Below are 60948 nucleotides of genomic sequence, written 5' to 3' on the forward strand. Positions count from 1 at the left end.
GAGGCAATAGGAGAGCTGTCTTTAAATGAGGGAGAAACTGCTGTGCAGAGAAGGGGGGTGGTTGTGAAGAGTCTGTGTGTGGGGTGGGGAGAGGATGACTCCATGGTCTGCTTGCTGTGCTGTCAGACCACAGAGGGGCAAGCCTGGTGCTGGTGGGTTTGAGTCTGGTTTCTAGAGGTTGTCAGCTTCAGTCCTGCTCAGGTGTCCATTTGCATCCCTGCCCTGCTCTGTGGTGGGGTCTGCAGGGTTTGTGGTACTGCAGGGGCAGCAGCAGCTTCTGTGCTGGTTGTTCTTGTGGGAAGCTTTGTCCCACAGCCCATGGGACCAGCTCCTCCATCCAGCTGGGCTTTGGGGTGTCTTGTCCTGCCCATCCTGCTGTCGTGGACCCCTGAGGACACGTGTTAAATGTGCCATCTTCCCCTGCAGGGTCTGACTAAGGAAGGCGAGAAGACCAGCTACATCCTGACAAGCAGCATGAAAGAGGCTGAGCCCCACAGGTGGGTAGTGTGGGAAGCTTGGCATTGCTTGAAGCTAAGAGGCTGGGATCACACATCCTTGTCTGTGTCCTGGTCCTCTGAGAAGCCGTTCAGGGACTCTGCCTGTTCTTCAGGCCCCACCACGGGGAAGAGAATGGATTTCCCCATCTGCTTGCTTGTGATCTGCTGCCTGATGGTTTGCTGTTGGTCTCCACAGCCTGACGCTCTATGTGGAGCTGGCCTGCAACGGGCTCTTTGGGGCTGGCAAGGGCAGCATGATCGCCCCTCCAGACCCTGACAGGAGGTTCACCCTTAGCAAGGCTGAGCTCGTGGTCTTCAACAGAGATGTCTATGAACTGCTGGTGGATCTGGAAATACTGCTGGACATGGCCCAGGTCTGTGAGCTCCTTCGGTTCCCTTCCACAACTTCATTTTATCTCCTCCTCTTGCCATTCTGTGACCCATCTCCTCCCACCAAGAGGCCCTGCAGGAGCAAATGTTTGCTGCTGCTGCTGCTGGTTGTCTGAAGTGGGGAAAACTGAACAGAGAGAAGCCACAGGAGTGGCTTTTCTATCTGCTTACCTGTTAGAGGAGGGCCCGCTGGGATGGGGGTGTGTGTAACCTGGCTTTAGAAGGGACGTGGGCAAAGATGTAAGGTTGTGTCTGTGGAGCAGGGCCACGGTGTTCACCTGGCAGGTTCTCGGGGTCAAGCTGTTCTCATTCCAACCCCAGCTCCTCGGGGAGGAAAACCAGCGGAGTTCCCAGGCGCTGTGCACTGCCAACCAGATGGTGAACGTGTGCGACGTGACGGACCCCGCCACCTTCCCTGCTGCCCGTGCCCTCGCTGCGGCCTTCTTCAGCCAGAGGAACGGCGAGAGCCAGCACAGCATCCACGCCATGGGGCACTGCCACATCGACTCTGGTGAGAGCAGCACTGCCTCCCTCTGCTGAGCTGGAGGCCAGGGCCCGCTGCACATGGGGAGAGCTGCCCTGGTGCTCCTGCACTGGGTGCTGTGACCCAAGGGAAGGGAAAGGGACCTCTGTGGTGCCCTATAGGTGGTCTGTCAGTGAGGCAGGGGAACGTGTCTGTTTGCAGCACTGGTGGGCTGGTGGTGAACACCAGGCTGCTGTTTTCTACCTGTTGGGCTTTACCCCTCAATTTCCAGTCCCTGGAGGGGTTTCAGCCTCAACAGGGAGGCAGCAGAAGTGGGAGCTGGAAGCCCCAGGCTGTGTTGCTGTCAGGCACTTAGCATTTTGCTCCAGCATTTTCCCCAGCTGATCCCAATCCCAAGGGAGTCTGTGCTGGGTAATAACCTCAGTGGGGGCTATGCCTGTCCCCACAGCCTGGCTGTGGCCGTACGAGGAGACCATCCGTAAGTGTGCTCGGAGCTGGGTCACGGTGGTCCGTCTGATGGAGCGCAATCCGGAGCTCACCTTTGCCTGCTCCCAGGTCAGTGAGATCCCTCTGGGACCTCTCCTTCTGTTGCTTCTCCAGCATGACCCAAAACAAGATGGGGGTGGCAGGGAGCATCCTGCGCAGTTGAAGCGGGGAGGGACATTGGTGTGGTTTGAGGTGGTGGGAGCTGAGCCTGATCTCTGTGCTCTGCAGGCCCAGCAGTTCGAGTGGGTGCGGAGCTGGTACCCAGGGCTCTACAAGCAGATTCAGGACTTCGTGGCAAAGGGGCAGTTCATTCCTGTTGGAGGCACCTGGGTGGAGATGGTGAGCAGCACAGTGAGCCTGGCTCACTGCACCCTCCCTCTGGGACCATAGAATGTGTTGGAAAGATCCCTAAAGCTCATCCAGCTCCAACCCCTGCCACGGGCAGGGACCCCTTCCACTGGAGCAGCTTGCTCCAAGCCCCTGTGTCCAACCTGGCCTTGAGCACTGCCAGGGATGGGGCAGCCACAGCTTCTCTGGGCACGCTGTGCCAGCGCCTCAGCATCCTCACAGGGAAGAACTGCCTTATATCTAATCTGAACTTCCCCTGTTTCAGTCTGAACCCATCACCCCTTGTCCTATCACTTGAGTCCCTGATGCAGAGTCCCCCTCCAGCATCCTTGTAGCCCCCTTCAGACACTGGAAGCTGCTCTGAGGTCTCCACGCAGCTTCTCTTCTCCAGGCTGAGCAGCTCCAATGTTCTCAGCCTGGCTCCATACGGGAGCTGCTCCAGCCCCTGATCATCCTCGTGGCCTCCTCTGGACTTGCTCCAGCAGCTCCATGACCTTATTCTGTTCTTATGATCGGGCCTGACACTGGAGGTGGGGAGCAAGCCTCTGCTGATCCTGGCTGCTGGTGGTGGTCTCCAGGGCCAGAAAACCTCAGTGTCCAGCCTAGCAAAACCACCATCCCTCTCCCCAACTCCGCACTCCCTGAAAAAGGAGCTTCGGCCTGGCCTGGCTGAGCTCTGCTCCTCCTTTGGCCCTCAGATCCTGCCTGTGATGTGCCAGGCTGGGATGACAGCGGGTGGCAATGGGGTGCTCCCACTTCCCTTCTCCAGCGTCTGCCTTGCTGCATGGGCTCCCTGTGCTTCCCCCGCAGGATGGGAACCTGCCCAGCGGTGAGTCCATGGTGCGGCAGTTCCTCCAGGGACAGCGCTTCTTCCAGCAGCAGTTTGGCCGGGTCTGCTCCGAGGTACCTGCTCTTTTCCAGCACGCCCTCCCTGCGCACCACCTCTTGCTGTGTTGTGAGGGTTGATCTCCAGTCTGCCTTCCAGGTTGCTCACATTGGCCGGCCTTATGCAGCTAAAGCTGTGATGAGGAAATAGGTAACCCCCCATGTATCATTGAATCATGGAATGGTTTGGGTTGGAAGGGAGCTTAAGACCATCCAGATCCAACGCCTTGCCATGGGCAGGGACACCTCACACTAGACCAGGTTGCTCCAAGTTAGCCCAGCCCCAGGCCTTGGTTATGTTGCCTGGAGGTCCCTAGAACTGCTCCTTACAAAACACATCTTAGTTCCCTCTGCAAGCAGGGCTCAGAGCCTGGCTATCAAGAAGCTCTCCATGAGCTCAAGCTGTGGTTTGGGGCCAGCGTGACTCAGGTGTGTGTGTGTCCCTCTGCTCCCAGTTCTGGCTGCCGGACACGTTCGGGTACTCAGCCCAGCTGCCCCAGCTGATGCGGGGCTGTGGGATCAGGCGGTTCCTCACGCAGAAGCTCAGCTGGAACCTGGTGAACAGCTTCCCGGTGAGTTGTGCTTCTCTTTTCTTCCCAGGGGATGGACCTGTGGGTGCCGGGGTCCTGTCTGCAGGCCTGGGGCTGTTGGTTCCATGGGTAGAGCCAGGCCTCCGGCTCAGCTGACACAGGCTCTTCTTCCAGAAGCCACCACTTTATGGTGGTAGCGATGTCCTGCCAGGCATTAGGGGAGAGGAGGGACATGCTTTGAGATCCCAGCTGGGGCCCTGGCCTGCACATTCCTCCTGCTTCCAAATGGGAAGCTGTGATTTGCGTGCAGGTCTAACACAGCAAACCCAGCCTCTCCTCTGCTGTCCCCTGCCCTTGCAGCATTCCCCATCCTTGTGCAACTGTCTCCGTGCACTGATCCATCAGGGCATCCTGCAGCTCTGTGGAGAGAAGGTGAAGGCCCAGACTGAATCCTCCACGGGCTCTGAAGACCCCATCCCCTGTGCCCTTACTTCCCTGGTGGCAGAGGTGCTGGGCTCTGTTTGACAGAGCTTGTGAGGAGGTTTGGGCTTTAATGCACGAGTTCTGCACTGATGTGGTTGGAGGGTGCCCTCCACACACACACCTTGGTGTGGGAGATGAGTTTGGGAGCCTGGAAACACTGAGCTAAGTGTGAATTTGTCCCTTTCCGCTACCAGCATGGCCAGAGATCTCTGGGGCGTGCAGGGAACACTAGGGCTGTGCTTTAGCATTTTGGCACTGTGTGGTACAAGACACTTCCCTTTGGCTCCCCTCCAGCATCACACCTTTTTCTGGGAAGGCATCGATGGCTCCCGAGTCCTGACCCATTTCCCCCCTGGAGACTCCTATGGGATGCATGGGCGAGTGGAGGAGGTGAGTGAGGTGGCCAGACCTGCACGTGAAGATCTGAGGCTCCAGGAGAGGGCATTGCCTGGGAAAGGAGTGGGAGAGCCGACAGCGGGGCTGGACAGAGGCTGCTTGGGTGCTTGGCAGTCAGTTGCCTGCCTCTTGAGATGTGTCTGTGCCTGATTTGGGCACTGTGGGCTAGGGAAGTGGGGCAGGACTGAGCTTTGCACCCTAAAGGCTGACCTGGCTTACTTGTGTGGCACTGGGGCTGGATGCCAGGGCATTACAGCTCTCCCAAAACCCCTCTAGGTGCTGAAAACAGTGAAGAACAACAAGGACAAAGGACGTGTGAACCACAGCGCTTTTCTCTTTGGCTTTGGGGATGGAGGGGGGGGCCCCACGCAGAAGATGCTGGACAGGATGAAGAGAATGAGTGACACAGATGGGCTGCCAAGGTGAGAGGAGAGCTCCCTTCCTCTCTGCTGGCCAGCAGCGAGAGCAGCATGGGGCAGGACAGGAGGAGGTTGAGGGGAGCACTGTGTCGTTGTGTTGGGGTTTCTGTCACCTTTCTGGTCAGGATGCACCCTTAGCCCTTGTCACAGGCTCATCCCTGGCCCATGACTGTGTGTCTGTCCTGCAGGGTTCAGATCTCCACTCCCGACCAGCTCTTTTCTGCCCTGGAGAAGGAGTCGTCGCAGCTGTACACATGGGTGGGAGAGCTCTTCCTCGAGCTGCACAACGGCACCTACACCACCCAGGCCCAGGTGAGTGCATGCAGGGTGGAGGCAGTTGTCCCTGACCCCCAGGCGATGTGGCCGTTCTCAATTCTCTTCCCTTTGGAGGGACAGGCCAAGGGGAATGGCTTTAACCTGCCCGAGGGGAGACTGAGCTGAGCTCTTAGGCAGAAGCTCTTCCCTGGGAGGGTGCTGAGGCGCTGGCACAGGGTGCCCAGAGAAGCTGTGGCTGCCCCATCCCTGGCAGTGCTCAAGGCCAGGTTGGACACAGGGGCTTGGAGCAAGCTGCTCCAGTGGAAGGGGTCTGTGCACATGGCATGGGGTTGGAACTGGATGAGCTTAAGCTCTTTTTCAACCCAAACCATTCTACTGCTCAGGCAGATCCAGGGTTCGGACAGTGCCCTTTGGGTCTCAACAATGGCAGCCACCTTGTAGCCAGGACTCCATAAAGCAGATCTATTGCCAGACTTTCTTCAAGGGGTGAGAAGGAAGCCTGGAAACAGCAGCACCCCCTTATCTTCCTTCTCTCCTTGTTTTGACACCAGATAAAGAAGGGGAACCGGGAGTGCGAGCGGATACTCCATGATGTTGAAGTGCTCAGCACCTTGGCTATGGCACAGGGCGGTGGGTTCCAGTATCCTGCCAGCGAGCTGCAGCGGCTCTGGAGGTGAGGGATTGCAGGATGCAGTGCTGTGTGTGCACAACCCCTTCCAGAAACTGGCGAGGTGTTGCAGTCACCTTCCTGGTCGGGACGTCACAGGCACCTTCCCTGGCTCATCACCCGTTGGAAGGTAGCTCCAAATCCTCTGCTGGCTGGAAGCTTCATTTCTGACCTCATTCCTCACCAGTTTTAACTTGTCTGAACTTTTGTAACAATCCATCTGGTAGCCCTGAGGGATAAAAACCAGCTTTTACTCCCCAGGGTTGTGCTTTACCGAGATGAGAGTTGACAGGGTTTAAAGGATTTAAAGAATGTTATGGAAACGAACCCTTTCCTCTCACGTGTTTGTTACCAGGGGGATAAGGAACAGTTGTTTTGTCCATCTTACAAACAGGGCTCGGTAAGCCCTGTGCTCTCCCCTGCTTCATCACCTGGCTTCTCTTCTCTGCTTTAGGTTATTGCTGCTCAACCAATTTCATGATGTTTTGCCAGGCAGCTGTATCCAGCTTGTGGTTGAGGATGCTCTGCAGTACTATGCAGGTGAGCCATGAGGGCACAGGGAGGTTTCAGTCCTCGGCTGCTCAATGCTACAGGCTCTGTCTAGAACAGTGCTGACTCAACAGGGTATTAGCAGGGGAGCCATGGGATTAAAAAACATCCCAATTTAGGGACTTCTCTGCTTGCTGCTGGCCAGGATAGAGCCCAGCAAAGATTTGCTCCTGGCTGCCCACAGGCACTTGCAGTGGCTTCACTTTTATTACAGCACCCCAAAGAGCTGGCATAGCTCTTTGTTATTACCTTTTAATAACAAAGTTAGGAGTGATCTGAGGTTTTAATTACTTACTAATAGATAGTAATAATGAATGATCAGTAGGAACTAGCTGAAGTGTGTGTACATTGCATGGGAGGGCCAGGAATTCCCTGGGATGTGAGGAATGGCCTGGCTGGATCCAACTGCGGCCTCTGTTGCTTAGAGATCCGCAGGGCTGGCGCTGGGCTGCAGCGGGAAGCTGTGCAGTCCTTGTGCAGGGAACTGCTGGAGCCCGAAGCAGGGAATGCCGGGGGCACGCTCGTGCTGAACACTTTGCCCTGGGAACGGACCGAGGTGATCTCCAAGGCTGGGCCAGCCGGAACAGAGACTTTGGGTATGTCCAACCCAGGGTAAGTCGTGTATGAGAACTTCCTACAGGGGCAGAGACAGCTAACAACGGAACACTGCCTCTGCCTGCCCTGGGAAGGGTTTACTGACTTGTCAGATTGCTCCTTGGGGCTTCAAGTTGCCCCTAACCTATGGATGAAGAAGAGGAGGGTACGCAAGGAGGTTTTAGGTCTGATGTGAGAGCAGCGGGGCAGCACAGTGGGACTGGGGCAGATGTTGGAACAGAACCTCTTTGCTTTCCAGCTCTGGTGACAGTCCCCAGGATGGGCTATGCTGTAGTGAGGGAGCCGTTGCTGCCCCCTCAGCCTGTGGTAGTGAGGAAACTGGTAAGCACAGCCTCAGATCCGGGTACCCTGCGTCAGGAGTTGACTGGGGAGAAATCCGGGGAATGCAGCCAGTCCGCACCCTGGATTTGCAACTGGGGCACCCAATTCCTGCAGGTGTGGGTCTGGGAAATCAGTTTCTGTCCTTTCCCCCAAGGAGGATGGGTCCATTGCCATGGAGAATGGGGTGATTGCAGCCTGCCTGGACGAGATGGGGCGCCTGACCTCCCTTCGGCTGCTGGACTCCCAGAGGTACGTCTGTCACCCAGTTACTGGGACTGGGCTCCTCAAACCTCTCTCAGGTTGTGTTCTCACTGTGCACCCTCTCCACTGCCAGTTCTTCTTACGCTGTTCTGCTCTGCTTTGTTCCAGAGAGTCAGTCCCAGATGGCTGCTGTGCCAACCAGTTTGCCCTCTTTGATGATGTCCCCCTGTACTGGGATGCCTGGGATGTGATGGATTATCACTTGGAAACCAGGTAGAGCAGCAGCACGTGCAGCACGTGGGGTTTGACTTTGCTCTGAGGTTCATGTTTCCCTGTCAGTCCCAGCTGTAACTAAAGCTGTAACAGAGCATTCGCACTGCAGAAGTGAGTGCCTGCTGCATGGGGGGTTGGATTGGGATTTGGGAGCCTGGATCTACCACCTCTGCCTTTATCCCTTCCTCTAGGAAGCCGGTGACAACGCTGCTGAAGCCCCTGGAGGTCACCCTGGCCGGGGGCCTGCGAGGAAGTGTCAGCTTCTCTCTGCAGATAGGGAAAAGCAGCACCTTGACCCAGGAGATCATCTTGGATGCCACGTGTCCCTACCTCCGCTTCCTGACCCAGGTTTGGCCAGTGGCTGCGACGGGTTACAAACATTGCACTGTGCAGGCAGGGCCCTGAGAGCTGAGCCTTGCATCTCAGTTACGTTCCCCCTCCTGTTTCCTTCCCTGCAGCCCCCTCCTGCTTTAGGGGAAGGCACCCTGAGGGTGGGGGTCCCCATGGGAAGAGCCCACAAGTTCATCTGTGTTCAGAGTCCAGTGGGGTCTTATTGCACCTGGTGTGCTGTGGGTGCGAGCTGGCTGCTGCACACCGGGGAAGGACAGGAGCATCCTCTGCCCGTCAGCCCCTGTGGTGATGCCCTTCTGCTGTGCGCGCAGGTTGAATGGAAGGAGGCTCACAAGTTCCTGAAGGTGGAGTTCCCTGTGCAGGTCCGGAGCACAAACGCCACCTACGAGATCCAGTTTGGGCACCTGCAGCGGCCCACGCACTGGAACACGTCCTGGGACTGGGCTCGATTCGAGGTGGGAGGAAAAGGGGGGCTGGCCCCAGGGCTGCTCTTGCTCCCAGGTGGTAGCTCGGTGGGGAACGTGCCCCTTGGTACCTCCTGCAGGTGTGGGCTCACAAGTGGCTGGATCTCTCCGAGCACGGCTTTGGGGTGGCTCTGCTGAATGACTGCAAGTACGGGGCATCGGCCCATGGCAACGTCCTCAGCCTCTCACTGTGAGTCAGGGCAGAGCTGCAGCAGCCACTTTGCCTTCTGAGGTGTCTCTGGAGGTCAGGGCAATGCCTGGTCCTAAATGATCACAGTCAGTAAGGGAATAGTCTGGTATTACCAAAGTGGCAGCTGCCATCTGAGAGCTTTTGGGTGACTTAGTTACACAAAGATGCTGTAATTCCTATGAGTTATGCTCATAAATAATTCAGGAGGGATTCCATATCTGCACCAAGTAATACTTCTGTTGCTGATGTACCCCGGGAGGGGAGGCTTAAGGTGAGGCAGGAGCAGCAACGTTACAGTGCACACAAAGACAAGCTCTGCACATTCCAGTTTGACTCCATCAGCCACAGGTTTCACTAAAAAACACCCTTCAGATCCTTTAGTTCTGGGACTGTTTGCTGGTGCCAGAAACAGCATGTTGGCTTCTACCTCAGGGCCCAGCCTTCAGGTAGCAGGGGAGGCAATTGTCTTGCTGCAGTGCTCCCCTTGCTCTGCACTGTGTGTCACAGCCACCAGTGTCACCTTCTTGTCTTAGGCTGAGAGCACCCAAGTCCCCCGATGCCACAGCAGACATGGGCCACCACCAGTTCACCTACGCTGTGATGCCTCACCTGGGTGAGTGAGAGGATGCGCAGCGCGGAGGGTGCTCCTGTGAGTGTCACCCTGAGCACAGCTCTGCCTGCGTGTGCCTAGAGGCTGGAGAGAGGTTCTTGCGTTGCAGGTTCCTTCCAGGATGCTGGTGTGATCCGGCGTGCCTACAGCTTGAACTTCCCCCTGCACACGGTGCCGGCCCGCTCTGCCCCGTGCCCGCCCTGCAGTGCCTTTTCTGTCAGCTCCCCTGCAGTGGTGCTGGAGACCATCAAACAGGCAGGTCCCTGGGGCAGGCATGGGGAGGGCTGAGGGGTTAAGCTGTTGGTGAGGAGTGTGGCTTGCTCGTCCCTGGCTGTCAGGGCCAGCTGATGGGAGCAGTGTTTGCATGTCCTGCGAGGGCAAGACAGGGCGTTAGTACGTGGCTGAGCTCCCGTCTGTCCCCCCAGGCTGAGGACAGGCCCGGAGCCGTGGTGGTCCGGCTGTACGAGGCACATGGCAGCACAGTCGTCGCCTGGCTGCAGACCTCGCTGCCCATTGAGGAGGCGATGCTGTAAGTCCACATTGCAGGGCTGGGGGCATGGGTGGGGATGGGGAGCGGTGGCTTCACCCTCACCCGCTGCTCTCTCCCCAGCTGTGACCTCCTGGAGCGGCCGGTGGCAGGGGAACGCCTGCGGCTGGAGCAGCGGGGCCTGAGGCTCTCCTTCACCCCCTTCCATGTGCTCTCCCTCCTCTTGGTCTTGAGGCAGTGAGTGACAGCATCCATCACCCTTGTGGCAGCCTGGACCAACCCTGAGCTCAGATCCCAGCCTGAGGCTCCCCTGATCCCAAGGAGGTGGCAGCAGCTTCAGGGAAGGGCAGATTCTCACCCTCGCTGCCCACACCCAGCCTCAAGAACAACCCTGCTCTTCAGCCCAGGACACTTGTCCTATGCCAGCTTCTCGCCAGCTGCAGTGTGGGTAAGGTGGTGGGACAGGCTGGCTGGCCCTGCACTGCTCCGACCACAGTGGGGCTGGGGAGAAGCAGCTTTCCAGCGTCTCAGCCTTCCTCTTGTCCAGACCCTTGTAGCAAGCACAAAGACACGTTTGAGTCATTCCCCTCTCCCTTCACCTGCCCCTTGCACTGCCCTTGCAGAAGGGGAGCATAAATAAGTGAATTACATGAAAGCACGCTCCAGCCTGTTTTCTGAACTTACTTCTAGGTAACTGCTCGGATCTTCCTCCTCCCTGCTGTAGCTGCTGCTCTTTCAGTGCCCTCCTCAGCAGCATCTCACTCCTGGGACCAGGGAGGCAGAGCTTACCTTTATTGCTAGAGGGATGAGGTGGAGGGGAAGCCTGCTGCAGCCCATGTGGGGAAGAGGTTGGTGGGGCTCTCCTTGGCACAAAAAGGCAGGCACAGGGATTTCTATACAAAATACTTTATTCGTCAGCTAAAAACAGTGATCGAGGGAGGTGAAGAAGGAAGAGGCAATCCACTCTTAGGCAAAGGGAAGGACCAGAGGCCAGCATGACAGGTCCATGGCCCTTATCCCCCTCAAATACCTGAGGGCAGCAGGAGGACGCTGAATAAATCAGCGCCAAGCTCAGCTCCTCCGTCCTGCAGTGGCAGACGCAGCAGTAGCAAGCAGGGGTGAAGACAGGAACAGAGCAGCCCCAGCACTGAGCTCCTCAGCACTAACCCAGGCCCTAACCCGAGCTGCTCCTGTGGCTGCTAAAAGGCCCCTGGGGAGGGGCAGCACTCACACTGCAGGGGCTGTGCCTGGAAGGGGGAGAGGGAAAGGAGAAGTCAGAGGGTGAGGGGTGCCCAAAGCCGCGCTGGTGTCGCAGGGAACCAGCCTCACCTCTGCCCCTGCGCGCTGGGGTCCGGCGCCTTCTTTCAGCCTTGACCCGCACCTCGGGCTCGGGCAGGGCCCCAGCAGCGGCCACGCTCTTCTTTCTGCGAGCGCGTCCCTTTCTCGGCCCATCACCGGCCTCCTCTTCCTCCTCGGCTGGCACCGGGGGTTTCGCTGCAGCCCTGCGGCGCCGCCTCGAGGCAGGTGGGGGGTCCTGCAGGGACCCCAGAGCTTAGGCACACAACTGGGCTTGGACAGAAGGATGCTGAGGAACGCCAGGGAGGAAGGAGCTCCGCTGGGAGACCAGGAGCAGCCGGAGCAGGGAACAGGACAGCACAAGCTTCTTACCTTGGGGGTCACAGCCTCGGGGTCTGACTCCACCTGAGCGCGCTTCTTTCGGGATGCCTGCCCTGTGTGAAAAGATGGGACCAGGTGTGAGGAGATGCGGCAGTGCCTGTACCTTGAGGGACCAGCCTGGCAGGCAGTGATGGCGACAAAGGCGCAGGCATGGAAAACTATCCGGGAGCAGCTCTGCTCTGGAGCCAGGCTGAGAGAGCTGGGCTGGGTCAGCCTGGAGAAGAGAAGGCTCCTGAAAGGGAGACCTGAGAGCAGCTCCAGTGCCTAAAGGGGCTGCAGGAAACCTGGAGAGGGGCTTGGGACAAGGGCCTGTAGGGACAGGCCAAGGGGAATGGCTTGAACCTGCCCGAGGGGAGACTGAGATGAGCTCCTAGGCAGAAGCTCTTCCCTGTGAGGGTGCTGAGGCGCTGGCACAGGGTGCCCAGAGAAGCTGTGGCTGCCCCATCCCTGGCAGTGTTCAAGGCCAGGTTGGACACAGGGGCTTGGAGCAAGCTGCTCCAGTGGAAGGGGTCCCTGCCCGTGGCAGGGATTGGAACTGGGTGGGCTTTAAGTCCAGTTCCAACCCAAACCAGTCTGGGATTCTATATCCTGCAGGTGCAATGCTGTACACAGGCAGGTTGGTGTGCTGGTAGGTAGGAAACCTTGATCCCAGTGCCAACAGCCATCATAAGCCTGTCAGCGCCCCAGAGAGAGGGCATTTGCTCTGCCTTTGCCTTCCCAGCTTCTGGCCCTCCTGGGGCAAGAGCAGGTCCCATGGGGAAGAGAGAGGCCACTCACCTTTGGGAGCCATGGGGCCAGGCTCTCCCTGCAAGGAAGGTGACAGAGCATTGACCAGGGTGCACCGTTCTGCCGGGTGCAGAATCTGTGCCCCTTCTCCATCCCACGGCCAAGGCAGTGATGTGGAAACAGCCACGCTTCCCTGGGAGCCAGGGAAGCTGGACCTGCCCTGTGCCCTGGGAGCTCTCTCATCAGCTCCTTCTGTGAGTCCCCACCTCAGTGGCTCACCCCAGACATAGGAGGGAGGGAATGGGGCTGCCAAACCAACAGAGTCCCCATCCCTGCCATCCCATCTGCTCCAGCCTGCCCACCATACCTCGGGTCCTTGGCACCTCCATACCCAGCTGCCTGGCCACAAGGGTGACCCCCAGTGACACAATGTAATGCAGGGGGGGGTCTCAGGAAGCTGGTGTCCCCTTGGAGCAGTGGTCAGGGACAACCAGCCCCAGGCTCCTACCTGGAACCAGATGGTTCTGCCGTTGCGGTCACGCAGGGAGCTCATGCCAGGCACCAGGTAACACTGCAGCCAGCTCTTGAACGCGGCGTAGTTATCCGAGTGATCTGGGTCAGAGAGGTGTTTTTCTGGGAAGGGAGAGGCGGAAAGGACAGAAGTAGAGAGGAAGCAGTGACCACACTGTTGGGTGCCCTCCCAGGCCTCCTGCTTAGGAATGCCAGGCCCAGGGCTGCCGTCCTGGTGCCTCACCCGTTGCGATGACCTCCATGGGCACGGTGTGACACAGCTCCAGGAGATCCGGGTTCTCCCGCATCAGCTTCAGCTTCTTGCTCAGTGTCAGGGAGGGATTCTGCAGGGAGACAGAAAGGGAGCGGAATCACTGCTGGCAGCCAGATTCCCATCTCCTCTTGCCCTCACTCCCCACTTGCTCCATCACAGGCTTCAAACTGCACATCAGGACGCTCCCCACGGCTACAAAGCCGTGGGAAGGGGCAATCACACAGGAACACCAGCACTTCGTACAAACAGCACTCAGGTCTTGTTTGTTGTTCTCTGCCTCAGTAAACCAGCCACTTCCCCCCTGCCCCGCGGCCACGAGATCAGCCATGGGTCCACTGCAGCCTTCCCCAGAGGTTTGAAGCTTGTAAAGTGTTTGTTTTCCCCTTCTCTTCCTCTTCACCCACCCCAAATACACCCGGAGGCTTCCTGACGGCGGCACCAGCACAGCTCAGGGGCATGTGCTGCTGTCACAGCTCGTCAGCCCAGCCACGCGTGAGCACACGTGAAGTTATGGAGCTGCTCTGCTGCACTGGAGGGGCAGATGTGCCCAGACAGGGGCTGCTCGTGGCTAAGGAACAGCCTGAGGAGAAGGATCCCATGAAGCAAGGGTTGGAGTTGTGAAGGGAAAATGCCCATTGGTGGGATGGGAGACACTCGGAGCAGCAACTCACCTCCCAACAGCAGTGTGAGCTGGGGGTGCGTGAGCTCTGCGGGGGCCAAGGGATAATGTTCTGCCCCATTGGAGCAAGGAACCAAACATGAACTGAAACTGGCCCCTGTGCTGGAACAAGCCCAAAACAGCCAACATGAGCCACAGCTTCATGCCCAGCTAAGCCCAAAGCCAGGGCCGGGCAGGGCTGAGCCCAGGCTGGGGGCTGGCAGCAAACTGAGGCACCTCCACTACTGCTGAGCCCAAACCCCAACGGGGAACATTCCTCAGCTCAGTGCAGCTCCCCCACAGATGGCAAGAGGCTCCTGGAGCTGTAGAGATGTCCCAAAGGGCAGCAGGCAAAGAAATCCCAGCCTCTGGCTGGAAACCTGCCCCTTTCTGAGGGTGTTCCTCACCTTCCTTCTCCTCTCCTGCTCCTGCTCCTTCAGGGCCTCCAGCACAGTCCGAGCCTTTTCAAAGGGAGGGATCTTCAGCCTGAGAGAGTCACAGAATCCCAGAATGGTTCAGGTTGAAGGGACCTTAAAGCTTTAACCCCTGCCATGGGCAGGGACCCCTTCCACTGGAGCAGGTTGCTCCAAGCCCCTGTGTCCAACCTGGCCTTGAGCACTGCCAGGGATGGGGCAGCCACAGCTTCCCTGGGCACCCTGTGCCAGCGCCTCAGCACCCTCCCAGGGAAGAGCTTCTGCCTAAGAGCTCAGCTCAGTCTCCCCTCGGGCAGGTTCAAGCCATTCCCCTTGGCCTGTCCCTACAGGCCCTTGTCCAAAGCCCCTCTCCGGAGGACCTCAGCCCTCAGTTGCCTCTACCAGGTGAGAAGCCACCATTAAAACTGTGCAAAACTCCTGCTGCTCAAGCCTCTCACCTGCCCTTACCTGTACAGGATCTCAGCACGGAGATAATTCCCAATCCCATTGAAAAACTTCTGGTTTAAGAGGGCCTCGCAGATGGGCTTGTCAAAAGCCTTGTCGTCCAGGTTCTTCAGCACATTCTCCCTGTGGGGGAGCGCATCAGGACGCTCACCTCAGCTGAAGCCGAGCTGGGGGCTCTCCCCGTGCCTGGTGGATGCTCACCTGAAGGCCTGGTACTCGGAGAGGACGCAGGGCCCTCGGCCCTCCTGCCAGGCGTCCCCCAAGCGCCACGACCCGAAGCGACGGACATCGATGAAGCAGAGGACGCGCGGGGGGCTGTCGCGGGTGCGGAACCGGAGGTGCGCATGGCGCGGGAGCTGCGCGGCAGGGCACAGCCGGAACGAGCCCGACATGCCGAAGCGGAAAACCAGCTCCTGGGGGGCACCGGCGGAGCCCAGCGGGGCGAGCGTCAGGCGCAGCTCCTTGCCCCGGGCGGTGGCAGAGATGCGGTAAGCCTCGCTGCTGAACGGCACCTCCGGGCCCCTGCCCACCGCCGAGCGCTCCACGCCGCCCGAGAACACCAGGGCACCGCAGGCCTCGTTGATGTAGCGCCCGGCCAGGTGCAGCTCCGGGCACTCGGGCATGGCCGCGGGACCGGAGGCACCGGAGAGACCGGACACACAGAGGGAGCGCCCCGCCCCTGGGGACACGCCCCCAACCATGCCCCGCCCCCCGCTCCCCATTGGCTGCACTGCCCGCCGGGAGCTGTAGTCCAGTCTTACACCCCGTGCAACAGGCTGCAGTGCATGCCGGGAGTTGTAGTCCACCGGAGGAGTACCCACACTAGGACGCGTCTGTCACGGACACCTTTATTGGAGCCGGCTCCGAGCGCACCGGGACCTCCCGCCCGGCTCGGCTCGGCTCAGCTCAGCGTGTTCATCAGCGCCTGCGCCTGCTTCAGCTCTGCGGAGACACGGGGCAGCCCGTGGGGGAGCGGCTCCGGCCCCGCGGCGTCCCCTCCCCCCCGCTGCCAGCTCCCCCCTGCGGCCTCACCTGCCAACAGCACCCGGAACTTGTCGGCCGACACGGCCATGGACACGGCCTCCGTGCTCCCGCGCTGCCCATCCCGCACGGTGAATGTCAAGTGCACGAGGGGCTCATGGACCTCCTGCAGCTCGCTGGAGCTGAGGGTGTAATCCACGCGCCAGCACACCGAGCCCAGCCGGCTCACTGGGGCAGGCAATGGGGCAGCATCAGACACACACACACCCCGATCCCAAACAGCCCATCCCAGATCCCAAACACCCCACCCTGAGACCCAACACCCGACCCTGAGACCCAAGCCATGGCACTCGAGACCCAAACCCCCCTGGACCCAGAGACCAAAGAACCCCCCGACACCCAGTACATCCCCCCGTGACACACTCACGTCTCAGGCTGGCAGCCCTCAGGCTGTCCTGGAGGGAGCTCTGCTTCTCCTCGTAGGAACGGCACAGCCCGCTGGCGTGTTCTGCCAGAGCACAACGAAACTGTCTGATGGCACCGATCCCACCACGGTGACACCCCCAGGGTCACCCCTACCTTTGGGCAGCCCCAGCTGCTGCAGCTCACTGGAGAGGGACTCGCTGTCCACACCGTGCTTGGCAGCACTGGAGAGGATGAAGCCGAGGACGGCAATGGTGGCCTTCACATCCCCTGACTCTGCATGGGGAAGGAGTCAGCTGTGCAGCCCCAGCTACATCACTGCCTGTCCCCAGGGATGGACCTGCAGTAGGATCCAGGGCAACAGCGCTCACCTAACTTGGCATCTGAGGTCAGCTTCAGGATCTTCTCATACTGTGGGAGAGCAGCACATGAGGCCATTGTAGTGAGCACCAGATACCGCACAGCACTGCAGCCAACACCAGCAATCATACAAGCACGGACTGCTTTGGTTGGAAAGGACCTTCAAGCTCATCCAGTTCCAACCCCCTGCCACAGGCAGGGGCACCTTCCACTGGAATGGATGGGTACCTCAGGAATATGATTCCATATGCTAGCAGAATCCTCACCTTAGAATTACTGCTCACTACCCAAGTTACTACTGGTAGTACTGGCCAGCAGCACCCCCCGCGGAGGGGCCGTTTGGAGCAAGCACACCAGCAGTGTCTCCCCGTCACTCACCTCCATGCTCCCGCCCAGCAGGTCCCGCAGCACTTGGGCACAGATCAGCTTCAGCTTCACCGAGGACTGCGGGAGGAGGAAGAGAAGGAGAAGGGGGGTGAGCACCGGGCTCGGCGGGGCGGGAGCGGGCAGAGGCCGGGGGGAGCGGGCACTTAACGATTTTGGCCAGGGTGCTGATCTCGGCCAGGACCCAGTCCGGGCAGTCCAGGTCCCCGCAGAACCGGAACCGCTACGGAAGGACAGTGCAGTCAGAGCCCGCCGCGGCCTCACCGCGCCCCACATCGCCCCCTCGGCCCCCAACCCCACCATATCGCCGGTACCACCGCGGATCCCGCCTCCGCGACCCGGAACCGGTCCCGCGGAGGAGGAAAGCGACGCTCTGGTCCCGCCCCTCCCCAAGGGCGGCGGGGAGGAGCCGGTAGCGGCCGCCCCAAGCCCCGGTGAGGGGCGTTAGGGAGTGTGGAGGGGGTGGCCCTGTAGCCCCACAGCATCGGTACAGCCCCTTCCCGGCGGGGACTGTGGGTTAAAGGGGTGAGGAAACGCGTCCTTGGTGGGGCTGGGGTGAGGGAATTGGGTGCTGCCTGTCACCCCAACAGGTGAAGCACCATGGCTGGGGGCTGTCAGTAATGGCAAGGAGAAGCGTTGGGGTTTTGCCACCCAAAAGCGTGCTTTTCCCAGCCTCTGGAGGCAGGAAGCAGCTCTACAGACACTCACTGCCAGGAGCAGTTTCAGAGTTCTCTAGCCACAGGCCAGCCGGTGCTGTGGGTCTCCACAGCAGGCACGGGGCAGAGCTGGCCGCAAGCTGCTCTGGGGGTGCTGGACCCATGGGAGGGATGCTCCGGGGCTGTGCTGAGCTCCCCGCTCCTCTCCAAGGGGGAGAGCGGCTCCACCTGCGCTTCCCTCTGAGCTGCCGCACACGGGACCTGCTTCCTGGGGGAAAATTGGCCGCGTCCCCGAAGCTGGGAACATCAGCGCCGGGGCAGGAACCTGTTTCGCTATTCCAGCTCCAGCCAAGATCCCGGCCCCAGGAGATTCCAGCCCTGCGAGATTTCAGCTCCTTCCCACAAACTTTACTTTCCAGCTGCAGCAGTTTCATTCTAGCCCGGCTCTGTCATGTCTTAGCTCTGGCTCTGTATTCCAGCCTCAGACGAGTTCCCAGCCCCGAGTGACTTCAGGTCATTACCACAAGCTTTATTCACAGCTCCATGCTCAGTTATGCAGCGGCAGCTCTGCCTCAGGTCAGCTCCAGCCCCACCGCATCCAGTTCACGCAGAGCCGTTATCTTGGCTCTAGCTCCACGACTGCCTCCGCCCGGCCCCGGCAGCACTGGGCTTAGTGCGAGGCGGCAAACCAGAGCTCGGACACTGCGCCCCAGCTGGGGCTGCCCCGCCTGGGCCCGCCCCTTACCCCGGCCGGCCCCCGGTGCTGCGGCTCAGTTCCAGGCACCCCCCCAGCACCGCCTTCAAGCCCCACTCAGGGCTGAAACCGCCCGCCGTTGCCACGGCCCCCGAGGCAGCGCCCGGCCCGGGGGCACGCCGGAGCACACAGAGCGCTCCGTACACACCGTCCAAGATGGCAAAACACAGCTCAACAGCGACAGCTTTATTATTGACCCTGCCCTGTCCACAGCCCCCTACCCCAGCCCGCCAGCCCCCCGAGCCGCTTCCAGCTGCCGCCGTGGACGCTACCCGCGGAAAGAGCGCCGACCCCCGCTTACACAGCGGGCAGAGGAACCGGAGGTGAAAGACACACCCCGCTCCCGACACCCTGCAGCTGCCCCCTTTCAGCGCTCGCCTTTTATAACCTCCGCGCCACCCCGCCTTCCCCTGCCCAGCCAATCACGCCCCGCCCCTTCCCGCCTCGCCAATCTTCTCTCCGCCCATCCCGCCCCGCCCCCTCCTGCCCCCCCCGTCCCCGCTCCGACCAATCTTGGCCCGCCTCTTCAATCCGGCTCCGCCCCCTCTCCGTTTCTCCCAATCCCGGCCCGCCCCTTCGAAACAGCTGCCCCACTCCCGGTCCCACCGCACATCCGCGGAGCCGCAGGGCCCACAGAGGGTGCTGAGTTCCGGGCAGGACTAGCGGGCGCTCCGCAGAGAGCCGCTCCCGGTGCCCCTTCAAACCCCCAGATCCCGGAAGCACCGGAGGAAAGGGGCGGGCCGGGACTGAGTGAAACAGAGAAGGGGAAGAGCCGGATTGAAAGTGCGGGCCGGGATTGGGCGAAACAGAGAGGGGGCGGGGCCGGATTGAAGGGGCTGGCCGGGATTGGGCGGAGCGGGGAAGGGCGAGTTTGGTGTGGGCGGGGCTGGATGGGTGGAGAGAAGACGGGCGAGGCGGGAAGGGGCGGGTTGTGATTGGCTGGGCAGGGCGCCCAGAGGCTATAAAAGGCGAGCGCTGAGGGGCGGCGGCGCAAAAGTGAAGCGGCGGAGGCGGAGGCGGAGGCGGAGGCGGAGGCGGAGGCGGAGGCGGAGGCGGAGGCGGAGGCGGAGGCGGAGGCGGAGGCGGAGGCGGAGGCGGAGGCGGAGGCGGAGGCGGAGGCGGAGGCGGAGGCGGAGGCGGAGGCGGAGGCGGAGGCGGAGGCGGAGGCGGAGGCGGAGGCGGAGGCGGAGGCGGAGGCGGAGGCGGAGGCGGAGGCGGAGGCGCGCCGGTGAGCAGGGCTAGGCGCAGGGAGTGGGGTGGCGGGACCCCCGCCTCTGCCCGCTGTGTGTAGACGGGCCGGTGCTCAGTGCCGTAGGTGGTGTGCGAGGCGGTGGCGGTTCAGGGGGATAGCGGCTGGGGGGGGGAGGCGGGATTGAGGGCGGGCATAGTCAATAATAAAGCTATTGCTGTTGAGCTGTGGTGTGTACGCGGTGTGTACGGAGAAGCCTGAGTGCTGAGGTGGGACAAGGCCGCTCCACGGCTGGGGCTGCTGTCCCCGATCCCCGATGCTCCCCTTCGGGCCGGGGGCTGTCGGCGGTGCCCACCCGATGCGGGGCTGTTGCTGCCTGGGGACGGTGTCAGCCCCCGAGAGAGGCCTGAGAGCGGTGCTGGGGGCGGAGCTCGGAGCTGGGCCGCGGCGCCGGGCCCCGCTGGGGCAGCCCCGGTTGAGGCGTAGCTTCCGGCCGTTGACCCGCTTCGCCCGAAGCCCAGCGCTGCCGGGGTACCAGCGGGGCTGGAGCTGGGGTAACGGCTCGGGATGAATTGGATGCTGTAGAGCTGAACCTGGGCTGAGGCAAAGCTCTGGTGCTCAATCACTGAGTATGGTGTAGGGAATAAAGCTCGTGGGAATCACCGGAAATGACTGAGGACTGGGATATCCTGGAGCAGGGCTGCAATACAGACCTTGAGCCAGATCTGGTATGGCACAGGACCAAGGCTAAAATAAAAGTGCTGGAACAGGAGAATAAAGCTTGTGGGAATGAGGGGAAATCGCTGAGAGATGGGATCTTCGGTGGAACTGCAATAAGAGACTGCTGGTTTGGATTTAATCTGGAGCTAGAAAATAAAGCTTCTGGGAATGGGTGGAAACACTGAGTGGAGGGCTGGATGTGGGCAAATCCCATAAGACTGAGCTGAACTGAAGATACTGGGTTGGAGCTCGTATCTGCTGGAGATGGGCTGAGGCTCCACAGAGCCAGGGCTGGAATGAAAGCAGAAGGGCTGGAAAATAAAGCTTGTGGGAATGAGGTGAAGCCACTGAGGGCTGGGATGTTGGCTGGGGCTGGGATCTGCTGGGACTGGGATCTTGGCTGCAGCTGTGATAAGGCAGAACTGGACTGGAATGAATCTCCTGAAGCAGGAAAATAAAGCTTGTGGGAATGAGCTGAACACTGAGTGCGGGGCTGGACCTGGATAAATCCCGTAGAGCTGAGCTGAACTAGAGATGCTGGGTTGGGGCTGGCATCTCCTGGAGCTGGGCTGCACTGGAGACTGGAGCCAGAGCTGGAAGGAAAGCACAGGGGCTGGAAAATAAAGCTTGTGGGAATGAGCTGAACACTGAGTGCGGGGCTGGACCTGGATAAACCCCACAGGGCTGAGCAGAACTAGAGACACGGGGTTGGGGCTGGGATCTCCTGGAGCTGGGCTGCACTGGAGACTGGAGCCAGAGCTGGAAGGAAAGCACAGCGGCTGGAAAATAAAGCTCGTGGGAATGAGTTAAAATCACTGAGGGCTGGGATTTTAGCTGGAGCTGGGAAGAGAGAACTGGTTTGGAATGAAGTGTGGGGCTGGACCTAGATAAATCCTATAGGACTGAGTTGAGCTGGAAACACCGGGTTGGGGCTGGCATCTCCTGGAGCTGGGCTGCACTGGAGACTGGAGCCAGAGCTCAGGCTCCAAAGAGCCAGGGCTGGAAGGAAAGCACAGGGGCTGGAAAATAAAGCTTGTGGGAAGGAGATGAAGCCACTGAGGGTGGGGATGTTGGCTGGGGCTGGGATCTGCTGGGACTGGGATCTTGGCTGCAGCTGGGATAAGGCAGAACTGGACTGGATTGGATCTCCTGGAGCTGGAAAATAAAGCTTGTGGGAATGAGCTGAACACCGAGTGCGGGGCCGAACCTGGATAAACCCCACAGGGCTGAGCAGAACTGGAGACACTGGCCTGGGGCTGGGATCTCCTGGAGCTGGGCTGCACTGGAGACTGGAGCCAGAGCTCAGGCTCCAGAGCCAGGGCTGGAAAGAAAGCACAGGGGCTGGAAGATAAAGCTTGTGGGAATGCATTAGAATCACTGTGGGCAGGGATCTTGGCTGGGGCTGAAGCTGGGATAAGGCAAAGCTGGACTGGAATGAATCTGAAGCTAGAAAAGCTTGTGGGAATGAGGTGAAGTCACTGAGGGCTGGGATTTCCTGGGACTGGGATCTTGGCTGCAGCTGGGATAAGGCAGAGCTGGACTGGATTGAATCTCCTGGAGCTGGAAAATAAAGCTTGTGGGAACGAGCTGAACACTGAGTGCAGGGCAGGACCTGGATAAACCCCATAGAGCTGAGCTGAACTGGAGATGCTGGGTTGGGGCTGGGATCTCCTGGAGCTGGGCTCCATTAGAATCTGGAGTGAGAGCTGAGCCTCCACAGAGCCTGGGCTGGAAGGAAAGCACAGGGGCTGGAAAGTAAAGCTTGTGGGAATGAGCTGAACACTGAGTGTGGGGCAGGACCTGGATAAGCCCCATAGAGCTGAGCTGAACTGGAGATGCTGGGTTGGGGCTGGGATCTCCTGGAGCTGGGCTGCACTGGAGACTGGAGCCAGAGCCCAGGCTCCAAAGAGCCAGGGCTGGAAGGAAAGCACAGGGGCTGGGAAATAAAGCTTGTGGGAAGGAGCTGAACACTGAGTGTGGGGCTGGACCTGGATAAACCCCACAGGGCTGAGCAGAACTAGAAACACCGGGTTGGGGCTGGGATCTCCTGGAGCTGGGCTACACTGGAGACTGGAGCCAGAGCTGAGGCTCCAGAGCCAGGGCTGGAAAGAAAGCGCAGGGGCTGGAAAATAAAGCTTGTGGGAATGAGTTGAAGTCACTGAGGGCTGGGATGTTGGCTGGGGCTGGGATCTGCTGGGACTGGGATCTTGGCTGCAGCTGGGATAAGACAGAGCCGGACTGGACTGAATCTCCTGGAGCTGGAAAGTAAAGCTTGTGGGAATGAGCTGAACACTGAGTGTGGGGCTGGACCTGGATAAACCCCACAGGGCTGAGCAGAACTAGAGACACCGGCCTGGGGCTGGGATCTGGAACTGGGCTGCACTGGAGACTGGAGCCAGAGCTGGAAGGAAAGCACAGGGGATGGAAAATAAAGCTTGTGGGAATGAGTTAAAATCACTGAGGGCTGGGATTTTAGCTGGAGCTGGGAAGAGAGAACTGGTTTGGAATGAAGTGTGGGGCTGGACCTAGATAAATCCTATAGGACTGAGTTGAGCTGGAAACACTGGGTTGGGGCTGGGATCTCCTGGAGCTGGGCTCCATTAGAATCTGGAGTGAGAGCTGAGCCTCCACAGAGCCTGGGCTGGAAGGAAAGCACAGGGGCTGGAAAGTAAAGCTTGTGGGAATGAGCTGAACACTGAGTGTGGGGCAGGACCTGGATAAATCCCACAGGGCTGAGGAGAACTAGAGACACGGGGTTGGGGCTGGGATCTCCTGGAGCTGGGCTGCACTGGAGACTGGAGCCAGAGCTGAGGCTCCAGAGCCAGGGCTGGAAGAAAAGCACAGGAGCTGGAAGATAAAGCTTGTGGGAATGCATTAAAATCACTGAGGGCAGGGATCTTGGCTGGGGCTGGGACCATGGATGGGGCTAGAGATGGACTCTTAGCCGGAGCTGAGATAAGACAGAGCCGGACTGGACTAAATTTCCTGGAGCTGGAAAATAAAGCTTGTGGGAATGAGCTGAACACTGAGTGCGGGGCTGGACCTGGATAAACCCCACAGGGCTGAGCAGAACTAGAGACACGGGGTTGGGGCTGGGATCTCCTGGAGCTGGGCTGCACTGGAGACTGGAGCCAGAGCTGGAAGGAAAGCACAGCGGCTGGAAAATAAAGCTCGTGGGAATGAGTTAAAATCACTGAGGGCTGGGATTTTAGCTGGAGCTGGGAAGAGAGAACTGGTTTGGAATGAAGTGTGGGGCTGGACCTAGATAAATCCTATAGGACTGAGTTGAGCTGGAAACACTGGGTTGGGGCTGGCATCTCCTGGAGCTGGGCTGCACTGGAGACTGGAGCCAGAGCTCAGGCTCCAAAGAGCCAGGGCTGGAAGGAAAGCACAGGGGCTGGAAAATAAAGCTTGTGGGAAGGAGATGAAGCCACTGAGGGTGGGGATGTTGGCTGGGGCTGGGATCTGCTGGGACTGGGATCTTGGCTGCAGCTGGGATAAGGCAGAACTGGACTGGATTGGATCTCCTGGAGCTGGAAAATATAGCTTGTGGGAATGAGCTGAACACCGAGTGCGGGGCCGAACCTGGATAAACCCCACAGGGCTGAGCAGAACTGGAGACACCGGCCTGGGGCTGGGATCTCCTGGAGCTGGGCTGCACTGGAGACTGGAGCCAGAGCTCAGGCTCCAGAGCCAGGGCTGGAAAGAAAGCACAGGGGCTGGAAGATAAAGCTTGTGGGAATGCATTAGAATCACTGTGGGCAGGGATCTTGGCTGGGGCTGAAGCTGGGATAAGGCAAAGCTGGACTGGAATGAATCTGAAGCTAGAAAAGCTTGTGGGAATGAGGTGAAGTCACTGAGGGCTGGGATTTCCTGGGACTGGGATCTTGGCTGCAGCTGGGATAAGGCAGAGCTGGACTGGATTGAATCTCCTGGAGCTGGAAAATAAAGCTTGTGGGAACGAGCTGAACACTGAGTGCAGGGCAGGACCTGGATAAACCCCATAGAGCTGAGCTGAACTGGAGATGCTGGGTTGGGGCTGGGATCTCCTGGAACTGGGCTCCATTAGAATCTGGAGTGAGAGCTGAGCCTCCACAGAGCCTGGGCTGGAAGGAAAGCACAGGGGCTGGAAAGTAAAGCTTGTGGGAATGAGCTGAACACTGAGTGTGGGGCAGGACCTGGATAAGCCCCATAGAGCTGAGCTGAACTGGAGATGCTGGGTTGGGGCTGGGATCTCCTGGAGCTGGGCTGCACTGGAGACTGGAGCCAGAGCCCAGGCTCCAAAGAGCCAGGGCTGGAAGGAAAGCACAGGGGCTGGGAAATAAAGCTTGTGGGAAGGAGCTGAACACTGAGTGTGGGGCTGGACCTGGATAAACCCCACAGGGCTGAGCAGAACTAGAGACACCGGGTTGGGGCTGGGATCTCCTGGAGCTGGGCTACACTGGAGACTGGAGCCAGAGCTGAGGCTCCAGAGCCAGGGCTGGAAAGAAAGCGCAGGGGCTGGAAAATAAAGCTTGTGGGAATGAGTTGAAGTCACTGAGGGCTGGGATGTTGGCTGGGGCTGGGATCTGCTGGGACTGGGATCTTGGCTGCAGCTGGGATAAGACAGAGCCGGACTGGACTGAATCTCCTGGAGCTGGAAAGTAAAGCTTGTGGGAATGAGCTGAACACTGAGTGTGGGGCTGGACCTGGATAAACCCCACAGGGCTGAGCAGAACTAGAGACACCGGCCTGGGGCTGGGATCTGGAACTGGGCTGCACTGGAGACTGGAGCCAGAGCTGGAAGGAAAGCACAGGGGCTGGAAAATAAAGCTTGTGGGAATGAGTTAAAATCACTGAGGGCTGGGATTTTAGCTGGAGCTGGGAAGAGAGAACTGGTTTGGAATGAAGTGTGGGGCTGGACCTAGATAAATCCCACAGGGCTGAGCTGAATTAGAGACACTGGGTTGGGGCTGGCATCTCCTGGAGCTGGGCTCCATTAGAATCTGGAGTGAGAGCTGAGCCTCCACAGAGCCTGGGCTGGAAGGAAAGCACAGGGGCTGGAAAGTAAAGCTTGTGGGAATGAGCTGAACACTGAGTGTGGGGCAGGACCTGGATAAATCCCACAGGGCTGAGGAGAACTAGAGACACGGGGTTGGGGCTGGGATCTCCTGGAGCTGGGCTGCACTGGAGACTGGAGCCAGAGCTGAGGCTCCAGAGCCAGGGCTGGAAGAAAAGCACAGGAGCTGGAAGATAAAGCTTGTGGGAATGCATTAAAATCACTGAGGGCAGGGATCTTGGCTGGGGCTGGGACCATGGATGGGGCTAGAGATGGACTCTTAGCCGGAGCTGAGATAAGACAGAGCCGGACTGGACTAAATTTCCTGGAGCTGGAAAATAAAGCTTGTGGGAATGAGCTGAACACTGAGTGCGGGGCTGGACCTGGATAAACCCCACAGGGCTGAGCAGAACTAGAGACACGGGGTTGGGGCTGGGATCTCCTGGAGCTGGGCTGCACTGGAGACTGGAGCCAGAGCTGGAAGGAAAGCACAGCGGCTGGAAAATAAAGCTCGTGGGAATGAGTTAAAATCACTGAGGGCTGGGATTTTAGCTGGAGCTGGGAAGAGAGAACTGGTTTGGAATGAAGTGTGGGGCTGGACCTAGATAAATCCTATAGGACTGAGTTGAGCTGGAAACACTGGGTTGGGGCTGGCATCTCCTGGAGCTGGGCTGCACTGGAGACTGGAGCCAGAGCTCAGGCTCCAAAGAGCCAGGGCTGGAAGGAAAGCACAGGGGCTGGAAAATAAAGCTTGTGGGAAGGAGATGAAGCCACTGAGGGTGGGGATGTTGGCTGGGGCTGGGATCTGCTGGGACTGGGATCTTGGCTGCAGCTGGGATAAGGCAGAACTGGACTGGATTGGATCTCCTGGAGCTGGAAAATAAAGCTTGTGGGAATGAGCTGAACACCGAGTGCGGGGCCGAACCTGGATAAACCCCACAGGGCTGAGCAGAACTGGAGACACTGGCCTGGGGCTGGGATCTCCTGGAGCTGGGCTGCACTGGAGACTGGAGCCAGAGCTCAGGCTCCAGAGCCAGGGCTGGAAAGAAAGCACAGGGGCTGGAAGATAAAGCTTGTGGGAATGCATTAGAATCACTGTGGGCAGGGATCTTGGCTGGGGCTGAAGCTGGGATAAGGCAAAGCTGGACTGGAATGAATCTGAAGCTAGAAAAGCTTGTGGGAATGAGGTGAAGTCACTGAGGGCTGGGATTTCCTGGGACTGGGATCTTGGCTGCAGCTGGGATAAGGCAGAGCTGGACTGGATTGAATCTCCTGGAGCTGGAAAATAAAGCTTGTGGGAACGAGCTGAACACTGAGTGCAGGGCAGGACCTGGATAAGCCCCATAGAGCTGAGCTGAACTGGAGATGCTGGGTTGGGGCTGGGATCTCCTGGAGCTGGGCTGCACTGGAGACTGGAGCCAGAGCCCAGGCTCCAAAGAGCCAGGGCTGGAAGGAAAGCACAGGGGCTGGGAAATAAAGCTTGTGGGAAGGAGCTGAACACTGAGTGTGGGGCTGGACCTGGATAAACCCCACAGGGCTGAGCAGAACTAGAAACACCGGGTTGGGGCTGGGATCTCCTGGAGCTGGGCTACACTGGAGACTGGAGCCAGAGCTGAGGCTCCAGAGCCAGGGCTGGAAAGAAAGCGCAGGGGCTGGAAAATAAAGCTTGTGGGAATGAGTTGAAGTCACTGAGGGCTGGGATGTTGGCTGGGGCTGGGATCTGCTGGGACTGGGATCTTGGCTGCAGCTGGGATAAGACAGAGCCGGACTGGACTGAATCTCCTGGAGCTGGAAAGTAAAGCTTGTGGGAATGAGCTGAACACTGAGTGTGGGGCTGGACCTGGATAAACCCCACAGGGCTGAGCAGAACTAGAGACACCGGCCTGGGGCTGGGATCTGGAACTGGGCTGCACTGGAGACTGGAGCCAGAGCTGGAAGGAAAGCACAGGGGATGGAAAATAAAGCTTGTGGGAATGAGTTAAAATCACTGAGGGCTGGGATTTTAGCTGGAGCTGGGAAGAGAGAACTGGTTTGGAATGAAGTGTGGGGCTGGACCTAGATAAATCCTATAGGACTGAGTTGAGCTGGAAACACTGGGTTGGGGCTGGGATCTCCTGGAGCTGGGCTGCACTGGAGACTGGAGCCAGAGCTGAGGCTCCAGAGCCAGGGCTGGAAGGAAAGCACAGGAGCTGGAAGATAAAGCTTGTGGGAACAAGCTGAAATTGATTCTGGGGCTGAGCTGGAGCCTGAATACCAACTGTGTGTCTGGAGCTCAGACCATGCAGTACTGGAGCTGGCCATATAGCTTGTGGGAATGAGCTGAAATCCCTGAGAGCTGGAATAAAAGCCTGTTGGGCTGAGCTGCAATTTCCCACTGCTGAGGCTGAAATAAGCACTTTAGGGCTGGAAGTGACCTGGGGCAGATCAGGAACTGAAATACCAATTGTGGGGCTGGCCATAAAGCCTGCGGGGCAGAGCTGCAGCAGTGACCCTGGGGCTGGGGTCTCCTGGAGCTGGAAGAGCCAGAGCCGGTGCTGGAATAACCCCTCGTGGCTGCGAAGCGGCCGAGGGACGGTCGCGCCTGGCACCTTTGGGCACAGCAGCCGGTTTCCATCCTCCAGCAGTTCCTCCTCTATCCCCACCGTTCCTGTTGGGAAGCGGCAGCAGGCTCCTGCCCCGGCGCTGATGTTCCCAGCTTCGGGGACGCAGCCAATTTTCCCCCAGGAAGCAGGTCCCGTGTGCGGCAGCTCAGAGGGAAGCGCAGGTGGAGCCGCTCTCCCCCTTGGAGAGGAGCGGGGAGCTCAGCACAGCCCCGGAGCATCCCTCCCATGGGTCCAGCACCCCCAGAGCAGCTTGCGGCCAGCTCTGCCCCGTGCCTGCTGCGGAGACCCACAGCACCGGCTGGCCTGTGGCTAGAGAACTCTGAAACTGCTCCTGGCAGCGAGTGTCTGTAGAGCTGCTTCCTGCCTCCAGAGGCTGGGAAAAGCACGCTTTTGGGTGGCAAAACCCCAACGCTTCTCCTTGCCATTACTGACAGCCCCCAGCCACGGGTGCTTCACCTGTTGGGGTGACGGGCAGCACCCAATTCCCTCACCCCAGCCCTACAAGGGAAGCATTTCTTCACCCCTTTAACCCACATCACTAGGGCCTGGTGAGGCAGAGGCTGCAGCAAACCCAGCCCAGAAGCAGAGCCCCTGCACCACTGGCTTTAGCATTTTATAAAGTTTAATAAAGTCCAACATACAGATTTCTTCCTCTATCCCCTGAGCCTGCATCCATCAGGGAGCTGGGATGGCTTCTTGGCATCTCTTCCCCCATAGCTGCTCCTCAGGCTTCCCTGTCAGCTGCATTTCCTCAGGCAGAGGAACTGCTCCAACGTGGCTGAGCATCCCCAGCACCCTGTGGGGAGAGGGGGAGAAGCTGTTCTACCAAGGGCAGGGGGGATGTCTCTGCAACCACAGGGCTGCCTCAAACCCTCAGGTACATCAGGGACTGACCCTGACATCAGCTGCACCTCAAGGCTCCAGCTCTGCAGCACAGGAGCTCAATTCAAGGGCCTAGAAGCCACGCTTACCTGCTCAGAGGATGTCCAGAGGCCTTGGTTATCCATTTCCAGGGTCTGGATCCCTGCTTCAGGGTCTCTTCTGTCCCAGATGGGTGCCACATGCCACCAGCTCAGCCTCTTGGTCCTCAAGCACTGGGGAGGAGAGCACAGGGCCTGCAGCCACACTTGACTCCACAGTGGTTCCTCTGCTCACAGACCAGTGCTTGGTCCTGCCCCCCACAACGCAGACAGGGCCCTTACCAACAGTAAGATGACAGGAACAGTGATGACGATGAGGCCACACACCACCACGATGGCCACACCATACTCTGGGAAGCCTGGCTCAGGCAGGGGCGGCTCCAAGGTGTCCTCTGGAGCAGAACACAAGGGGTTGGATCAGTGGGTGGAATACCAGCTTAGCACAGGGCAATAACGCCCATGTGACCCTTCCCTCCTGTCCTCTGCCAGCCTGCAGCACATGGTGCATTGGAGACAGGGATGGGGGCTGGAGACAGGCAGACAGGGATGGGGGCTGGAGACAGGCAGACAGGGATGGGGGCTGGAGACAGGCAGACAGGGATGGGGGCTGGAGACAGGCAGACAGGGATGGGGGCTGGAGACAGGCAGACAGGGATGGGGGCTGGAGACAGGCAGACAGGGATGGGGGCTGGAGACAGGGTAGGGCATGGTTGCTCCCAGAATGGCCCTTTCAAATCAGCCCTTGCAAGCTGTCACCTCACCAGCCAGGAGGTGTCACCCTCCCCTTGCCCAAAGGGCCTAGATATAGCTGGTTACAGATCTAAGCTCTTCACCCTGCATGGAGCCACAGGCTTCTCTACCCATGCCCCAAACTGATGCTTACCTCCCACAGCAAGGGAATACGGATCCACCTGGAAGTCTGAACCAGCCAAAGCCTTGTTTGACCCAACTGAAAGCACAAGCGCCTCCAACACTTCCAGGCTGGTTGGAGCTGGGTGCTGGAAGACCAAGTCCCCATGGCAGATCAGGGAGCCAGGCCTGTAGGGTGAGGTGGGAAGAGCTCCAGCAGCCACCAGTCCCACCTTGACACCCCCCCCCCCACACCACACACCAGTGCTGCTCAGGGAGACATTGGGTCCGGATCTGCTCTTTGGGATGGCAGGGACACCCTGAGGGTGTCTGCTGCTTGCCTTCGTGTGGCAGAGATAACACCCAACAGCCATGACCTGGTGCTTGAGGTCTATGGGGAGACCTCCCCAGCCCTGCCCCAGCAGAGCCTCTGCTCCCACTCACAGGAATTCTCTTATCAGCACTTGCAGGAAGCTCCTGTGGTCCCTCAGGGCTTGTGCCACCTGAAACAGAGGTTTGGGCTCAGCTCCACACCAGCCTCTGAGAGGTTTCCCCCAGCCAGATCCCTGCTTCCACCTCCCCAGGGAGGGGGAGGACTCCCAGCACTGGACAAGGAGCTGGGACATCTGCTCGGGGTCATGCTTTGCTTAGGAAAGGTTGGACCAGATGATCCTTGAGGTCCCTTCCGACAGGATTCTGCAGTTGATGATGGAGCTGGGTCAGGCACCACAGCAGGAGCACAGGGCAGCTGCGGTCCTGCAGCACCTCCAGATGCAGTGTGGTGGCTTGAACTGCCATCAGCAGAGGTGTCAGCACCCTGTCAGTGAAGCCTCAGTGCCTGCCTCCAGCAGGCATCAGCACAGCACTGGAGATGTGGATCTGGTTCCGACAACCCCAAACAGTCCCTCCTGCTCCCGTGGTCCCCAGCACCCTGAAGGATCCTGGTCTGCTCCCAGCAGCCATTCCTACCGCATCCCCAATGCCTGTGCTGAGCTCCTGGTGCTCTGCAGAGAGTGGATCCAGGAGGTCCTTGCTGAAGTGTCTGTTGGTGACGAGGAGGGAGAGCGGGTACAGCTGGAGGGGCAGCCCGGCTCCTGGGGAGGCAAGGCAGGGCTGGTGGGTGAGCAGCGCTGGCACCAAGCCCCACCAGCACACAGGGGCTGTCCTCACCCTCCAGCGAGAGCGAGGTCAGGTCCACAGAGCAGGCTCTCAGAGCTGTCAGGGCTTGCAGAGCCTCCGGAACATCCGCATGGACAACGGTGTCAAGATAAACGTCTCCAGAGAGCTCCAGGTCCCCACTGTGGGTTCTGGGGGAAGAAGGGCTCTAAGCAAGGCAGGGAGGTGGAACAGGCTCCCCAAGCACACCCTGGCTGGTCCTGGTCTTTCATGGCTCCTCAGCCCAAGGAAGAGGCTCAGGGTATTGCCACCAGCCCCATGTCACCCTCCCAAGCTCCTTAGTGCAGCACAGCTCATCCTTCCCACCCTTGCAGCATGGCTAATGCCACAGAGAGCACGAAGGGCAGTGAAGGACATCAAATGAAGAGCTTTGGGCAGTTGTGCCCCATACCTGAGCTGGGTGATAGTGAAGTTCCTCACATGGTGAAGGGCACCAAGGGACTCTGTCACCTGGATGAAGAGAAAACAACTTGCACCATGCCCCTGCTTTAGGATGCGCTGTCCCATGGTGCAGCCAGCAGCCAGCCTGGGGCCATCCTCCCAGCATCATCTTTGGGAAGAGCCCCAAGGCTCACCATACCTTGCTGATCAGCCCCACCAAGGGGTCTGTCCTGCTCCTGCCAGGCTGAAGGACAGTGAAGGAGATGGACAGCTTCTCTGGGGCCAGGTTCTCCAGGCTGAACCCTACAAGAGCTCAGACAGTTACACTCATCCCTGCTCCTTCACCATCCTTGGACCTATCATCAGTCTTGAGCATCCTCTGCACTGAAGGCAGGGGCCAGCAGGGCAGGATGAGGTACCTCATCCTGGGTGAGGATGAGTGGCCTTAATGGTGGGAAGGGCTTGGCAGGACAGGACATGAGAAGCAGGTTGAGGAGGGGAAGCCCCAGGGTTTAGCAGGAACACTGGGCCCCACAGGTCCAACTGCTGCAGATGTTGCCTCCAGCAGCCTTAACACTACGGGGCTCTGCGTGGGTTGGGATGTTCAGGCTTCATCTTCACTTATGTGTGGACTGGGCAGGTTCTGGCTTTGACAGAGGTACAGGGAGGACGCTGAGAGCAGCGGCTCTGCTCTGGGAAGGTCTCCATTGCTTACCACTGGACTGGACAGACCATGGCTCCAGCTGCCAGCTGAAGGAGCTCCTTCCCCTGGTCGCCTCCTTGACCATGGTGCGGATGAGGTGGGAGCTGGTGGGAGCAGGAGCATCCCCCCGGAACAGAGCCTGCGCTCGCACCACCACCGAGCCGTTCCTGCAGGGAGAGCGGGCCACAGGCAGCTCAGAGCCCCCCATCCCCACATTAACACCTACCCAAAGTCAGGACTCAGGTGGAGCTTCAGCCACTTCCAGGCAGGGATCCCTTGGGATGATGGCCCTGTGGAGGGAGTGAAGCCCCTCACAAGCGCATTTCACTGGGCAAACCCTTCCCTCCAAGCCAAAGCCACCCCTCTCCATGTTGCCACTCACATAAACTCAAGGACTTTTGCCCGCAGGAAGGTCTCATAGATGGACAGTGTCTGGTTTAGCTGGAAGAGAGAAGCACATGTTAATTGGGCAGCTTCTACAGGCTGCCCCATGGGAAGGGGTGTTCCAGGTCTCCGGGGACAGTCCTGGCTGAGCCGGCATAGCCAGGGCTCCATCAGCGTCGAGACAGCAGCCAGGAGGGGACACCCCAGCACTGCCAGTGTACAACAGCCCCGATGGCTGCCCAAGTCCCACCTCAAACCAGAAACCGCATCCAGCTCCAGTGGTGGGATTCGCTTGTCTCCACCATGAAGAGAGCCCCCAGGCTCCTCACCCCAGCAGTAGCTCCTCAGCTGCACCCCAAAGCACCGGCGTCCCCACCAGCCAACTCCTGCACTCACCATCAGCATCACTTCCTCTTCCAGCCTCCTGTAGCTCTCTGAAGCGCTGCTGCTCAGAGCCTCCGTGTAAGCGAGGCCCAAGAGCCGGAACTGCAAGGGCAGCACATGAGCAGGAGAGGGGAGCCCAGAGGGGTGGGATGGGGCCAGGGAGCCAGGTTTGCCCGTGGGCATCAGCTCAGATGCAGGGAGATGCTCTGTGGCTGTGGAGGGTTGCTGAGAGGTGACAGAGTGCCTGGACACAGGCTGAGCATCACAGGGCATGGGCTGGCAGCTGGCTGCATGCAGAGCTGTGGTGGAAGCCAGCGGGTAGGGTGGGGATAGGAGCACAGTGCCAGCATGGTGCACAGCATCAGAGCCATGCTCCAGAGCGGGCAGCTTGGAGCCGGGGCTGGCACCAGAGGGTTCTGGAGGTCCTGCTGGGGCAGCAGCAGGTCCCGCTGATGCTGTGCTGAGCTCGCTGTGCCCAGCTCCTGCCACTGCTCCAGGCAGAGCACTCATCTCTGCCCCTGTCGTGGCCTCATGGTGCTGCCCTGCAGAGGGTCCATCCACAGATGCTGTTGTGAGGAAGGGATCGGGATGCAGAGATGGCCCCTGGGCAGGTGATGCTGCAGCTCGTGGGGAGGGGGAGACCACCACAGCAGCTCCATCCTTGTGGGGGGCTTCGGTCACTCCAGGCTCTGCAGTGGCATCAGGGGCTGCTGCTGCGCTCACCCCAGTGACAGAGGGACCCACAGCACCGGGAGCCCTGGTCCAAGCTGGGGAGGGGTGGGCTCTGGTGGGTGCCATGGGCTGCTGTGCAGGGGGTGCAGATGGGTCACTCGCTTTCCCCAAGGTGACAGCGGGTCCCGCAGGCTCCGCTGCAGGAAGGGAAGGAGCCAGCACTTGTGGGTGGGTGACCCCGTGAGCCGGTGCAGCCCTGGGAAGGGATGCCAGGACCGTGCCCACAAACATAGACCCGTTTCCTGTGACCTTGGCCAAGGCGTCCAGCAGCAGAGCAGCTTCTCCATGCAGGAAGGCGCCAGCAGGCTGCGTGTCCCAGAGCACCTCAGGCATTGCAGCAGAGGGGACCCACTCAGTGCCAGGAGGAGTGGTGCTGGAGATGGACGTCCCTCCTGTTGGCGGAGCCAAGGGCAGCCAGGGCAGGGGAGGAGCAGCTGTGTGGTCCTCACCCACACCAAGCTCAGGGCTTGGCCTCACCTCTGCCTTCTGCCCATTGCAGCTCCTCGCCGTGGCTCCAGCACTAGAAGCTCCGCTGGCTGCAGTCTGAGGAGCTGCAGGCACGCTGCTGGGAGCCCAGGGAGGAAAGGTGCTGGCTGTGACCACAGCAGCAGGCTCAGAGCTCACAGCCAGGCTCAGATCTGCTCTGTGGGACATGGTCCAAGGGCCAGGGGATGCCCCAAGGGCTGGTGTCCGGTCACCTCTGTGCTCCTCCGTCAAGCTGTGGCTCTGGGAGGGGATTCCTGTCACGGTCCACACTGACCCCGCGCTGTTCTCAGAGCTCCCCTCAGGGTGCCAGGGCTCTGCTGTGCCCACAGCCTGCCCAAGACCACGGGCTGAGGTCACTGCATCGTGTGAGCCTGGTCCTGTGCCACAGGGACTTCCTGAAGCTGGGCCGTGCCAGGAGCCAGGGCTGGGCTCACCCAGGGGCTGGAGGAGCTGAGCAGAGGTATCGGGCACCCCTGTACCAAGCCACTGTGCAGGGGATGGTGTCACAGCCACTGCTGTGCCCAACATGAGCCCTTCCTGGTCCCTGGGTCCGGGCTGCCCCAGCAGTGAGTTCTGAGCAGTTGGTATCCCCTGGCTCCATCCCTCAGCATCCAACCCACGGGTCACGCTCCATCCTTCAGCATCCACCCCACGGGTCACGCTCCATCCCTCAGCATCCACCCCACGGGTCACGCTCCATCCCTCAGCATCCACCCCACGGGTCACGCTCCATCCCTCAGCATCCACCCCACGGGTCACGCTCCATCCCTCAGCATCCACCCCACGGGTCATGCTCCATCCCTCAGCATCCACCCCACGGGTCATGCTCCATCCCTCAGCATCCACCCCACGGGTCACGCTCCATCCCTCAGCATCCACCCCATGGGTCACATCTCCTTTGACTCCTGGGGTGCCCACCGAACCCATCAGTACCCTCCCATGCTGCTGCATTGCTGGCTCCTCTCTCAGGTCCCCATGTGTTGCCATCAGATCACCACTGGTCTCTCTCTGGGAGCCCGGCGAGTCGGGCCAAGCATGGGACGGCACCAGGGAGCCCAGCAGAGCAGTCAGAGACGCCAGGCCATAGGGGAGGGCAGTGGCAGACAGGCAGATGCCCAGCAGCAGGAAGGCTTTGCACCGCAGCCCACCCACAGCAGCAGCCACATGGGCAGCAGGAGCCACAGCCACAGCCCCTTCCCTCTCAGCACAGTGCATGGGTTGTGGCTGCAGGGCAGCAGTGTCCATGGGGCCTGGGGGTCCTACCCCTCTGCTCAGCTCAGGAGAGGCCATGGGGAGAGCCCAGCTGTGGAGAGACACAGGAGGGGCTTTAAGCTTGGTCCCTCCAAGTTGCCCCCAACCAGTGACAGTCCCATGCCCAAAGCACCCCACACCAGAGCCAGGGACATGATGCTCTCATCAAACACCTCCCGTCTCCAGCAGCACCGAGCAGCTTCCCCAACTCAGGAAGCTTTGTGCTAGGGCTCAGCATCACCCAGGAAGGCTCCTGGTGCAGAGCAGGGCTGTAACCAGCCTTGGGCTCGGCCATTACCCCATTCCCTGTCCCAAACACCCACCACATCCCTGATAACCTCACCAGAAGCCACAGGATGCTCCAACCCAGCAGCACCCCTTACCTGAAAGCACCTAAGGGGAAGAGAGCACCAAGCTACCCGCCCAGCCCCATGCTTTTATCCCATTGCCAAGGTCTAATGGTGGCTCCATTCCAGCTGCTCCTAGTTCACACCCAAGCTCATTTGCACCACCCCAGGTGAAGCTCTTTCCCTCTGGAAGGGTCCCAGCTTCCCTCTGCTCCTCATTAAGCCCTTGGCACTTTGTTTCCCAAACACCAGCTTGTGGATGTTTCCTGTAATCCCATATTCCCCTGCCAGGCTGGAGTGATCTGGGCTGGAAACGTGGCTGGGGTGCCTGGCTCTCAGGACCAGGCAGATTTCATGCTCCCCATGGAGGTTCATAAGGGATAGGGACCCAGGGGACCGCTGCCATCCCTGCTGCCCCCACACCTCTCCCGACCAACTTCTGATGCAGAAACCTCCACCAGCACCCTCCTCCCCAGCTATCATCTGCGGGGCTCAGGATGTTGCCTTCATGGGTGCTGGGATGTGTTCCCCTGGGTGCTCATCAATGGATAACCCACAGGGCACCCCCAGCAAGTCACACGCTGGACCAGTTGATGGAGATGGGCACATCACTCATGGCTTCTTGCAGGGAGAAGCTGGCAAGTGCATTGCAGGGGGGACCCAAACCTGTAGCTTGGTCTGTCCAAGCCAGCTGGGCAATGCTGGGTGCTGATTTGGGACCCCCCCTTGTCCCTGGAAAGGTCCCATGGTGCCCATGCTGGCAATTAGAGGCTGAAGCACTGTGTTTGGAAATGAACCAAACCCTTTTATTCAGGCAAGGCACCTCTTAAAATCCACGTTCTTACAAAACATTAAATAAAGTGAAGGAACTTTCTTCCCTGGAACCTCTCATATATATTTATATGTACAAAAAATACAGTATTATCGACAAGCACTGCTTTACAATGCTATGCACACGTGTGGATGGCAAGGGAGGGTTGCATCCCTCCTTCCCTATCCCTTCCATGGCCAGCACATCCCAATGGAAAACCAGAAACACACGGATCAAAACAGAGTCTCTGGTGGGTTTTTCTCTAATTTGTAGTTGTTTTCTTGGTTTAAAATAAATATTTCCTGTAGTGAAATACAAAAGAACAATAAATCCTTGTTTTGTTCCCCCGCGCCCAGAATCAGCCGGAGGAACACCCGAGTGTTGGGTTTGTAAGGCCTCTGCTGTGTCCTGCTGCTGCAGACCGCGCAAGGGGCGTGCAGGCTGGCAGGATTCCTCCTGGGATCCCCATCAACTTTCCATTAATCCATGCAGAGATGAAAGCTTCTCTCCTCCCAAGGTCTCGCTGCATCGTTCCCATCTCCCGCTCCTCCGGCATCACCACATCTCCATCACGGTTGTCCCCAGGTGTGGATGCCCCACATTCTCCACTGGGACAGCTGGGCTGTGCGTGGTGCAGTGAGCTGAGCTTCTTTAGCTGCCTTTAAAGCCTTCTTCTGGCTATTTTGAGCTCCGATTGGGACCGAAACCCTTGGCCCCAACAAGCTCCCGCTGGTCCAGCGCAGCGAACAGGAGAAGCCACGAGTTCAAATAAACCACAAGTATAAATTACTCTATTTTTATGCAACCCCCACGTAACCTGAAGGCAGCAGCTCCTTATAAAGGTGAATTCAGAAGAGTTAAAAAATGTCTTCATTTAAAACAAGAAGAAAATCAGTCCTGGGACTCCCGACGTCGTGGTTCCCTTGACCAGTCGTGATGGGTTAGATCTCCAGAGCACTGTAAAGATTCAAAGCCAGGAGGAAGGTTTCTTTATTGGGAATGGGGTGTATAAAGCAGCAGAGGAGAGTTAGAGCAGAGAGGAGGGGATGTGGTAAATCATCCCTGCAGCAGCCAGCTGGCTTCATGGCCACTGCCATGCTCCTCTTGGAGCCGCTCCATTGGAATTCCAATCGTTCCCTCCTGGTTCTCCAGCTGCAGCCAGGCTGGTCATGGATGGAGGTGGGAGATGAGGCATGGAAAGACATGCAGCTCCAGCTGCCATGAGGGCTTGAGCGCATCCCTGCGGGTACCACACCAGCCAGTGCATCACCCCGGAGGTCCTGTCCCGATCCTCAGCATCCGCATTGCGGGCAGCTTGGCTCTTGCCGTTGGCACATTCCTTCGTGCCTCCTTTTTCTCTGGGCTATCCACGGCTATCACTTTGCCATCAGAACCTCCATGCCAGGACTACCTGGGAGAGAAAGCGTGGTTAGGGAGGGCAGGATCTTCACCTCCCCATCCCAAATAATCCCCCCTCCAGCCCAGCAGGGCCACTTTGTGCTCCTCCCCAGCCAGCCCAAGCTCCCAGTCATCATGGCAAATGCACACAAATACACTCACAGTCACGGAACATGTAAATCCTACAAACACATCCAAACACACCCACAGGAACAGTTACCTACTTGGAGGGATTCTTGCCAGCCTTTGAGCTCGAACCTGGAAGAGATGAAGCTGTTAGCAACAGCCTTGAGCAGCAGCAAAACCCCCCTGGTATCCCCAGAATGACTTTTGTCATTCCCCGGCTCCATCACCACTCCCCAGCTCAAGTCTTCCCCTCCACAACCCACAGGGAAAAGCTGAATCACCCAGCCCGGTTTGTATTGAAGAGACCTTAAAGCTCACCCAGTTCCAACCCCTGCCATGGGCAGGGACCCCTTCCACTGGAGCAGCTTGCTCCAAGCCCCTGTGTCCAACCTGGCCTTGAGCACTGCCAGGGATGGGGCAGCCACAGCTTCTCTGGGCACCCTGTGCCTCAGCACCCTCACAGAACCCTTGGGAGGACCAGGATGCTGGGGGACAATGCAAGCAGTGGATGCTCCCACCCAACAGCAGCATCTGGGAGGCAGATGGAGCTGGAGCTCCCCTGGAGGAGTCCCCAGCCCTCCACCGGGCTGCTTACCGAGCTGCTGCTTGATGGAGTTGTGCCAGTGGAGGTTCAGCAGGTCCGGGTAGATGTCAGGGAGCTGTTTGAGCGCCAGGAGCTTCAGCATGCGCGAGGTGCAGCTCTTCAGCTCCAGGTCCCTCAAGTGCCTCTCCTCCGAGAGCGTGGTGGGGCGCAGCTCCACCTTGTGCTCCTGCAGCACTTGGTCGACGGAGACACCAGGGAGCTTGGGGAAGAGCTTCTCCTTCACCACGTGGATGGGGATGAAGACGGCCCCTGCCCGCACCACGTGCGGGAAAGGACACGTGCGAGCGAACATGAAGGTCTCCAGCTGGGACAGCAGGCTGGCGAGCAGGGCAGGCACGTCCTGGAAAGCCAACCAGACCTCCTTGCCCTTGGCAGCCTTGTGATGCTCGGGGAGCCTGGAGCCGTTCTTGGCTTCGAGGGGGGACTCGGGCATCGCCTCCCCCTGCTCCTCCGCCGGTTCTGCCTTCTGGAGCCACTCCCGCAGGCGCTGCGGGGAGGAGCTGGCCACGGAGCAGGAGAGGAGGTCGCAGAGGCCCGTGTGCAGGGCGGTGAAGCAGCGCCCGGCGGACGGCAGCGGCACCGCCTCCTCGCCCGGCGCCGCGCAAGGGGGCTCCGGCAGCGCTGCGGGGCTGGGCTGGGGGCCCGGCTGCGGGGAGGCAGGGGGGGAGCTGCTGCAGGGCGCTGGAGGCGGCGCTGGGCTGCGCGGTGGGCTGCAGGGCGGCGAGGGGATGGTGCCGGGCGGAGCGGGAATGGTGCTGGGCGGAGAGGGAATGGTGCTGGGTGGAGGGGGAATGGTGCTGGATGGAGCGGGAGTGGTTCTGGATGGAGAAGGAATGGTGCTGGATGGAGGGGGAATGGTGCTGGATGGAGGAGGAATAGTACTGGAGAGAGCGGGAATAGTACTGGATAGAGTGGGAATCGTGCTGGATAGAGCAGGAATGAGGCTGGATAGAGCAGGAATGGTGCTGGATAGAACGGGAATGGTGCTGGGTAGAGCAGGAATGATGCTGGGTAGAGCGGGAATGGTGCTGGATAGAGTGGGAATGATGCTGGATAGAGCAGGAATGGTGCTGGGTAAAGCAGGAATGGTGCTGGATAGAGCGGGAATGGTGCTGGATGAAGCATGTATGGTGCTGGATAGAGCAGGAATGATGCTGGATAGAGCAGGAATGGTGCTGGATAGAGAAGGAATGATGCTGGATAGAGCAGGAATGGTGCTGGATGGAGCGGGAATGGTGCTGGATAGAGCAGGAATGATGCTGGATAGAGCGGGAATGGTACTGAATAGAGCGGGAATGGTGCTGGATGGAGCAGGAGTGGTTCTGAATGGAGAAGGAATGATGCTGGATAGAGCAGGAATGGTACTGGATAGAGAAGGAATGGAGCTGGATAGAGCAGGAATGGTACTGGATGGAGCAGGAATGGAGCTGGATAGGGTGGGAATGGTACTGGATGGAGGAGGCATGGTGCTGGATGGAGTGGGAATGGTGCTGGATAGAGCAGGCATGGTGCTGGATAGAGCAGGCATGGTGCTGGATGGAGCGGGAATGGTGCTGGATGGAGCGGGAATGGTGCTGGGTAGAGCAGGCATGGTGCTGGATGGAGCAGGAATGGTGCTGGATTGAGCGGGAATGGTGCTGGATAGAGCAGGCATGGTGCTGGATGGAGCAGGAATGGTGCTGGATAGAGCAGGCATGGTGCTGGGTAGAGCAGGAATGGTGCTGGATGGAGCAGGAATGGTGCTGGATGGAGCAGGAATGGCTCTGGATTGAGCGGGAATGGTGCTGGATGGAGCGGGAATGGTGCTGGATAGAGCAGGCATGGCGCTGGATGGAGCAGGAATGGTGCTGGATAGAGCAGGCATGGTGCTGGGTAGAGCAGGAATGGTGCTGGATGTAGCAGGAATGGTGCTGGATGGAGCAGGAATGGCTCTGGATTGAGCGGGAATGGTGCTGGATGGAGCGGGAATGGTGCTGGATAGAGCAGGCATGGCGCTGGATGGAGCAGGAATGGTGCTGGGTAGAGCAGGCATGGTGCTGGATGTAGCAGGAATGGCTCTGGATGGAGCGGGAATGGTGCTGGATGGAGCGGGAATGGTGCTGGATGGAGCAGGCATGGCACTGGATGGAGCAGGAATGGTGCTCGATAGAGCAGGCATGGTGCTGGATGGAGTGGGAATGGCTCTGGTTGGAGCGGGAATGGTGCTGGATAGAGCAGGAATGGTGCTGGATGGAGCAGGAATGGTGCTGGATAGAGCAGGAATGGCTCTGGATGGAGCGGGAATGGTGCTGGATAGAGCAGGAATGGTGCTGGATAGAGTGGGAATGGTGCTGGATGGAGTGGGAATGGCTCTGGATGGAGCGGGAATGGTGCTGGATAGAGCAGGAATGGCTCTGGATGGAGCGGGAATGGTGCTGGATAGAGCAGGAATGGTGCTGGATAGAGTGGGAATGGTGCTGGATAGAGTGGGAATGGCTCTGGATGGAGCGGGAATGGTGCTGGATAGAGCAGGAATGGCTCTGGATGGAGCGGGAATGGTGCTGGATAGAGTGGGAATGGTGCTGGATAGAGCAGGAATGGTGCTGGATAGAGCAGGCATGGTGCTGGATGGAGCAGGAATGGTGCTGGATGGAGCAGGAATGGCTCTGGATGGAGCGGGAATGGTGCTGGATAGAGCAGGCATGGTGCTGGATGGAGCAGGCATGGTGCTGGATAGAGCAGGAATGGTGCTGGGTAGAGCAGGAATGGCTCTGGATGGAGTGGGAACAGTGCTGGGCGCAGCTGAAGGGGAGCGCAGGACCATGAAGGAGGCCGAGCTCTGGAAGCTGCTCTTGTCCCAAGGGATGACCCTGACCAGCAAGGGCTCCGTCTGGAGCTGGGCTCCCGCTCCCACCTCCCTCTCTGCATCCTTTTCCTCCTCCTTGCCCCCTTCCCCATCCAGCACCCAGAGGCTCTCCCCTGCTTCCACCCATCTCTTCTTCACCCTGAGGTCCAGCGCCTCCTCCTCAGAGTCCCGGGCCTGGGGCACGGGCTCCGGCTCGCCAGGGCCCCCCCTGCGCCCGCTCTCCCCTTGGCCCTGCACCCCCTGTCTCTGGACAGGCGCGGCCGCCGCGGCGATGGGCTCCCGGCTGCCCCCCGGCGCTGGGGGTGCCGCGTCCTCCCACAGGTGCTCCCTGCAGAAGGAGTCTGAGCCCTCGGCCTCCTCCAGGAAGTCTCCATAGGATGCCAGGCTGAAGACTTTGTTGATCACCGGCATGGGTGGGGAGGGAGGAGGAACCCCGCTGGCCCTTGGGTGTTCCGGCCACTCTGGCAGGGATGCAGGTGGAGAAGGAGAGATGAGATCCTTGACCTTGCAAGTGTCTCCTTCCTCTATGGCGATGAGAGCCGGTGGTCCCTCATGGGGGGTCTCCTGGGCGGCCGAGCTGGCTCTTCTCTCCGGTTTAGCGGGCTCCTGCTTCCCCAAGCACCTTCCTCCTTTGGGAAAGGCCTCTGGGATCCCACCAGAGCCCCCAGGCCCCTCCTGGGTGCGGATGGGTTGGAAAGCGCTGCTGTGCCTCACCACCACTGGCCGACGGGGACCTTCTGGCTGGTGCTGCTCACATCCCGGCTCCGTGTGGGCCCTGGAGGTGCTGGGTACAGCCGTGCCACCGGGGCTGAAGGTAAAGCTGGAGCTCAGCACGCATCCCGCTCGCCTCGATGGCTTCGCATCCCTCGGCAGCGCCGCTGGCTTGGGAGGGGGCGATGCCACGGCGCTGGCTGCCCTTGGCACGTAGGTATCCGAGGGGCTGGGAAAGAATCTCCATGGGGCTTGGGGCCTGAGGTAAGTGCCGGGATAGGGCTCCCTGCTTCCCTCGAATCCAAAGCCTCTGTAGGCACAGGGCTGAGCCTCCATGCAGGGTGCCGGCGGGGGGAAGAGCAGGGGAGCTTTGTGGAGGGACGGGTAACGCTCGGGTGGCCTCTCCTGGTACACGGGGCTGGTGCTGGGTGGACAGAGCTTGTGCCAGGGGTCCGGGCTGAGCCTGTGCGCCTCAGGCACCTTCCTCTGGCTGGGGGGGCTGTCATCCAGGAACGGGGATCTGGGGGGACTCCGGTACTGCTGAAAGGCAGCATGGTAGGGGGAGAAGGCGGCCGGGGAGCCCACCCTCTCCCTGGCCGGCAGCGCCGTGCTGGGCTGCAGCGGTGGGAGGCTGGGGTCGGCGTGGGGTCCCCTCCTGTGCTCCCCGGGGTGGAAGGGGTGGCTGGCGGCGGGCAGAGCCCAGTCTGCGTTGCCTGGTCTCTGCTGCAGCGGCTGAGCCACCCTGAGGTCCATGAAGTACGCAGGAGCCCTGTACATGGGCCTGGGGACAGCCAGGGCGGGTGCCCTGTTCACCATTGCCGGGTGCTTCACCAGGAAGGGGTTTCCTTGCCCGGCGCTGCCCCACTTCTCCCTGTCCAGCACCGGCTCCGGCACCAGCCGGTCCCTGCCCATCTCAGCACTGCAGGGAGGATGCCACCTGGGCCCCACGCTCTCGGGTGGGTTGGGGGGGCAGCGCTCGCCTGGCCCCTCCACCGGCACAGGCTGGCTGCCGGCACCGGTGCCGTAGTGCAGGTGGGGAGGTGCCGGGCTCTGGCGCACGTGGGGCGGTTTGGGGCCATCGGGGCTCTGCAGCGCGCAGGCAAAGTAGGAGCCCTTGTAGTTGAAATGGTTTTTGGAGCCGGGTTTGCAGTGGCCCGTGGGGAAGCTGGCGCCGGGGTCCTGCTCCAGCCGAGGTAGCTTGACAAAGATCATAGGGTCCAGAGGCTCCGCATTACGTTTTGAGGCCATTTGTACGGTGCTGCCGGTACGGTGCGCGGGGCGCGAGGTGGGAGAGGTGAGCTGGCCTTCCTGAGCGGGAGAGAGGGAGCAAACCGTGAGCACAGCGGGTCCCCACGGCGAGCGCGCAGCCCGAGCTGGAGCAGCGATGGGGTGATAGGGGCTGCCAAGAGCCCCCAGAATTCACCTTGCCATGTGCTCACCGGAGAAAGCACGTTGCTTCTCCCATGCAGCTCTTCCTTATCCAGCCGTGATGCTCCGTATCACACTGGGAGGCTAAAGGAAAGGAGGGAAAGTCCTACTTGTCCCATCGTCAGCCTCGGCCGAGGACAACGAGGACTTGTTTCCCTTCTCCCATCCTCCTGGGAGCTGGCAGAGATCCTAAAACCAAACCAACCCACCCCAGCTGGGAAGCAACATTAGATCCTCAGCGGGGAAGAGCGGGATCAGCTCATGGGGCCCCTTCTCCCTGGTCTCTCCTGGTTTGGGGCTCTGGTCTACAGCGTGCATGCCAGCAGGTGGAGCTGGCAGCCTGTCCCAGCACTGCCCTGCGTGCGCTTGAGCATCCTCTGAGCATCTCAAGGGTGCCCGCAGCATCTCTGGTCATCACCAGCATCCCCCAGTACCACCCAGCACCTCCTGAGCATCTCACTGAGACACCTGGGCATCATGTGAGCCTAAACACCATCACTGACCCGTCTCCCAGTATCCTTCCAGCATCACCTGAGCATTGTGTACATCACCCAAGCAAGCCCCAAGGCCTGCCTGAGCATCGCTGGACCACGGCTCAGCACCCTCAGCATGGCCAAACATCACCCTGCATCTCCAAATGTCACTCAGAATCTGCCAGCATCTCCCAGGCATCACCCAGCATCCCCCAAGCATGGCCTGGCATCTCCCAGCCCACGGCTGGAGCTACTACAGAGAGATCTCATGCGTGTTCACACACACACATACACACCCATGGTTTCTTTTTCCTTTCTGTGGCAGGAATTAGGAAGCAGAGGAAGAGTGTGGAGATAAGATAAAAGCTTTGCCCACAGGAGGGAAACAGAGCTGATAACTGGGGAGACCTGTGAGGGTGGATAAGGGACCTGAGCACGGCTGGAGCCCAGAGCCGCATGCAGCCCGCTCTGAGGAACACCCCACTGCCAGCTCTCCACGCAGGCAGAGCCCTGCCAGGCCCATTCCAGGCACAAACGGGGATCCCGGGTCCACCAGCCCCTCAGCTGCTGCTCTGCCCCCTCCATGGCCCAGGCGGGACCAGGGAACAGCCCAAAGCCAGTGCTTTTCCCCAGAACAGCAGCTCTGGGGTGACCGAGCAGGGCGCACCCCTCCACTGTTCCTTCAGGTTGGGTTCCTTTGCCAAACCTCACCAATTCCTTGCTTTCCAGGGAGGATGCTGCGTCCGCTTTGGAAGGTTGGTGCAGTTGAGAAGGAAGCTCCTGTCCCCACCTGCACTCTCAAAAGCAGTTCCCCAAATAAAGGGGTTGTGGGGCAACCGCATCATTTCCAAGCTTTATCCTCAGGAGCCTTGCAGTAACTTCCAAGACATCCAGAGGATCATGGGATGGTTTGGGTTGGAAAGGACCTTAAAGCTCATCCAGTCTCAACCCCTGCCAGGGGCAGGGACCCCTTCCACTGGAGCAGCTTGCTCCAAGCCCCTGTGTCCAACCTGGCCTTGAGCACTGCCAGGGATACCAGTACCAATCAAATTTGCCATCTCTTAGATCCTAGGAAAATGGGGAGGAAACCCTAAAACCCTCCAACTGGCTTATTTTCCTTTCCTCATCCACTACAAGCCCAAGAGGAACGTCTCCAGGCAGCTGGTGTTTAAATCCTGGGAGATGCTGCGTGGGATCCCTTTCCATGCAGCGATGATGCTCAGGGTGGGACAGAAACCCGGGCTCTTGTGACTTCTGACATTTCCCCTTTTCCTGAAGCTCAGGGATCTACATCCCCGTGGTGGGGACGTTGCGCAACCGGCCATGCCATTGCGTAGGATTTGGTGACTGCAGCAGGATTTGGTGTCGTCGGCAGCACTGGTGCAATCACCCATTTCCAAACCCCACTGCAGCAGCGGGAGCCCCCCTTCAGCAGAGAAGGAAAAGGCCTCATAACCCCATTACAAGGCGATTTTTCCTCTCGGGAGCACCGATGCAGTGGGAAAGGGAAGCAAGGGTGGTCAGCTCCGGCTGGCCTTGCCGCAGGGATGCAGAACTGAGCAAGTCACATCTCAGCTGTGGCCGGAGCCAGGCACGTGGGTGCTCTGATGTCTGATGAAGTTGAGCTCAGTAACCTCATTAGGACCAGGGCACTAATGGGCTCTCTCTATGAAATACACTGGGGCTTTGCTGGGCTGGCGCCATCCCCACACCTGCGCTGTCTGCCCCAAGAACACGGCTCTGCTGTTGCCATCACCATCAGCCCGCTGGGAATATCCCCTTGCAGCCTCCTTCCTTCCCCCCAGCCACGGGAGAGCCCTCAGGGCCGGGGGGGGCATAGGGAGGAGAGGGGCACACGGGGTTCAGGGCTGGGGGGATGCCGGAGTCAACACTAACACATGTAGCCAGTGCTTGTGATACCGAAACCCCACAGCTGGCGAAAGCAGTGGGTGGGTTAAACACAGCCCATTCATTCTTCCTTTTTAGTACTTTTAAACTTGTTTTTCCCCTCCCTCTTCTTCTCAGGGGGTTTCCCATAAGGGCTGTTTGGCTGGGAGGGAGAAAAGTCAAACCAAACGAGAAGGAGCACGCAGCATCTCCCAAACGGCTGCGTGCAGGCGAGACCTCCCCGATAAGCGCTCGCAAGCCGCAGCCAGCTTTATCTGCATCGTTTCGGGTGTTGGAGGCGCACGGGAGGGCTCCTTGGCCTGCGGGGTTGCTCAGGCACCCCTTTTTGCCCCCGGAGCTCGTCAAGCGCGGCCGTGCCCGTTATCGCCGGCGCACAGCACACAGCTCCCCGGCACTTCCTCCCCAGGATGCGATGCCCTAAAACGCGGCAGTGAGAGGTGGAAGCCTCTCACCGCAGCCTCCCGCCTCCTCCATTGCCACGTGATGCGGAGAAACAGCCGCCAGCTCACGGGGACCGAGAAACAAACCCCAAAATCTCCAAACCCCGCTGGCACCAGGACCCCCGACCCCATCCCGCAGCACCCCCCAGCGCCGCCACCGGCCCGAGGGGGCTTCCCCCGTGTCACCGCGAAGCACGGCCGCGTCCCGCGGGACGAACGTGGGTTCCCGTCCGGCTCTCACACCGGTTCCACAGTCACAGGGACGCTGGGTCCCAGCCGGGGGTCAGTTTCCCCACCTCCCCGGTGGGTTGGGATGCGATTGCCAGCAAGGCTCCCCCCGTTGAGGCCATTCAGGGCAGCAAACAAGAGGCCTCAGCGGTCCCAGCTTCCCCATTCCAGACCTTATCCCTCTTCAGAAAAGTTTGCAGCTCCCGAGCTTTTCCCAAGGAGGAAAAAGCCCGCTTGGAGCCTTCACTCGGACCGAGCCAGTTGCTTTTTAAGGCAGTATCCCCACGGAATGCGTGCAGGAATCCCTGCTCGCGCTGCACATGAGGTGGTTGTTCCTCAAAACTCCCCAGAATGGTCACTTTTATAGAAAACCCCCTTAGTTAAGCACGTAGCAGCCAGCACAGCGGCTGCCTCCAGAACAGCTATTTAAGGGGTTAAACCCTTATCTATACACGCGTAAAACCGCATCGATCCAACGCCATGAGTGTCACGTCCCAGGCTGGCCACAGGCACCGCAGTGACACGCTCCTGCCTAGCCACGAGGTCCGGGCTGGACGCCCGCGTCCGTCCTTCTGTCCCGTCCACACGGTCACAGCGTTTGTGCAGGCAACGCTATCGCGATCACCACGATAACCATCGGCGGGTTCCTGCTCTCGCAGGGGGGCCAACGCACGCCCGGCTCCGCGGGCGCTTCGCTCATGTGCTTGATGCCCAGCCCCTCCATGGGGAAAAATGAGGGTCAAGCTCCGGAGCCAGGGATCTAACCCCCAAACCCCATTTTTCCCTGCATCGCACAACCAGAAGGAGATGATCTGGAGCAAAACATCCACACAGGGCGCAGGAAAGCGGGGGGAAGCCCTCCTGCAGCCATGCCCCCGCCAGGAGCTGCCCCCTCCGGGGGTCCCCGCAACGCGCTGGCCCCGGTGCGCTCCCCTGGCCCCATCCCACACTCACCTCCGGCTGCGGAGCGGTGCCTCCCCCGGAGCATCTCTACGGGGCTGTGCGGGGAGCTCGGCGGCGGGGGGGGTCCTGCTGCCGCCTCCCCGCTCGACCGGCAGCGTGCATCGTGCGGAGGAAGTGGGAGGAGGAGGACGGGCAGGGAGGGGGAGGGCTGGGTGTGCGTGTGGGCCGGCCGGAGGAGGGGACGGGACGGGACGGGACGGGACGGGACGGGATGGGACGGGACGGGACGGGATGGGATGGGACAGCCAAGCCCAGCCCAGCGCGCCACATGTGCAGTGAGCTGCTCGGGTCTCTGCCCGCCCCGTCCCGCCTGGCTCTTCGGTATAGGGTAATCCTCCCCCGGCAACCGCTCATTCCGGGGAACCTCTGGTATGGAAGGGTTCCTACTGCAGCAAGTCCCCCGTTATAGAGGAACAGCCATATGGGGAGTCTATAGTGGGGGAAGTCCCATCAAGGGATTTCATTGTACAGAGCCCCCGCTATGGGGAGCTTGCACTGAATAGAGTCCCCATGTGGGGAGGACTCCCGTTATGGGGAGCCCCCATTGTACAGAGCCCCTGTTAGGGAGGAGTCCCCATTATGGGGATCCCTGATTGTATGAAGCCCTCATTAAGGGAATCCCCATTGTAGCAAGCCCCCATTGTGGGGATCCTTCACTGCAGGCAGCCCCTGCATTGCAAGGAGCCCCTGTTAAAAAGGAACCCCAGTAAGAAAGACCCCCCTTACAGAGGAGCCCCAGCTCCTCAGGGATGCCCCCCACCCTGATGCAGGCGCGGATGCAGCTGCAGGGTCTGGGTCTGGCTGGATACGAGTCCCTCCATCCGCGCACAGGCACTTCCCCATGCCCTGTGCAGGGACAGAGGGAAGCTGAGGGATCCTCCGGCAGCCTGGGGTGGGCTGGGGGAGTTTTCTAGCCCCACCCCCCTTCCCCCCATAGCAAAGAAAAGCCTCTCTGAATTTAACCACACACACAGGGGACTCCCACACAGCGCCACAGGTTGGATGCCAGCACTCCCCAACTAACCATTAACCCTCATAAAAGGCCGGTAAATACAATTAGCCCAGTGACACACATGCTGTGAGATGAAGTGAGTTGCCCAATACCAAAGAATGAAGCCGTGGCAGAGGCTCAGCTCCCACCTGGAGAGAGAAACAACGATTTCTAAGTGAGAAACAAAGGTTCCTACTTTTCGAATAGCCTTTCCTTCCGATACAGCCCAGCCTGCTCCCTGTGCAGCACGGAGGAGCCTGAAAATCCAGGCATCTGAGCACCTCTTTCCTTGAAACCAAACCCCTACGAGCACCTTTGGATGGAAGGTGGCAGGAGAAAAGGGAAGGAAAATGGTTCCCTTGGAGGTTTCCCAAGAGAATGAGCTTCCCATTTACTAAACAAGAAGGCAACGCAACGATTAGTGTTGGCAAAGGGGGTATATGGGCTGTTTCAGGCAGGGATCTACCCCACCTCCAGCTCACCGGGATGGAAGAAGCCGCTCACGTTCTTTCTGGCTCCAATTCAGCACAGGGCTTAGGAATGTGCCTAATCATTAATACAGGTGATTAAAGACGTTATTGAACAAAGGCCGAGGGGGCAGCGTTTGAACTCCCCTCTCCTGGGCCTCACGATCATTATTTTTCCCTTCCCTATTTATTTATAGCAGTTCTGTGGCACTTGGTTCCTGCACAGAAAAGAAGCGGTTGGGAGGAGCTGGCTCTGAGTTCCCAGTCCCCGAGCTCTCATGGCTGGAGCCTATCAATCACGTGCTGCTCTTTGGTCGAGTTGTAATGCAGTTCTATACTCATTGCTGTGTTTAACTTTCAGGTGTATTAGGATGTAATACAGAATTATTGCTATGTATTAATGTGGGTAAATGGGAGTATAATAGAGCTTTATTTGGAGTTCTGGCCATTACAAACCTATTGGTGTTAGTTTTCCCTTCGCTGCAACTCACTCCACGTGGCAGATAATCCCTTTAAGCTTGAGGTGGTTGAGACATTGGCTTAACTTGACATCAGGAACACCCTTCCCCATCTGTACATGGACACATCTCTGGTGCCAATCATTCAGCTGAACCTGAAAACTAAATCCCACTGAGTTCTCCTCCCTATTCTTGGGTCTGATGGGGCTTGTTTTGTTACTGGTGGTGTAATTTCTGTGTTACCCTTTTCCTCCTACCCAGCCTTTTAGAGGCTGGGACGTGTGGCACGAGGTTCTCACCGCAGCCCCCTTGGATTTCTAGAGGAGGTTTTGTTTTTAGGATGACTTGTTCTAAACCACACACGATTTCCCTTGTCACCTCCCTCTTCAAATAACTCAGACTCTACGCCGAGGGCTTCCACCTGGCCTCTAAGCAAATACCTGCTCCGTTTCCTTCATTTCTCCTCTGAACTTCCATCAGCTTCCTGCGTGTTTCATCTCTTCATTAACAACTGAAATCAAGCAGGAGACAAACCTTGCTGAGGCATCAAACCTGCCAGCACCACGAGCACCAGCCTCAAAACCCCACCGTTTCAGATGGTCTATGATTCATTAACACATAAGTGCTTGGGAAGAAGGCCTCTGGGGAGAGGTGGGTGCTGATCCCAGCCCTGGTGCGCCCAGGGGATGGCTGAAACTCTTTGTCCCTCCATCCTCCTCCACGGTGGATGAGCACCCAGAGGATGCAGGGATCCCCCCATCCCTGTGGGGCGGACGTGAGCGCCGGGGAGGTGAGGTTTTGACTGGCTTACTCAGATGTTGGCCGTGTGGTTTCCCGTTTTCTGCTTGAGGCTTCTCAGCCCCGGCAGCCTCTCCCTCTATCTCCGGGTTCATCTCTTGGGCGATCCCACCTGTGGTTTGCAGTGCTCGGGCTCCCTCCCAGCACGCAGGAACCTGCTGCCTTCAGATTGCTGCTGCTGCCGCCAGGGACACCCGCTCCTGGGGGTCACCCCTGCAGCCACAGGGATAGGGGGGCTCTGGGTGGGAGCTTGGCCGTCAGGCTCCATCCCTCAGGCAGCACCTCGGGTTTGAGCCGTCGCTGCTCCCCAGCCGTGCCACTTCTCCCCTATCCCCCCAAAAGGGTCTGTTCTTGTCCCAGCTTGTGCTGCCCAATTTGTTCTGGTGCTAATTAAGCCCCTTGGGGAGAAGTAACCCCCTTTAAGCAGGCAGCACCCAGAGTGATGCAGGATGGGGGTACCCAGAGAACAGATCCCTGCCCATCCCCTCTTCCCACAGCAGATCACTCCAGGAGCATCTTCCCTTTATTTCTCTCCCTCTCTTTTTTCCCCTCTTCTGTTTGATTCACTTCCCCATAGAGTTGTGCTTTAGCTTCTGGTAGGTTTTAGCTGATCTCTCATCAGCACGGAGAGGTGAGATTTAAAGTTCACAAACACAGCTACAAAGCTTATTCGGCCATCAAAAACCTATTGGTGTTAGTTTTCCCTTAACCGGATGGAACTAACAAGTGTTTAAATACAGCCTCCTTCCAAAAAGGCCTTGGGTTTGCTCCTGGTACCTCGGCAAAGGCTTTGGAGAGTGACCGGCTGCTTATGCAGTGATGAGAAGACCCCTCTGCCCTCCTCACATCACCTAGCAACCCCCAGATTGCCCACAGAAGCCCAAGCAGAGAATGGGAGATGCCTGCTGGACCCGCATCCCTGTGGATACCCCATGGGGGATGACAGAAGGTGGTCATGGGGTCCTGCCTGGGACTTCCTGGCCTTGTTAACAGCTCTCACCTTGGAGACATCCTTGGAGGCTGCATCATCCTTGAAGAGGCTCTAATTACGGAGCTAATTGGAGCAAGAGAGCTGTACTGATGGTCTTAATTTCCACTTTGCCTGTTCCCCACACGCTGCAAGAGAGGGGCTGAGTCCCACGTCATGCTGGTGAGCAAAGGAAAACAGGGATGAAGAGATGGAGCGGTGCTGGGAGAGCTGGAGGGAGGAGGATGGAGGGTCAGAAGGGAGGGCGTCCAGCAGCTTCCAGGGTGCTTGAGTTTAAATACACTTACTGAGAAGAGAGAGAGGTCAGGGCTTCCTCCTCCTTTCAGTGCCAAGGTGAAGGGGTTGAAGCCTTGGGAGCTGCCCGAGCATCCTCTAAGGTGAGATGACCTTTAGGGATGAATCAGGAGAAAATAAAGCACAGGCAGGCCTGGGTCCTTGCCCAGCGTTGTGCCAGCTTCAAACCTTCGATTTACACCACATCAGGGTCTACAATTTCTTGTAAATGAATGAAAACCCAACCTGCACATCTCACTGCCCCAGGAAAGCAATAAAGACAAGGCCCGGTAACGCATAGATGCAGGTATCTCATTAGCTCTGGATAATTATCTGTAGGTAATGAGATATCCAACCCCCAGCTACAGTGGAGTGGGTATGGATTCCCAAGGGCCATAAAACATCAGCCAGAAGATGGGCAGCACCTACATGATGGCAATGGAGGTGCCAGGAGCAGACCTGACCAGCCAAGAGGGTTTTTCTCTGCTGAACCCTATCCTCAGCAAAGCTGCTCTCAAAGGGACGTTGAAAACAAACCCAATTCTGTTCTCCCAGGGGGAGGAGAACAAACATGACCCCACGGATGAATGAGCAGCACAAAGCTGAGGCTTGGGTAGTGTTTGGGAGCTGAAAGCTCTCCAGCTCCCTGTTCCCGCTTGAGTTATTGCTTCTGCATTCACACACTGTTCCTCCGCTTGCAGCAAACCAAACACACACACACACAAAGAGGCCCGAGGGTTGCTTTTTGCCTTTATTTCCCAGCCAGGAGGCTTTCCCCTGCAAAACCCTTGGGGAGGGCATGGGGAGGGGGTTCCGAGCAGCCCCTGGGTGCCTGGTCCCGCGCTGCTGGTGATGGAGCTCGCAGTGGGGTTGTTTTATAGTCCTTGAGAGCAGAGCCTCCCCCTTCTCTGTTCTCTCTCTCGAGTGCAAACCCAAAGCCACCCTTTGGCGGTTGGGAGGTGATGAATTAGAGCTCCTGACAGCCCGGGGAGGCTTCCTGGAGCAGGGCTGGCAGGAGCCTGCCTGCATCCGCAATGGGGTGAGGCTGCCAAGTGCTCTGCTTCAAGGCTGTGCCCCACATCCTCCCACTGGGATGCTCCCAGGATGCGGATGGAGCTGCTGCTCACGTCTCGGAGCAGCTCACAGTGATGGATCCCATCCAAAGGCAAGGAAAATTGCTCTCACATTATGGCTTGAGAGCTCACGGCTCCGGCACTGAAGCCCAGTGTGTTTGGATGCTCCGACCATGGGAAGTCCCAGGGTTGGGGTGGCCTCAGGGATGTTCCAGACACACTTCCCTGCTCTTTTGATGGGCAGGATGCAGGCACTGGGGTGGCTCATCTGCTCCCTGCCTGTGGGAAGGGAACAACCCCAATCCCAGCGACCCATTCAATACCCAAGGCAGCCCCATGGTCCAGCATCTCCCCAGCACCAGCACATGCATGGGAGCAGAGGAGCGCCCTGGGCTGTGAGGAATGGGCTTTGGCAGGAATCCCACACTCAGGAGCACAGATCCCTGGGCCAGGGCTCCCCTGTGAGCTTCCCCTACTTCCACCCTTCCAGCCGGGAAGCGCAGCTCCCTGCCTGGGTTTGTTCCTTGGGCACCCATCACCTCCAGGGACACCCCCTGCATTCCCCAGAGCCTGTTCAGGAGGAAGAGGAGGTGAGCAGGCAGGGCAGGGAAACTACCTTGCTCAGTGCTTCACGGTGAGGAATAGACCTGTGGTCTTGGAAAAGGCTTGGATGTGGCTACAGGTGAGCCCAGGGAAGCTGGCAAGATGCCCTCTGCTCTGGATAACAGCAGCTGAGCGTGGACACGCGGGAGCCAGGCCCATGCCCGAGCAACCCTCACCTCCCTGGGCTCCAAAACCAAGCCAGGTCCTCCTTCAGGACCTGATCCCACTGCTCCCCCATGCACCAGTGTGGTGTCTACACCGCCGCCTCCACGTCAGTACTTTAGGGTTAGGCTGTGCCGGGCTCTCCACTGTACGGTGTGGAGGCGTGCTGCATCCTTCTGCAGCAGCATCCATGCCCAGGGACCTGCCATCCCGGCGGGAAGGTGGCTCTGCTCCCAGTTACACCAGTGTGGGGGCCATGGGGTGCCCTGCACGCCTCCCCATGGCAAAGCAGCCGGTGGGATCTCTCCGCGGGACCCTTGGTGAGGATCCCAGGCAGAGGAGCAGGGGAGCACGCAGGGGCCCTGGGAGGACACGGGCTGCGGCGGCGCTGGGGCCATGGGCTCTGCTGCAGGTGCCTAATGAGCACCATGATGTAACCCAGGGCGAGCCTTGCAGGAGCAGCCCGGGGACGCTGCAGCTCCTTTGATGGATGTGTTTACCTCTGCCTTTTTCCACCCTGGTTGAGGTCACCCGGTGTGACCCTCGGCAACACGTGGGCTTTCCTCCCCTTCTCCTCCCACCCGTGCCGCAGCTCCCGAAGGAGAAGCCTTGACCTCTCGGAGGCTTTCTGCGCTCTCAGGAGCATCTGGGGGTTGCTTTTCTTGCTAAACGCGTGGTTTGGCTGCCTCGGAAATGCCACCTATAGCCACAAATGAACCCGATGCGATGACTAAGGAGGCAGCTCCGGCTTGCATGGCCCCCGGGCTTTTTGTGCTGTCTAAGGAGATGGGTGGATGAAAGGACCGGCTTTCCATGGAGCTGATGGAGCCATCATCCTCCTTTTACCTGCGCACTACCCCGAGGCGGTGGCATACGGCACAAAACATCCTCACTGCCAACAAAGGCTCCTTCATCCCGGTGCAGGCAGAAATGGGCTCGCAGAGCTCCAGAGCGAGCAGTCCGATGCTGCCTGTGGGGCTGTGGAGGATGGAGGTGGCCTCTGCCAGCCAGGCCGGAGGGGTTTCAGCTCCTCAGCTGCCTTCAGGGCACTGGGGATGGTGACACCTCCTCTGGGAAGGCAGCAGAGGGGCACGGAGGAGGCGGGAAGCACCGTTTCCCTACCAGCATCAGGATCACGGCTGCTGAACGCCCTCAACCCGGCTTACACAGCAAGCAGGGGACGGTACCCGGCATGGAGACACCGGTCAGGACCCCCAGGACACCGCGATGGAGGCAGAAATCCGTGGGGCAGACCCGCGGGTTGCCCCACGTTGTAAGAATGAAGCCTGAGGCCGTGAGATAGCGGTGAAGCGATTAGCGAGGAGCGGTCCCTGCAGCGGGCTGAGCGGGGTGATCGGCTGCTGATGGGCTATCAGGAGGAGGCCTGGTGGTCCTTTGTGCTGCCTTAGCTTATGCAAACCCTTACGGGCTCTGGTCAGCCCTTGCAGGAGAGCCCTTGAGCAGCCTGACAGAAGGTGATCGAAACTCATTACCCTGCATTTACATACAAAACACTCTGAAGTGGCCCCTGCGCTGGGACTTACTCTGTGGGATGGGTTTGGAAGCGGTTTCCCGCAGCCGATGCTGAGCTGTGTCTGTGCTGCCACATATACCTAAGGCTCAGGATAGGTTAATTCATGGATTTCCATGCGGTTCCCGGTGTGGGGAAGGCTGCAGGGCTCTGCCACCTCAGGTCTGCTCTCCATCAGCTATCTCTGATATCCGTGTGCTCCGGGGCTCGTCCAGGCCAGCCTGCAGCTGCCGCCAACCCATACAGCCTGCACTGAGATGCTCTCAAAGTCTTTAAACCCTTTCTGGTCCCCCTCAGCTGTGTCAGAGGTGGGTTCACCTCTGCAGGGTCTTCACATGGCATCTGAATGACTTTGTGTTGAGCTGGGTCGGTTCATTCTCTCCCTCTGCCTGCAGAAACCACTGGAAACCCTTCAAAGTGTTCTGCACGGCTCTGGTCCCACAAGGGAGCTTGCTTTTTCCCCTCTAGGATGCTCTAAGGTGGTTTTTCCTTTTCCACTGGGATCCACTTGGCACTGATGGGGAGGAGGACCCCAAGAAGGATGAGGAGCAAACCTCAGGTGATGCCACAGACATGGGGGCCTCTCAAGAGTTTCTGCAGGAGCCCCAAGGCTCAGGGTGGAAGGTCCAATGATCCAGGGTGCAGCATCCAATGGGACTCATGGCTGTGGCGGTGGTCACCATGTCCCTGGAGCTCAGAGGCCTCTGCTGTGCTAGCAGGGAGATCCCTCTCCTGCAGAGGTCACCTTGTTCCTCCCAGCTGGGTCTCTTGGCTGGGCTCCTCTCTCCCCGTGCCACAGAGCAACCAAAGCTGGGTGTGATACAGGTGATAGGAGCATCAGAAGCGCTTTCCTCCCAGTGGGACATCCTCAAGGAGCTCTGCACAGGAGGGGATGTCCCAGGAGGCTGATTAGAGCCGCGTGGTTTTCCTCTCCTGGGTGGTTTGGCTCCAGGTGCCACCAGAGGAGAGGGCAAGAGCATCCCCTTCACCCGCCAGAGCGGATCAGGGCTCGTCTCCCCCAGCCTGCACTAGGGCAGCTCAGCTGCCGGGGCGGGCCGGGGAAGAGCAGCCCTCTCTATTTACTCGCATAGTTTCAAGGTGAATAACGCGCTCACAGCCTTTGGCTCGACTTCATGGGGCTGTCACTGAGAACTCCCTCTCCTGCCTCCCCCAGCCCTTGGGTTGCCAGGATGGGCAGAAGCAGCTCTTCAATGGGAAACCATGGGGTTTTCAGCCCCCTTCTGCCCCGTGGCCACCAGGGCTGGTGGTGGTGGCCACAGCCCCCTCCTCGCTGGCACACAGCTCTTTGTCCTCTTCTCCTCCACCTCCCCCTTTGTTCTGGCACAAAGGAGATGCGTTGATGCCCTCACAAGACACATTTTCCACCCATAACCCATCCTTGTGGTTGCTCCTGTGACCGGCTCCTACTGAGTCATTCTTCCTGTGGGGAAAGATTCCAGCAGCTCCAGCTCCCCTTGGCCACCTTGGGAATGGGGATCTCTCCTTTCCTTCATCTCCACCAGCAGCAAATACCCCTCCCTTGCTCCTGACCCTGCTCTGGGCTGCGAGCCCTGACCCAGGGCTTAGCCTACTCTTGGCCAACGTGTCCCCACGTGCTGCTCTCTGCCTTGGGCCAGGGTTTCACCATGAGTGAGCAGAGGTGCCACCCACCAGTGGGTTTTTCTCCTTCCCAAACCATAGAATCATGGAATGGTTCGGGTTGGAAAGGACCTTAAAATCATCCTGTTCCAACCCCCTGCCATGGGCAGGGAGGCCTCACCCTTGACCGCGTCACCCAAGGCTCTGTGCAACCTGGCCTGGAGCAGATGACCAAGGGAAAATGTAAGACCTCAGCACACACAGGTTGCCTGTAAACCCCTTGCAGCACCCAGCAGAGCGAGCTGGCGATGGTCCTTGTGTCCTGGGTGGCTTGCTCTTCCAGGAACTGCCGTTTTGAAACCACCCTCAGCCTTCTGCATCGCGCTGCCCTGCGACAAAGGGCTCTGCAGCTTAATCCCATGGAGAAGCATCTCCTTTGGGCTGCTTTGAACCTGCCAGCTGCTGCCCTACAACAAGGGGCAGGGATTTATCACCTCCTCATTGATCTTCTCTGGAGTCATGGATATACCTCCATGACACACAGACCTCGGCCATGGCTGCCCCAGTGTCTCTGTCGCAGCCTGTTTCATCACCCTTTGCACTGGAGGAAGGCAGGGGACCATGGCTCTCTGAGGCTGTTTGACGTGGGAAGGATGCTCATGGGATTTGGGAATCCTCCCTTGTTTGCAGGGTGTGGGGAGGGTTGTCTGGGAACATCCTGTGCTCTGCAGCCTCTGCCAGCAGCGGGAGGTGGGAATGGCTCCTGGTGGTTATTGCCATAGTGGTGAGGTAAACTGGATTAGCCCATTGGGAAATGGTCCGGACCCTCTTGCCCAGGCTGGAACCATATTGCAGCAGGAGCAGAGCCCCGGGGCCATGGGCAGGCAATCACCACTCCGGCTGCTGGAACATCTTATTGCCCTCATAAACCCTAGTTTCACTCATCGGGATAATGTGGGGTTTAACCGGAGCAATTGCAGTCTCATAAAGGGACCCACCACAGCCTCCCCCAAGCCTTCTGCCCTCACCACGGCCTCTGGTGGGGCTTGGCTGTGAGAAGGAAAGCCAGCTTTTCCCTTCTCCTCCCCAAGGCAGCTTTGAGACCATTCGCTCTGCAGCAAGAGTGAAGAGCCCCCTCCCACACCCCACAAAAAGGCCATTTCCCCCCTCCCCTTTTTGTCTTGCACCCAGCCCGTGGGCACAGGGAGCTGTCGGAGCAGGAGCACTCCAGGTTTTGGCATGGAAGCTCCTGGCTCATCCCATTTATAGTGGGGGGTGTGTGAGAGGATCCGGCCCCGAGGAGCCAAGGAGCCTGCCAAGCTGCTGGCGAGCTGGAGATGAACCTGAAGCATTCCTTGCGTTGGGAGCCGGCCAAGCTCTATTGGCCAAGTGGCTTCTTTATTCCCTTCCAGGCTTTTTCCGTGCCTGGGTGTATTTCCACAGTGTGGAGTTGGGTGGAAAATTACTGGTGATGCTCCGGTGCCAGGCCCCTGCCCTGGCAGAGGTGAGCTAAGGATGTGCGTTCATAGAATCATGGAATCATGGAATCGACTCCCTTGGAAAAGACCTTTAAGATCATCAAGTCCAACCATTTGGCTGGGGAACTCCTTGGCACAGGAGGCTGAAAACACCTTTAAGTGTCAATTAGATCATTTAATAAGAGAAAGAGAAAGCTGTTAAACCCAAATACCTCCAGTTTTGCTTAGAAATGCTCCTCTGGAGGGATCTCTACATGGCAGCCCATGGAGACGGGTTTTAGCAGCTTCTTGCTCCTCAGAAGTACCACGAGAAGCTACAACTACAACCCGGATGGCACAAAGAAGCAGATAAACTGGGATAAATGATGAGCACCAACATCAACAGCCCCCAGACCAACCAAGCAGCTTGCAAAGAGCAACGCTAAAGAAACTCTTGGAAGCTGAGGAGCAAACAAGCTGTCAGGTTTCAACCTGTGACTGCAGGGTTTGCAAGAGGCTGTCCAAGAGAGCATGTGGTGGTGGTGCTGCAGGGAAGGAAGGGGGATATACACTGGGAAACAACCACAGATTCCCTTGGTACCCTTGGGGTGACAGGGAGCAAAAGGTTTAATGCAATGACTCGGGGATGGATGGATGGATGGATGGGTAGATGGATGGTGGATGGTGGATGGACGGATAGATGGGTGGATGGTGGATGGATGGATGGTGGATGGTGGATGGATGGATGGATGGATGGATGGATAGATGGGTGGATGGTGGATGGATGGATGGTGGATGGTGGATGGATGGATAGATGGGTGGGTAGTGGATGGATGGATGGGTGGATGGATGGATGGATAGACAGGTGGATGGTGGATGGATGGATAGATGGGTGGATGGTGGATGGATGGGTGGTGGATAGATGGATGCATGCATGCATGGATGGATGGATGAGCAGCGGGGAGCAAGCCCTGAGGATCTCTGTTCTGCTAACTAAGGCATTATTCACAGACCACAAGGCCGGCCGGCCAAGACGCTGTTCCTCCAAGGACACAGAGGGGAACATCACAATCCTCCTGCTACGGGAAACCCCTGATTTCAACACATAAACCAAGGGGCCAAGGCCTTGGCACCATCCCCGCAACCTTGGGAGCGTCCAACCAGATCCCTGTGGGACTTCTACCACTGTTCTTTGATGTCTCCCAATGCCTCTCTGTGGGCATGCTCCTCATTAGAGGGTGCAGCAGGGAACCCCTTGGGCTCTTTGCAAAGGCTGAGTGGATGCCTGCAGGCTCAGGGATGCTCTCCCGACCTGATTACCGTGCTGCGGGGCTGAGCCAGGACCGGCAGGAGGGATGCAGCGTGCCCTGCTTATATCCAGGTCACTGGAAAATCCCCTTGGCTGGGACAGAAGCAGCACATGGACGTCAAACACATCAGAGGACTGAGCCTGGTGTCTCTGCTCCGGCTGCTCTGCAGCTCCAGCCTGCCTAGTTTTCTTCTGAAGCTACCAATCTTCCTAGTATTAGTGTTGGGACGTTGGCTTTTCCAGCCAGGAAGGGCAAGCCCAGGTGTTGGGATGCCCATAGACAGAAACCATCTGCTTGGCGAGCTCGGCACAGCCACTCATCCCCTCCAAATCCTCCTCTTCCCACGCAGCAATTTTCAGTGCCTGTAAAGGGAAAAACACGTAAATAAACCCGAGTGGATCATCGCAGTGTTCCGGGATGCAGGCCCAAAGCTGGGGTCCCACCAGCCAAAAGCTTTGATGTGCAGGCTCCCTCCTTTTCCATCCCTCTGTTATTGGGATGGGGACTTTAGGAGTTGGTCCCCAGGCTCCCCTCAGGGCAGATGGGTACAAGGGAGGTGGTGTGGGATGAGCCATGCTCCTGGGTGGCTTTAGCACTCTGTGTAGCAGAGAGGGATGGCTCAGGCTGCCCCGCATCTCCCCTCCCGGTACCCACATCCCCATCCCCTCACAGCTCAAGGAAACCTGTTCCAAGCAGGCTGAGCCCTCCCTTGGGGATGCTGCTCTCCGGCAGCGGGACCAGCCCTTCCCACCCGGTGCCTGCAGGGAACCACAGATGGAACCGGCTCAGCATCACCGGGCTGGGGGATCCCCCAGTCCCAGCTGATGCCACCAAAGTCCCCAGGGACTTCCCCCGTCTGGGCTGGGCAGGGGCAGCCTTTGAGGGCTCGCACTCCATGGGCCAGCCCTGGAGAAGCTGCCCCAGGGACACCCAGCGATCTCCTCCTCCTCCTCTTGCTTCCTTGGGAGCTTTTCCTGCTTTGCCCGCTCTCCTTTAGCGCTGTTGGGCAGCCAGAAACACAGAGACCATCCCAAAGCTTTGTCCTCCGTGGTGCAGCCAAGCCAGGCCTGACCAGAGCAAGCAAAATGTAAGAGCTGGAACCTGCCTGCGATGCTAACACCATCCAGTGAGATCCACGCATTGAAGGCACTCAGGATCCCTCATTACCTCCCCTCCTTATCTCTTCTCTGCCATTGCACATCGCCTCCTTTTACACACGTCCTTTGGTTTTCACTGCAATACAATCCCACTTACCAAGCATTCTCTTGGCTGAGTACTTTACACCATCCCAATGGACATGGGTATTGAGAAGCTGCTGGAGAGAGGCGCAGGAGATGCAACTCCATTTCCTGGCACCTTTTTCCCTATCATCCTGCGGCAGGAAGGGAAAATTCCCCATTGCCTTTGGCCCTCCCATCCCATCCCAGGGCAGCACCACCTCAGAGCCTTCCTGGATGTGCAGTCTGGCCTCCTCACTGCTCCAAACACCTCCACATGTTCCAAGACAACTGGGTCAGTGGTGGCCCAGGGCTGGATCACTCTGGATCACTATGAGCTGCTGGCTTTGCCTCCGAGAGACTGGGGACAGGCTGGGGAGGCAGCACAGGGTCAACCTCATGGACCAAAGCTGGGAGACACCATTGCCGACTCCATGCTGAGCATGGGATGCTCATAAGATGATGCCATCCATCCCCAATATTCCCATCATCTTCCCCTCTGCCAAAAAAGCGTGGGTAGCAACTGGGGTCATCCTCCTCTGTGTTATCTGGAACCACATCTTGGTACCACCAGTGAGAAGGAGCTCAGAAGTCCAGGAGGAAAGAGAAATCCCAGAGGACAAATCAATGAGCTGCTCCCAAACAGGGGTTTAACCGTCATCGTTAAAGCAGACTTTGGTGGGAGGAAGGAGAGCAGAGGTGGCCCCGTGCAGCCGCTGA

General features: G+C 59.0%; 5 protein-coding genes across 11 annotated transcripts in view; 1 reads left to right on the top strand and 4 right to left on the bottom strand.

Annotated features, from left to right (window-relative positions):
• The window catches only part of MAN2C1 (mannosidase alpha class 2C member 1), a 12790-nt gene extending 2213 nt beyond the window's left edge, over window positions 1-10577 (top strand). Inside the window, exons 4-26 of one of the 3 annotated variants that reach the window (XM_065688984.1) lie at window positions 427-497; window positions 694-871; window positions 1209-1398; window positions 1820-1926; window positions 2086-2196; window positions 3016-3108; window positions 3546-3662; window positions 4398-4493; window positions 4776-4921; window positions 5107-5230; window positions 5746-5867; window positions 6316-6401; window positions 6836-7006; window positions 7264-7346; window positions 7501-7595; window positions 7716-7820; window positions 8012-8168; window positions 8483-8626; window positions 8716-8825; window positions 9359-9438; window positions 9545-9690; window positions 9861-9964; window positions 10046-10577. In XM_065688984.1, coding sequence (XP_065545056.1) covers window positions 427-497; window positions 694-871; window positions 1209-1398; window positions 1820-1926; window positions 2086-2196; window positions 3016-3108; window positions 3546-3662; window positions 4398-4493; window positions 4776-4921; window positions 5107-5230; window positions 5746-5867; window positions 6316-6401; window positions 6836-7006; window positions 7264-7346; window positions 7501-7595; window positions 7716-7820; window positions 8012-8168; window positions 8483-8626; window positions 8716-8825; window positions 9359-9438; window positions 9545-9690; window positions 9861-9964; window positions 10046-10163 — 2754 coding nt within the window. In that variant the 3' untranslated portion in view covers window positions 10164-10577. Of the gene's footprint in view, window positions 1-426; window positions 498-693; window positions 872-1208; window positions 1399-1819; window positions 1927-2085; window positions 2197-3015; window positions 3109-3545; window positions 3663-4397; window positions 4494-4775; window positions 4922-5106; window positions 5231-5745; window positions 5868-6315; window positions 6402-6835; window positions 7007-7263; window positions 7347-7500; window positions 7596-7715; window positions 7821-8011; window positions 8169-8482; window positions 8627-8715; window positions 8826-9358; window positions 9439-9544; window positions 9807-9860; window positions 9965-10045 lie in introns of those variants that run through there. The other 2 variants (XM_065688982.1, XM_065688983.1) reach the window with 2 other exon arrangements.
• A 235-nt stretch (window positions 10578-10812) lies between these two features.
• Window positions 10813-15284, bottom strand: NEIL1 (nei like DNA glycosylase 1). Its single transcript, XM_065689009.1, has 9 exons — window positions 14847-15284; window positions 14649-14768; window positions 14175-14253; window positions 13080-13179; window positions 12834-12958; window positions 12377-12404; window positions 11591-11652; window positions 11252-11456; window positions 10813-11169 (listed from the first exon to the last, which is right to left on the bottom strand). The coding sequence occupies exons 1-9, from the start codon at window positions 15266-15268 to the stop codon at window positions 11150-11152; spliced, it is 1161 nt and encodes a 386-aa protein (XP_065545081.1). The 5' UTR covers window positions 15269-15284; the 3' UTR covers window positions 10813-11149.
• Window positions 15285-15477: 193 nt separating this feature from the next.
• On the bottom strand, window positions 15478-17201 carry COMMD4 (COMM domain containing 4). The gene is made up of 8 exons (XM_065689037.1): window positions 17094-17201; window positions 16945-17016; window positions 16788-16853; window positions 16421-16460; window positions 16206-16325; window positions 16054-16134; window positions 15678-15854; window positions 15478-15587 (listed from the first exon to the last, which is right to left on the bottom strand). Exons 1-8 carry the CDS (start codon window positions 17094-17096, stop codon window positions 15547-15549), a joined length of 600 nt encoding a protein of 199 aa, XP_065545109.1. The 5' UTR covers window positions 17097-17201; the 3' UTR covers window positions 15478-15546.
• An 11156-nt stretch (window positions 17202-28357) lies between these two features.
• Window positions 28358-35442, bottom strand: LOC136018996 (mucin-19-like). Its single transcript, XM_065688728.1, has 13 exons — window positions 35403-35442; window positions 32563-35071; window positions 32165-32223; window positions 31795-31949; window positions 31279-31382; window positions 31090-31148; window positions 30693-30829; window positions 30492-30616; window positions 29967-30127; window positions 29557-29711; window positions 28956-29065; window positions 28725-28847; window positions 28358-28549 (listed from the first exon to the last, which is right to left on the bottom strand). Exons 2-13 carry the CDS (start codon window positions 35056-35058, stop codon window positions 28505-28507), a joined length of 3729 nt encoding a protein of 1242 aa, XP_065544800.1. The 5' UTR covers window positions 35059-35071; window positions 35403-35442; the 3' UTR covers window positions 28358-28504.
• Window positions 35443-36150: 708 nt separating this feature from the next.
• On the bottom strand, window positions 36151-47429 carry C8H15orf39 (chromosome 8 C15orf39 homolog). Of its 5 annotated transcripts, none has more exons than XM_065688980.1 (5): window positions 47293-47429; window positions 41048-43169; window positions 38297-41005; window positions 37796-37833; window positions 36151-37584 (listed from the first exon to the last, which is right to left on the bottom strand). In XM_065688980.1, the coding sequence occupies exons 2-4, from the start codon at window positions 43107-43109 to the stop codon at window positions 37796-37798; spliced, it is 4809 nt and encodes a 1602-aa protein (XP_065545052.1). In that variant the 5' UTR covers window positions 43110-43169; window positions 47293-47429; the 3' UTR covers window positions 36151-37584. The 5 variants fall into 5 exon arrangements, with proteins under 5 accessions (XP_065545052.1, XP_065545050.1, XP_065545049.1 ...); XM_065688978.1 differs by adding an exon at window positions 43301-43373 and having other exon boundaries at window positions 38297-43169; XM_065688977.1 differs by adding an exon at window positions 43285-43373 and having other exon boundaries at window positions 38297-43169.
• Window positions 47430-60948: the final 13519 nt, after the last annotated feature.

Source organism: Lathamus discolor, chromosome 8 (genome assembly GCF_037157495.1).
Source record: "Lathamus discolor isolate bLatDis1 chromosome 8, bLatDis1.hap1, whole genome shotgun sequence".
Lineage (NCBI taxonomy): Eukaryota > Metazoa > Chordata > Aves > Psittaciformes > Psittacidae > Lathamus > Lathamus discolor.

Bases quoted from the DNA above. Each gene is read 5' to 3' on its own strand.
- LOC136018996 (XM_065688728.1), bottom strand. From the start codon at position 35,058: ATGGCCTCTCCTGAGCTGAGCAGAGGGGTAGGACCCCCAGGCCCCATG. The intron at 31,950-32,164 runs GTGAGTGGCAAC...CTCTCCCTGCAG, and splicing joins GCAAAAGTCCTTGAGTTTAT to GAACGGCTCGGTGGTGGTGC. The intron at 28,848-28,955 runs GTAAGGGCCCTG...TCTCCTCCCCAG, and splicing joins TTCCTGTCATCTTACTGTTG to TGCTTGAGGACCAAGAGGCT.
- COMMD4 (XM_065689037.1), bottom strand. The intron at 16,854-16,944 runs GTTAAGTGCCCG...CTCCTCCCGCAG, and splicing joins TCAGCACCCTGGCCAAAATC to TCCTCGGTGAAGCTGAAGCT. The intron at 15,588-15,677 runs GTGAGGCCGCAG...GTGTCTCCGCAG, and splicing joins GTTCCGGGTGCTGTTGGCAG to AGCTGAAGCAGGCGCAGGCG.
- NEIL1 (XM_065689009.1), bottom strand. From the start codon at position 15,268: ATGCCCGAGTGCCCGGAGCTGCACCTGGCCGGGCGCTACATCAACGAG. The intron at 14,769-14,846 runs GTGAGCATCCAC...GCTCCCCCACAG, and splicing joins TCCGAGTACCAGGCCTTCAG to GGAGAATGTGCTGAAGAACC. The intron at 12,405-12,833 runs GTAGGAGCCTGG...CCTTCCTTGCAG, and splicing joins GCAGAACCATCTGGTTCCAG to GGAGAGCCTGGCCCCATGGC.
- C8H15orf39 (XM_065688976.1), bottom strand. From the start codon at position 43,109: ATGGCCTCAAAACGTAATGCGGAGCCTCTGGACCCTATGATCTTTGTC. The intron at 37,834-38,296 runs GTAAGCAGCCCG...CATCTCTTCCAG, and splicing joins CTCCATCAAGCAGCAGCTCG to GTTCGAGCTCAAAGGCTGGC.